At 33.6% G+C, this 72,089-nt stretch overlaps 3 protein-coding genes across 4 annotated transcripts; 2 read left to right on the forward strand and 1 right to left on the reverse strand.

Moving 5' to 3' along the window:
* The first annotated feature begins 1,158 nt into the window (after positions 1 to 1,158).
* On the forward strand, positions 1,159 to 24,458 carry Der-2 (Derlin-2). 2 transcript variants are annotated; one of them, XM_067276076.1, is made up of 7 exons: positions 1,159 to 1,211; positions 1,309 to 1,509; positions 6,154 to 6,219; positions 10,591 to 10,758; positions 14,207 to 14,402; positions 18,703 to 18,793; positions 24,171 to 24,458. In XM_067276076.1, the coding sequence occupies exons 2-7, from the start codon at positions 1,417 to 1,419 to the stop codon at positions 24,256 to 24,258; spliced, it is 702 nt and encodes a 233-aa protein (XP_067132177.1). In that variant the 5' UTR covers positions 1,159 to 1,211; positions 1,309 to 1,416; the 3' UTR covers positions 24,259 to 24,458. The 2 variants fall into 2 exon arrangements, with proteins under 2 accessions (XP_067132177.1, XP_067132176.1); XM_067276075.1 differs by lacking the exon at positions 1,159 to 1,211 and having other exon boundaries at positions 1,234 to 1,509.
* Positions 24,459 to 26,050: 1,592 nt separating this feature from the next.
* On the forward strand, positions 26,051 to 32,675 carry LOC136980005 (potassium channel subfamily K member 18-like). The gene is made up of 2 exons (XM_067276028.1): positions 26,051 to 26,816; positions 31,590 to 32,675. Exons 1-2 carry the CDS (start codon positions 26,411 to 26,413, stop codon positions 32,582 to 32,584), a joined length of 1,401 nt encoding a protein of 466 aa, XP_067132129.1. The 5' UTR covers positions 26,051 to 26,410; the 3' UTR covers positions 32,585 to 32,675.
* A 14,446-nt stretch (positions 32,676 to 47,121) lies between these two features.
* On the reverse strand, positions 47,122 to 48,394 carry LOC136979991 (tigger transposable element-derived protein 1-like). The gene is made up of 2 exons (XM_067276013.1): positions 48,309 to 48,394; positions 47,122 to 48,187 (listed from the first exon to the last, which is right to left on the reverse strand). Exons 1-2 carry the CDS (start codon positions 48,392 to 48,394, stop codon positions 47,122 to 47,124), a joined length of 1,152 nt encoding a protein of 383 aa, XP_067132114.1.
* Positions 48,395 to 72,089: the final 23,695 nt, after the last annotated feature.

Raw genomic sequence — 72,089 nt, forward strand, 5'->3', positions numbered from 1 at the left:
AATTAACGACTTTGCGGAAAAAATCGCCAAATAGAGTTAGTTTATAAAAAATTAAAAAAACAAGTTTTTCTATCATTGTTTGTATCGTATCAATTTGTATTATGTATGTATTATTTGTATTTTAGAACTAAAATACATAAATTGTTTATTTTTGTCATTTTCAGTATTTGTTTAAAACTTTTATGGAAATGTGAGGTACCGGACGGTCTGACCCGTCACGAAACACGCGAAAAAACGGTTAATTTAGAGAAAAATTTATTAATTTAAAAAACATAGGTAAAAGTCGTTTGTAGTCGGACACCCATTATTTATATCAAACTGCCAGGCAGAAACCATAAATCGTGGAAGGAAGTCGTCCTATGATCGGTGGAAGATGGAATTCGTCTTCGATTTTGACTTTTCTAGCGCTCCAGGTAAGAGTCTCGTTACGCTTACTAACCAGGGACCGACCACTCGGGAAGCGTGATTGAGGGAGAACGACCAATCAAATGGACGAAAGAAAGAACGGAGATTGATAGAATCCCCGACAATAGAGGACACCTGGCACTCGGTTAACGTTCCGAATAACCAAAACGTAGTGTGTCAACATGCAAAGAAAAAAAAAAAAAAAAAAAAAAAACAGTTTCTCGTCTATTGTGCCAACCTGTAACCCGTACCACTTCGGACTTACACCGTGTCCCCGACGCCAACCGACGAAGTCTCCCCGTGCCTTACAGACTCGTCGACGCCACTGTCCCGAGACCACCTTCGATCAACCATCGGGCCTCTTTTAGCAAGCCATTATGGATTTTTATTTTTTTTTTTTATTTTTTTTTTAGCTCTTTCCGCCCTGTGGGCACTAAGAGGGCCTCTTTTAGCAAGCCATTATGGGTTCGGCCAGACCCACAATGTGGCGGCCGGGTGATGAGAGACGGGGCTCGACATATCCGGACGGACCACCAGCCGAAAAATTCCTGGGGATTTTATCAACCCGTCCGGATACGAACCCGGGTCCCCCAGAGCGGGAGACTTTCGGAAGAATCGCAACTTAAAAAATAAACACGGAGTATAAAATGACTAAATGCGCGGAAATTCTTTAAATCGTAATGTATTAAATTTTAAAAATAATTAATAATTATTAAAATGAAATAAATGATTAATTAAATAATATATAATTGAAAAATATTATAATTGGATTTGTAAAATATTTCATAGATGGCGGGAAATCGACGGTGGGTATAAATATTGAGTTTTTTTTTCCTTTATTTTTTAACTTGATATTATTAGTGATTTTTAAGAGTTATTAAATGACGTGTTATTTTATAATAGGTCGGAGTGACGTTTACACGGTGATGACAAGTTAGTTAGATATCTGTATTAGCCGTAGAAGAAGATTGTTTGCCGACTGAGGTTATGTGAATTAGCGAAGAGTTAAAAATGGCCTATCAGTCCTTTCAGCAGGAATATTTACAAATTCCTATCATAACCCGATCGTATACGACGGCTTGTGTCTTAACAACGGTTGCTGTGGTACGCTTTATTTACTTTCGTTCTTTTTCCCTTTATCTAACCGACACACGTTGCTCTTTAGCCGTAGCTGATTTGTGAGACCGTCGACAAACTCGTTTGTATAACGATGATGACATTTCGCTTACAGAATAATAATATCGTTACTTTAAGTTTAAAAGATACGATTGCAATGTGTGAAATCCGATCTCCTTCGGTTATCCACGCGTGGAGTTTATTATAATTATTAGTCGTCCCGGTAGCGAGGAAGTTTCGTATTTTGGATTTGTCAGATCTCGGTGTCCTTCATTTGAATTTTTCGCTCGGCTTCGAAATCTTTGAATTCGTCCGGTCCGGTTTGCGGTTCGTCCCAGAGTAGCCGTTCGATTTTAATGCAACCGCAGAAAGGTCCAACAAGCGTCCTTTCTGCGGTTGCATTAAATAATTTGTTGCTTTGTGTTTGCTTTCTTATAATCATGTTCTTGTTAAAAGACGTTAAGAAAGTTGTTTTCTACTTGCAAAACTGTGCCGGTGTAAATCCCGTGTAAAATCGGCTGACTAACTTTAGTGGCTGAGACTCGCATTTGCGAGTCGGCGAAGGGCCATCCCGTCCCGTTGTGCCGGCGTATCTGCATTGTGAAATGTGATTATTGGTATGTATGGTGAAATTGTTTCCGGTGGACTGACTTCTGCTCGGACTGTTTATGAAGAAGTGTTTCCAATATGTCATTAGCTTGATGGTAGTCGGGTTGATTAATTGCAATTGAGACCTTTTGTTTCTACATTTTCGATATGTATGTTTGTGTGTGTTGCTTTAATTTTGGATATGGATGTATGATCTGAATGAAGAGCTTGGTAATTTGTTAGTTGTTTTTAAATTTTCCTTTTTGCTTCTTTAATTAAAGGTTGATAATGTGTAAGATCCTAAATAAGTCTAGATAACATTTGGAAATAAACTGATAAAAGTACATAGAGACAAATATTTGAAATATTGTTATTTGATGTTGCATTTTGACAGATATTTCCAATGACTTTTCTAACTCTAATGAGAAATGTGTATAAAAAAAGTGAATAAACTTAAAACTTTTTTTTTTCTTTTTTACTTTACACTCGAGAACCTTAAGAGTCCAGTAATAACACTTTAATGGAAAACTAACATTTTCAGCTGTACCTGGTCTTTCTCAGGTTTCTAAAACCAGAAAGATTCGAACTTAGAATGCAAAGAACAATATTTACAAATTATTTTTAAAAAACTATGGAACATATGGAATATGTTTAAAAATTGTTTTGAAATCTGTGGAACAATCTAAGTGTGTGTATAAAACTTTTATCTATGTATGTTACCATGGCAATATAACTATATCAATACCATAAACAGTGAATAATACGATGTAACTGAAGGTATAGAAAAAGTTTGCTAACTGCTGGTGTTGCCTGTTTTTTCATAACAGTACCTCTATGCGTAGGAAACCTTAATGGCATCATTTGTGTTAATGCAGTTGCCATGTAAGTCTGCTTTGTAAATTTCTAATGCGTGAAGGTTTCAAAGGTGTTCAATTCGACATGACAATCTGACCAGTTTGGCTTTATGGAGGTCAGCCTGTACGTCGGGGTCTGTTGTGTAGGTCGATAGGGTGGTGGTGTGCCTTTTGTTAGTGATATATCTGTGCTCCTGTAATCTTTTACTTAGAGAATGCTTTGTGGACCCAATGTATACTAAATCCCTTTGAAATCTGTTCTCTCTGAGGGGAACCATGTATACACCTGATGCCTAACTTTTGTCGGTCTTGTCTTTGCCTTTGCACAATAACCTTTTTTTACAGTGAATCATAAGCATGTCGGAATGTATCCTTGACAATAAATTAATATGCTCAAATTTCCAGAAAAATCTGTTTAATGTAGACCAGGCTTTCCAATGGGGTTGGTATTAATTAATTATTTAGGCATTGATAATAGTTTGAGAAGGGTGGTCAATAAAACTTTGCAAATATAAAAAATTTATTTAAAAATATTAATAATTTTACATAATTTTTCTGCTCTCAAATAAATTTAGGAAGATGCTTTTTAAAAATTATATAGGACTGTTGCATATACAGTATAGTATATATGAAGTGAGTCAAAAGTCTCTTGTACCCATTTGATTTTGAAACTATTGAAAATATACTTTGTTAATGGAGTTACATAGGAAGTCATGTATAGAGAATTGAGTGGGTTGGGTTTTTGCTTGACCTTGAAAATCACTTTCAAGGTCACTTATGTTGTAACTTTTTAATGACCAGAGATAAAGTAGAAGTTCCAATGACAAAATGAAAAAGCATCCTTTAATTAGTCTAAAAAAATTTCTGGATTCAAATAAATACATTCAAGACTGCATAATTTGCACCTTTAAATTTATGAGGAGTAAAAGTGATTTTGTTTTGTGACCTTGAAAAGTCACATAAAACAATGATCAGTCATGAGACTGGAACAATTTTTGAACATTTTCCTTATCTGTTTTAGTTAATCCTGGATTAATCCTATCAAATATTCTTCTTTTTTTGTTTTTTCAATTATTAAACATGTCTATTGAAGTGAAGAGCCTTAATTGAATTCTAATGAGATTTAATTTGAAATAAAACTTTGGACTAACATTTTTGATCTATAAATGGAGGTCTTCTTCAGGTTCATATATTTGATGGTAGAATGCTTGAATAGAACGATCAAATAGATTGTTCTATTCAAGCATTAAATTAAATCTTGCTGGAATTCAATAGATGTTCTTTGATAGATGTGTTTTATTATTATAATATTTTGATATACTAATTGATGTTGTAACTCCATTGTTTTTCAATTGCCTGGTCTTACATAGGTAATACACTTTAAATGTTGAAATAACTTTCCTAGTTCATTAGCTGTAGTAATGAAGTCCTACTGGACAGTACAAAATGGCTTTAATGTTTTGATAGAAGTCATTAGGGTTTTTTTTATTCTAAACTTGTCAACATGGACTTATCAGATTAATAGGACTATTACACTGGTATATTAGCTATTAACAAAAGGTGCAGTTCTTAATCAGAAAATCAAAAATCTTTATTTTTTCACCTGTAGTAGTTTTTCCCATACACATAATATATGTGTTTCGGGCAAATTGGCTCCTCTTCGGCGATTTTACTACAACAATGTGCTAGAAATGCATATTACAAATATTTAATAAAATTACAACAATTTAAAAGGCCCAACAATAAAATATTAAAACTTACAGATTTCTTGTATCCAAAATATGTATAAATCACACTTAAAATATTTATTAATCTTACATTGCACAAATACATGTTTCTATATTAAAATAATAAAAGATTAAGATTATATTTCTAAAAAAATATAATTTTTTTTCCAAATTGATTAAACTTACATGACGATCTCTGTTCTCGTGAACTTATAAATTACCTGTCACTTATTTCTTTCATCTATTTATACTCCTTGGCTTATTGCTTTCATTATTAATTATGCTGTGCCATGGTTGGTGGCTTTCACGTCTTAAGTTATTGTTAATTCTATTGCTTTGTCTTTTTATATAGATGTGTCCAAACAATTGAACACATTATGACAGCATATCATTTATATTATTATTTAGCGGCATATTGTATAAATACCTGTTTTGTAACATATATCTGTTCAGTTTGAGTATATAAACAAATATATTTGTATGAATATGAGAAATCACAAGTTATGCTATAAATTTTTGCTTATACATTAGAATGTGCTTATTGTAATCATGGATATTGTTATGTGAATTCTCACAACATTAGAGGACTGAAATCTCATAACTTATAAGTTACAATACACTTATAAAACCATGCTTATTGTAATCAAATTTTCAGTTATAGGATTATGGTTTATTTTCAGATTGATAAGCATTTATAAGTTGTCTTTTCACCACCAGCATATGGCTGCTAATCATTATCCAATTCAAACTATTGCGGTAATTGGAAAAACCAAAACAAGATACACACAACCACAGACGAACCTTAAAACTATTTCCAGTAAGCATTTAACATGAGAAAATTCTGATTATCATTTTTGATCTGCTTAGGAGATATTTGTCAGATCAGATCATTCCAAAAAGCACTTCATAAGCAGATCAAAACTTGGTGAGAATTTTCTTATATTAAATGCTTTCTGGAAATAGCTTAAGGTTCCTCTGTGGTTGTGTCTATTTTATGTGATTCAGTTATCAATCTGTGCTAGTGCTTTAAACGTTAAAATATTAATTGTTTTAATTAGTTGTTCCCAGTTTAAATTGTTGCCATTTCTTCCTTATTTATATGCTTCTAGTTTTAAATAGACTATTGCAAAGAAATGAGTAATTAGACAAACGGCACCAAATAAATTACTATTAATTATAATTAATTGTTTTTACTGATAAACTTGTCTAAACTGATGGTTATCACCATCAGTATAGATAGACAAGTTCCAAAACGAATACAAAATAAATGGATATATAAAGATACATGTACAATGCTTTTAAGCTAAATTGTATGTCTTTTTGGTGGAAATGATGAAAAATATAAATTGATATAGAAAAAATTATCAGTAGATAAGATTCTTTTTTAATTTGAATTTTAAAATGAATAATAATGTTAATAATAAAAATATATATTAATTTATTACTTAATATTTATTATATAGCAACTGGATTTAATAACACCATTTCAACTTTATTTCAATCCTGAAGCTGTTATTAAGAAATATCAGGTAGGGAAATATTATTTAAATTATCAAAAATTTAATTTGATTTGCACTACAATTTATATATATATATAAATAATTTGTAAAATTAAAATTTTAGTAATCATCAGAATTTTTTCATATTAGTCATTTTTTAATGTTTGGAAACTATATCCAGAGTTTTAGAATTACAGTAGACCCCCTATAACACGGTAGATACGTTCCGTGTTATATGAATCCATGTTGTACGAGTCACTTAAATACATGAGCCAATCACAGCCAGGCACGTGTGCAGTTTAGGGGCTACGGCTGTTTGAAAGGTTTTCTTCCATAAAATTAATCGATTCTAGACTAATTTGACTCGAACATTTCCAAAACACGTATAATTTTTTGGGAATAATCCATATAAACTATGCCATAAACAAAAAAAAACGTACTGAATGTGCACCGTTTGAAGACGCCATTGCCTAAGCTTGTTTTTGTCACGGAACAGCTCATCGAACGGCAGACGCGTTTCCTGATAAGTTATTCTTTCTGCGAAGAATTTGCTGAACTTTGGAGACATCATTAATAGAAATATAATTTTTATGGTCATTGAATAATACTGTAAATGTTTTTTTTCACAAGAACTGTATAAAAATTTATCAATACTTTCCCGCCTAAACACTATATATGCGTGGCGCTGGACGGCGGCAAGTAGTTCGGCTGCTCGTCCACTATTGGTCCAGATTCGACCAATCCTGTCGCTCATATAACATGGTAAAACGTCATTGCCGACTCATGTCGTGACATGAGTTGGCAATGACGTTTTACCACGTTATATGAGTCTCTTTTAGTGTGTTATACAAACACAATTGCAATTTTTTCACTGTGTTATACGAATTCGTGTTATATGAACCCGTGTTATAGGTGGTCTACTGTACTTTACTAAATCTGTTATTACCTTCTGAATTTAGATTGATAAATTAAAAATTAGGTTTTAGTAAACTATTTTCTTAAATTATAAGAGTATTTCAAAATTAATTTTATTTTATAACTGAATTTCTTTGATATTATATATTATTTGTGGCAATAGCAAGGTTGAGGCCAAAGTTTTAAAACTTGTATGCCAGATGTTCAGCGCTGCTTACCTGTAAACCTAGAAGTTTAACAATGGCGTTTGGAATGTCGAGCATGATTCCACTGACTTTTCAAACACCATTGTCAAACTTCTAGGCTTACAGGAAAGCGGCGCTGAATGTCCAACGTACACGTTTTTGTGTTTAAAACTTCGGCCTGAACCTCGCTAATAATTACCAAAAGTAATTTTTTGCATAAAAACTAGCTTTTATTATTAAATTTCATTTTATATTTTTAGCTTTTTAAAGAAGTTGTTTTGTTTTAACATATGTTTACTTTATAATAAACCAAAATATTTTCATCGCATTTTATATTTAATTTATTTCTTAATTAATAAAAAGTTATAATTTATAGACATTTTATCACCTATAATTTTCATGTATTTAATTTGTTTTTATTTGTATGGCTATTTGTTTTCCTAGCAACAATCTGGGTTTATTTTGCTATTTCTAATCAATTTTACTCTGTCATTACTACTAATTTATTTTTTTGTAGATAAAATATGTACAAATTTTTCTTGTTAAGATGACAATAAAATGATCAACATGAGACTTACCTGTTACTGAGCTTCAAAGTAAAATGATGTGGCAAATGCAATAAAATAGCCAATATATTTAAATAAGTATTAACACTCGAACATTAAAGATACTGCAAGATCTCCTAAGACTTAAATTCCTTATGTGCTCTCGAAGACTGTGCAAGATGCATGATGATTTCAGTAAACACAGCTTAAACATCCTTTGTAGATCCATGATTTCAATTATCAAATCAATGAAATTGTTTGATGGATCAGTTTCATATCAGAAAAGTACAAAGTTATAATAATTTCAAAAGTTAATTTGAAATGCATTGATGAAATAAATCAAATTTTGTTTAAAAAGGAGAAAAAATAATATAAATATATAAACAAACACTCTTGTTACACTTTTAACTCCAGCAATAATTAATTTTATTCTTGGGAAATGTTTTTAACCTTAAATTTAATGGCCATTGTCAGGCTACAAGAAAAGAAAACAACAACGAGATTCTTAATTCAGTAGAACAAACTATAGAATGTCAGTTGAAATTGAATCAATATTCAAACTTTAGAAAACTTCAATTAGTATTTTTGGAATTGTGATAACATCTTTGTAGTTGTCTTAATGATGTTATTTCAAAATTTTGCCTGATAGGGCTTGTAAAAATTAATCCAACCAAAATAGAAAAGAAACTTTAACCAATTTTCATATACATCATGGTATTTCATAACATGCTATTCAAGGAAGCAAGACAGTTAATTACAGTGTCTTCCAAATTTATGGATTTACTTTTGAGAGGCAACTTGCAGCTCTCTAATTCCTCTAATGGCTCAAGAGTCTAATTTTCTGTATTGGTCTGATGAGCTTAGCATCCTTCGTATCTATTTCCACTTACTGTTCTCGTGTTTAAGCAGCTAGTTCTGTAGCAGGTTGTTACTTTGGCATTGTAGTCTTATTCTCCTTGAGTCTAGTTTGAGGGAGTGGGCAGTGGCTCCTTTATATTTCATTTGTTGAATTCTTTGGTCCAGAACTAGTATGTGGAGCACATTGAGCCTTGTGGTTTCTTTTCATTCTTCAAGAGTTTAAACACTATAGGACTTCTTTTCTAATACACTTCATCTCCTGTAGATTTAGTTATTTCTTTGCAAATGCTTTTTAAGCTTTGGTTGTAACTTATAATTTTATATTCATTCAACTGATTATTATACTTGATGACATTGTTACTACTATGCTTTGAAATTAAACTTTCTGTTGTCTTTTGGGAGTACCCATTAGACTCTTGAGACCATTAGAGGAATTAGAGATCTATAAGTTCTCTCTCAAAGATAAATCCATAAATTATAAAGATATGGAACAGTCTCATTCGCTTGGAGTATATGTTATGAAATACTGTGATGTATATGAAAATTGGTTGATGTTTTTTTCATTAATCCATGCACATTACATCTCTCCTTTTGGTTGCATTAAGTATTTGCACAATTTTGAATTACTAACAGGAATTTAAATAATTAATCAAATCTAGATATATGTAGTATTCCATTTTTGTGAGAATTTTAATAAGAAGAATCTAATTTTAGAACTTTGATTAGTTTGAAAATTCTTAGATATTTCCAAATTATTAATCAAAAGTTTATTTATAATTTATCTTATAAAAATTTTGATAATTAATCTAGTATAGAGGTAAGTGCTCTTTCCATTAACCTGCCATTACTCAAGGGTGAGTGCTGCACTCACCTTTCATTTTTAAACTCTTGTAAATTTAGTTTATTCGAATGGTGGCCAAACTCTCTTCTATCTTTCTACCAGCTACCCTTCAACAAGATACCAGAATTGGAAATAAGTCATTGCTAACACTTTCAGTGCAGCTTTTGTTTCAGTTGTGTTTGACAAGTTAGTGCAGCTCACACCTGCAAGTAATGTTGTCTTTTTTTTTTTTGCATTCAAAGTGGTATGATTCTAATCGTGAAGTACATATATACAATATCACAATCATAAAATGTGGTGAAATGTTCCTGAAACTGCTTCATGAGGAGACTGAGGAAATAAATATAGACTCCTTCCTTGCAGGCAGCAACGAGAGTGAGGATCTCTGTATGAAAATCCTTGAAGTGTTGAGGAAGAAACCAGATTCTTCACAGCCAACATCATGAGGAAAGTGTGCATATTGCCCAAAAAAGAACAATAGAAAAAACAGCATCTAAGAGTGTAACATGTAGCCTACTTCACTGATCTGCAGATACCCCATAATAACAATCTGCAAATAATGCTATTTTAAAAATCCAGACTAAACAGATTCAGAACTTGAATAGAAATTATAATTAAGTTTAAGAATAATTTCAGATATTGTATTTCTGTTTTTATCAATCTGATCGATCTGATTAGATATCAATTTTCTGTTTCTCTATCGAAAATATTTTAATATATTACAACTGAAGTAAAGTAAAATAAACATTTAAATGTGTGTTATTCATAACTAAACTTCCCGATCTTAGTAAAATTCCTCAAGACAAACCATTAAGAATACAAAAATATGTAGGGTGAGAATTGCGCTCACCCTCGAGTAACAGTGTTACAAACACAACCACGAGGAGTGCTGGGTTAACTTAAATTGACAGCAGAAAAATCAGCAAGTTGTAATTGTTTACTTGGTTCATAATTTTATTTTACAATTGATACATTTGATTTCTGTAAAGATTTTTTATAAAAAAAAATTTTTATTTAATAATCAATTTAATTGTAGTATGCAACTCTTTTTCTTTAGATATGGAGATTATTCACAACATTCCTGTTTTTTGGAACGTTTGGTTTTAATTTCCTCTTCAACATTATATTCACGCATCGCTATTGCCGGATGCTCGAAGAAGGCACGTTCAGAGGACGCACGGCAGATTTCTTTTTTATGTTTGTTTTTGGAGGAACTCTTATGATAATATCCTTTGCAAAAATTAATTTGAAGTTTATAAATTTTTTATAATTAAATTTTTAATTACTTTGTACTTATAATATATATATTATAAATCTATATACAAATATATATTTATGAATTTCATTTAATACTAATCAATTATAAGTACAGTAGATCATCGATTATCCGAAACAATTCAGGACTGGGGATGTTTGGATAACTGATCACGTATGAAAAAATATATTAACCTATCTCGTGTCGAAATTTTTCTCCATTGCATGTCGCTTCACATTGAATTTTGTCGATGTTAAGCCTAACAAAAATTCTTTTTAAAATAATAATTGTTGCTATTGTATCATTGAAAATTATTTCTTTATTTTACACAAACAAAATAAATATATTGAAAAATATAAAAACAAAAAAAATTATATTTCGGAAGTTAATCTAGTATCAAAAACGTTTCGATTCGGCATGACACACGTCCTCAGAAAAACACCGCACAAAACAAGCAAAACTCACCACTCACGATGGAGAAACTGGTGCGTCCTTAAGTACCCTCTCATCGTCGTGCCAGTGCTGCCAGCTAAAACACGTACACCAACAAAAATAATATTGGAGTATCCCAAGACAGCCAAATATTGCAGCGCACAGCACTAGTAGAAATTTGAATTTGCCGACTGGAATGCTTTCGGTTAACCAATGTTTTGGTTAATCGGTATTCAGATAATCTATGCTCTACTGTAATGATGTTTTTATATTTAGCCACTTCATATTAAAATAGTAATTAATGTTTGACAAGTTTCAATAATATGTAAAAGCTGTTTTATTTAAAACACATTGGCTAGCAGAATTCTACAATGTTTTAAAGAATTTAGCAATTTGTGTATTATTATATATAAATGATGATATAAGATGTATTATTATTATTTATGAAAATGCACTGAGTATTTCTCTTTTGTAAGTAATTTAAGATCTTTTGAAATAACGTTTTTCTAAACATTTAATTTTTTTATCTGTTCTACTAGAAACATTAAAACATTTGAATTATCAAAATGTTAATGATGCATTGTGTGGACCCCTAAAGATCAATAAATAGTCATTTAAAAAAAAAAATTCTAGATCAATTGCGACAAACTTGTTCTTTTGTTGATAAATAAAACTTTCTAAATTTAAAATATTATGTATATAGAATATTTACATTCAGTACACATATTTTGGAAATATTCGACTATATTTTTAAACTTAAAATCAGCTGTTTTTCTTTTTAATATTTAAATTTTCCTTATTTTGAGAATTATATTCAAGAGTGTACTTTAGACTGGCAAAATTTTATCACATTCAAAAGTTCCATATAGTAAGGTTTTTTTTATTTCATGATATTTAACTGAATTTCTTTTCAGAAAACATGAAAAAACTTGATTACTAAATACTTTTAGAAGTTTACAACCAGTTTGTTTTTAGAAATTTGTTTGAGCAATGGCCTGCAATTATGAAAACAAGTATTTTGCTATTAAAATTATTTTGCACGATTATAGTTAAAAATATCAATAGTAATTTACTATCTGTTTATTTCAGTTATGTAAAAGGATTATAACCTTGCCATGAACATGATGTAATCTCTGTTTTTTCTGAATCAATTTCCAAAAATATCCCTATTATGATAAAGAATTTACTTGCCATTGTTGTATATATTTTTACTCCTTGCATAATGAAATGATGTGTAGCTTTCATGTCCTGTCAATAGCAAAATTTGCATATAATAACCATATCAAAATGAACTCGGCAAATATTGTCTGATTATGCTTTGTCCTGCATTATTGCAACCTTTTGAATTGTATATCTGTTTTTTGTATATTTTTGTATCTGAACTATGATCAACAGTGTGGCATTAAACATAAAGCTACCATATCCAATCTTATTCGGATCCAGCATAAAATTCTCAATTATTTCTTCCTTTCCTTTCTTTTGATGAAAACCCATGTCTTTATTTTTAATGTGTGTTTTTATTTCGTAATTAAGTGATAGTCTAAGTTCTCAGACTACATATGACTTTAATACTCTACAACTTGACGTATCTTTTATAGTTTGTTGTCTTCCCAATATAATCTAAAGACCAATCTATTGAAAACCTATGTAATATGTTATTTCCTGCTACATTTTGAGTTGTCATGTTTACTTGTGTCAGGCTGGCAAATTTCTTGCTTAGATTGTAAAGAATCTAAATATAATTTTTGATCCAAAACTTACTTAATAATCATATTCAATACTTTGTTAAAATCCTTTGGATTAGGAGTAGGATGCTTTGGTACAACTACAAATATATACCCAATTTAAAAGTTCTTCATTATTTTTCACTGCCATTCAATCCATTGTCAACTATACTACTATTGTCTGGGATATGATCTCCAAAGCCAAACAACTGCTGGATTACATCAGACTGCATTTCTGCAATTATTTTTTAATTAATTTGTCACTAGAGTGAGGCATTAGGTGCCATATTTTATTAAATTATGTAACAATTAGAAATTTAATTAAAAAATAATTGCAGTAAAGTAGCTTGATCTAACCTTGTAGTTATTTAGCTTATTACAGTTATATCAGATTTCAAGATGTTTGTATATGTACATGTATATTATGTTGGGGTTGAGCAATGGCCGGCTGCCTGAGTGCCATAAATGGGTGATTATAGGACGAGGATGCTGAAGGCATTCTCAGTCGGTGGCATAAGTAACCAAGGATGGTTATATCATAATTAAATATGTCTCCAACAGGAGATCGGTCTGGACGCTCCCGTAGCCTAACTGGCAATGTGTCGCATGGTAAGTGGGAGTTGTGGTTTTGAGTTCTGCTCTGGGCTGATTCTTTTCTTTCAGAATATTTAAATTAATTAATTTAATTATAATTATTAAATTTAATAAGAGATGGTGTCTAATGCCTCCCTCTAGGGACAAATTATTTAGAAATTAATTAAAAAATAATTGCAGAAAAGTAGCCTGATGTAATCTAGTAGTTGTTTGACTTTTTACAGATATATCGAGTTTTGAGATGTTTGTATATGATGTCCAAATCAGATTTACATAAAATCCAGTCTAAGAACTTTGCACTTAATAAAACTCATATCTCCTAATCAACAAAGTAGACTCTTTCCCTCACTGAAAATAATAATGGTCTTGTGTATCTTGGCTTATCTAAGAAGCCACCATTTATTTGATCATGAATTTGGCAGTTTTAGTGAAGTGTCTCAAAATCAGTTTATAACATTGTGATGGAGAAAAAATAAATTTATTTTATATATTAGGCACTATACTGCAATAAACTAAGTGTGTTATGAACTGAATAAAGTATACTGAGAAAATGAAAAATGACTTTGTTTTCATTTCTAGTCAAATTGCATAGCCTAAGGTATTGTATGTGTATATATTCTGTTTTTGTATTTATTTTGTAACATTATAAATCCTTAACCATTTATCATATTTTTGCATTATTTGTTAATTTACTATTTTTGGGACAGGCTTTTACCATTATGCTTGTATATATATGGAGTCGAAGAAACCCGTATGTTAGGATGAATTTTTTTGGCTTGCTAAATTTTCAAGCACCCTATTTACCATGGGTTCTTTTAGCATTTTCTGTACTGTTGGGAAATGCAGTAATGGTGGATTTAATGGGTAAGATATATTAGATTAAAAATTATAGTAAAATGTTACACACACACACACACTCTCTCTCTCTCTCTCACACACACATTTGAATTGCATTTTGTGCAACTCTGTGAGGAGTTGTCACAATAGAAATTATCTCTAATTTCCCAGAACACTAAATTAGTTGATTATCATCAATTTATTCAGTTTTGAAAAAGAAAAGTTATAACTGTGAAGCTTTTGATTTCTGTACTTAATCTAGTAAATAATTTAATGTAAATTCAACAAATGTTTTTGATCTTACACAAGATTTGCTTCAGGTCAACAACATTCTAAATTGGAATGTACAGAATTAATTTTAAATTTGTTTAAAAAATATTGGAATAAAATTTATGGACAATTATATATAATTGAATAAAGATTCGGGTGGCTATTAAGATACATCTTAATAGCCAACCGAATCTTTAATTTCATACATGAAATTAAAACAGATACAAATATAAGAAATATTTTTTGATATATTTATATACAGTAGAGAGTCGTTGATCTGAACCCCAGTAATTCAAATTGCCGGTTATCTGAACGCTTTTCAGTCGGACTGTGTCTTGCTGAATCGAACGTTTTTGATACTAGATTTACTTCTAAAGTATAATTTTCATGTTTTTATATTCTTCAATATATTTATTTTGTTTGTACAAAATAAAGAAATAATTTTTAACGATACAATAGCCTCGATTATTATTATAAAAATTTTCGTTAGGCTTAAAATCGACAAAAATTCAACACGAAGCGACATGCAATGGAGAAAAATTTGAACATCGGACAGGTTAATGTATTTTTTCGTACATAATCAGTTATCTGAACAAATCACTAATCCGAACAACCCCAGTCCCCAATTGATTCGGATTAACGACTCTCTACTGTATATTCTTTGTTGAAACCATGCTTTTTTTAGTTGTTTTGAGACACCATGAAGTGTTGACACTAGACACTGGACTTTTCCACATCCACTTTATTTTCCTATGTACTTTAGTCTTTAAACTAATTGTTCCAATTGCCAATATGCATTATGGACTGGTACCCCTCATCTGTTGCTGACAATATTTATCAATACATAATATTAGCAAAATATCAGCAAAGATTTTTTTTCTATTTAGACATACCTATACCTGATATACATTCTTTAATTCAATATATTAAACCTACCAAATATTATAATTAATTCTTCAAAAAGACTTTGAATGTATGGAAAGGCTATGTATTTTATATTTTGTTTTTCTGCAATTTTATTTTGAATTATTTCTTTTTCTCATTTTTCTATTATTTGTTTTGGATAATTATTTAGCTTTAATTTTTTCTTTAAAACATTTATGTCTGTTTTTATATTGTCCTGTTTGCTTGTTCTGTTCTTTATTTTATAATACTCCATGCTAAATATCTGTTAATATATAGAGGAATTATTGATTTATAATCAATTATCATTTGTACATTATTCAATTTTGTATAAGTCCTAAATTCAAATTTATATTCTTCCTTTCTATTGTAAGGTCTAAATCCACATACTTAACCTGCGGCCCACTGAGCTTTTGTGAGTGGCCCGGACGTGACCCGTAAATAATGCAGTCAAAATATAAATTTTGAAATTTTTGCGGCAAAAAATAGATTCGGTCACTTCGCCCACACTGCTAAGTCCCTTTTATCCTTTCTGTAAAAAAATGTGCTCAGATTTTACGTTGTTTGCATCAACGTATCTGCATGAAACGTCATACTCAAAAATGAAATATGCAAAGAACATATATATAGAAATCGGTTTACTGATTCACACCTGGATGCCGTTTTACGAGTAGCATGCAGCAGTTACAAGCCTAATTTAAATGAAATCGTGAAAAAATGTTCACAATATCAACAGTCACACTAAATTTCTAGGGTGAGTGAGAAATTATATAAGTTTTTTATTATAATCGTTATGTTACGGCCTGCGTGTAATAGCTATCATGTGTATGTGGCCCGAGATAAAAAAAAAAAGGTTGAGTAATACTGGTCTAAATAATTAATTCTATTCCTAATTTCATTTTCTATTTTAAATTATATATATTGATTTAACCTGTTAATTTTAGTCTCTATTTTATCAGTATCCTTAATTGTATTATCATATATCATAAAGATATCATCATCGTCTTTCTTATAAAATTTTACACATTTCATGTTTATACTATAGTCAATACTTTCCATTGTGAGTTCTACCAATTTTGGACCAATTACAGATCTCATACTTATTTCTGTTTCTTGTGTTAAAAATTATTGTTTATTAAAAAAAGTAATTACTTCTGTAAATAAATTCAGTAAGTTCTATTATGTGTTCTGGCACATCTAAACTTTTTAATTTGTTTTCAATCATTACCCATGTTATGAACAGACACATCTCAATTACATCTAAACTAGCCATTCTGTGGTGTTCATTTATTTGTACTTTTTATTTCATTTATAAAGTCATCTGCATTTTTAATGGAAAATTTAGAGCTTTTATATATTCCCAATTTTTGTATTAAAAAATTTTGATAAATTTAAAAATTAGGAAAATAAAGTGGATGTGGAAAAGTCCAGTATCTAGTGTGAACACTTGATAGTGCCTCTAAACGTATTTATATATAATTCATGTTGGTATTGCCCATTTTTTCGTAAAAACATTGCCAAACATATTGATGCTTTTTCCATTTTCAAAGTTAATGCATCTGCCTGTCAGGTAAGCGTTGTAGATTCCTAAAGTTTCTAAAGCCCTGATGTAGTCAGTTTGCCAGGATTGTTTGATTTAATGTGGCATTCTGGAGGTCAGCTTGCACGTCGGTCTCTGTGGCATAGATGTTCAGGGCAGTAGTGTGTTTTTATTTTTTATATCTTAACGATGTTCTTTTAATCTTTTTCATATGGAACACGTAGTGTAGATCTTTTTGGAACCTGTTGTTCCTCACTGGAACCTTGTGCACCCCTATAACCCTACATTCATTGGCCTTGTCTTTTCAGTTGTGTAGTAACTTATATAATTTGGGAACTCACTTGTAGGCTAATTTGGTACCTGTGTTGCCAGCTATTTCTTTGTACAGTGTATGCAAATTATAGTCATACTCCCCCACAGTGCATCTGGGGTTACAGATGTGTGTTTGACTGCTGTTAGAGCCTCCTTGCTTGTTGAGGTCGGTAGATAGGGGGTGTCAGTTGGAGTAGGTGCAAGTTAAACTACAAATTAGGTTTCTTCTATATCCATATCTTATAGCTAAGTCCTCTAAATGTTTTAGCTCTTTTAAAGTATCTTCCATGTTTGTACAATGTGTAAAGGATCCATTTTGTAAGTGCACGGAAGGAAGCAATTTCATGCGAGGAAGGGTCATGCAAGTTTGCTGGAATAAATAATGTTAAATAGCTTGGTTATAATAGATGTCAGTTTCTCAAAGTCCACACCAAATTAGATATAATACTAGATGGTGGCGACATCATCTAGTATTATACATAATTATTGGATTGGTCAATAAGTCCATGCTTTTTTTAGGTGAAAATAAAAGGTAATTCTTATGCGACTGCATAATATAACTAAACACCTACTCAAAAACCTTTAAATAGTGCAGCCAACCTTTAACATTTTGAACGTTTTCGGTCTATTTTATAACACTGATTTAAATTATATTGCAATGTTTTTACGTAAGTTATTTGGAAAATTTTTTAAAACAGTGTTTATTATTTAATATTGTAGATTTAGAATATGAAGAAATTACATTATCTAACTTTTAAATGTATTTAGGTAAACTGTTCTTTTCTGATTAGTAATTGTTTTTCTTTTACCACTCACTTCCTTTTAAGTTACTTGTATTTATTCATTGAAACTTATGCTAGTAGTATTATTTTTTTATATTTTTGAGAAGCTACATTCAATAAGAGGTACTCTTTCATGTAGGGATTTGCATTTTGAAAATTTTTTTTTTGCTCCTCTTTAGTCAAATTTCTTAAGAAGTTCCTACATAACATCCTATTCAATACACTATTTTATAGCATTCATATCCTTTTTGTATATTATGGTTTATGGTAGTATTATTTCTATCTTAAATATGCCAAAGAAGTTATTTGTTATCAAAAATATAGCTTATATATTTCAAAGTTTTATTTCTTATTTAAAAATATCATCACCGATTATTATCAGAATGTACATTTCAATAAATTTTTATTTGTAAAATATTTTAAATTTACTCTTAAGTATATTTTAATATCCTTTTTGTAATGTCTTTTATAAATTATCATTTGAAATTAATTCTCAATTACTTTTACTCTTTTATTTAAGGTATCGTAGTAGGTCATATCTATTATTTTCTTGAGTTTGTTTTTCCAAATCAACCTGGTGGCTTTTATATCCTGAGAACTCCAGGAATAATGTAAGTCAACCTTTAAAATGTATTTACTAATTAGACTTAAATTACTAATGATAATTAGTAATTTATTATTATTTTTATTAGAAGTTATTAATTTATTATTGGTAATTAAGTAGATTTATTTGTATATTTCTTAATATTTCTAATTACTAAACTCAGACACTCAAGAAACCTGCTTAAGGGTTTCTTGAGAGTCTGAATATCCACAGTTGGAGTTTGTTTTTTATGTTAAGAAATAATTTTACAAATATAAGTTACTAGACCACTCATGACCTATTAGGTCACTCACTACTACTAAAAATTTATAAAGAATAGAAGATACTGTAATATATGCATAATGCCTCCACATCTCATTTTATAGATTTTCCCTTGAAATCAACTTTGGATCATCTTCTCAGTCTCTTACCTTGGTTCTCTGTGACAAGGTGAGAGCTGTTACTGTAACCCTTGGTTTAGAGAGCCTTTTTTGAAATATATGCTAATTGACACTATATGAACTTTCAGCATGTGCATTGGGGGGTAACACTGTGATACTCAGTTATTAGTATTTGTTCTTACATTTTTATGTCTTACAGATGTATTTTTATACTTTCATTTATTCACTACTTCGAAGGTCTGGCTGTTGACATTTCGAAATATATACTCAAGAATGTTTTAAAAATTTTTGTTCTATTAGAATGTGATTGACATTCAATTTGTATTTTTTCTGAGGGAAGTTTGTTAAAATATGGGTGCGTATTGGTCGAATGATTTAGAAGTCTATGGTTGAGATAGACAGCTGTTGCATTATTTATATAAAATATAACTTTTAATTATTTAAAATTTACTATCTATTTAAGTTACAACCAAATTTAGTTATGTAGTACTCTACTCATGACCTGTTGGGTTGCCTAGTACTCAGAAGTTAGACAAAGTGAGATAATTTCAGTATTGCAACAAAATTAACTCATTGGTCGTTATAAGACAGTAATTGTCAACTTTAAAAGTGATGTTTAGAGTGATGATGTTGGCAGAAAACATGACTATAACTCAGTAATCTATCACATAAACAGTCATTCAAAATAAATTTGACTCTAAAATATTTTATTTTTTATTTAAAAACAATAGAGTTTTTAAATAAAATTAATATAAAAAAACTAGTTTTGAAAATTCTTGCATGGGTTAATGCATTGAGTAGTTTATTTTAGAGAAACTGTAGATAATCAACTCATCGATAACTATTACACTATCAATTTTTCTTCATCCTTTTGTAATGTGGAAAAATGTATAATTTATTCTCATAAACATGCCTGTTTTTAAAATTAGGCAACATAAAATTTTGCCATATTTTGGCAAAATGTTTAAAAAACAAGCTTATTGCTTTATTAATGTGACAAATTAATATTCCTGTAGTATTCATCATGTTTCATTTCAAATTTTTGAAATTAATAATTTAGTTAAAGAAAAAAAAGCAAATTTGTTTGAAAGTGTGATGGTTTTAAAATTAGGGATTTTTCTGGTTGATCTTTATTTTTAATAATCTTCAGATGATCTGCAATATATTTATAAGTAATATTTATCTGTTAAATAAAACTGATGATGAAGTTTATTATAGTTCTTTTGTTTTTAAATACATATACCTTGGTTAGTGCAATTTCATTTATTCTAGAAAATTACTGCACTAGTCGAGGAATTAGTTTAACAAAGTTTTTGAAACTAATAGTTACGGAAGGAGGAATGATTGTATGCCACTGATCATTTTGTCAATTCTTCTCAATATAAATTGACAATAGTTGCCAGTATTTTTTTTCTTTCTTAAAGACTATTAAAACTATTCAATAAATACTTGTGCAAATACGAATTTCTCTGTACTTTCCTAAAAGAATATGCAACTTTTATTGAAATATTCTTTTAGGAAAGTACAGAGAAATTCGTATTTACACTTACTACTACCATTATTAATTAAATAGTAAGTAATTTGGCACTAGAGGCAGGTGTTAGGTGCCATCGCCTGCTAAATTTAATAATTATAATTAAATTTTATTTTAATAATTAATTTAGAATGATTACTTTTGCAAGAGATGGCACCTATCACCTACCTCTAGTGCCAAATTACTTGATGTTTAATTAATAGTAGTAGTAATATAGCCTGATGTAATTTAGCAGTTGTTTGGCTTTAATATATAACTATCAGGTTTGGATGTTTGTATATACTATGTTTATGTAAGTTAATATAAATTTTAAAAATAATGTTGCCTTTTTACTGCTTACTTACTTTAATTGTTATAAATTCTCTTATACATATTAGATTGATAGTGATTATAGTAAATTAGGGTGCATTAATTGAATCTTTTGTTTATGTTACAAATCACTGTAGTGAATTTGCTCTAATTGAAATCACACTAAGTGAGGTAGTCTTTTATTTTAAACAGTATTCTAATTCCGTTTCTTTTTATGTGGATTAATGCTCTATAATAACACTTGCCTTTTCTTTTCCATTTCTATTTCTGTATTCATATGTGTTTTTAGGGGTTTTATCTCTCATCAATATAGTAGTTGTTTGTACACATAAGTAAAATTAAGAAAATGTAAAACAAATTAGTTCAAGTAATTTTACAATGAATGTAGTGCTTGCTGAAATTTCTTTGTTTGAAGCATCCACACTGTTGATATTACTTTCAAAAGCCAGTTGATCATAGTGTCAGTTTAGTGGTTGGGAAAACTTTGCTGCTAAATTTCAGTGAGGTTTTCTGGCTATTATATTATAAATAACTTTTTTGGGAATTAATAATATAAAATCTGTCAAAGTTTCCTTAAAATGTTTAGAAATTTTAATAAAAATTCCTGTAACAAATTCTTTATCTATTATTATGCTTTTTTGTTTCTTTAAACTTATTAAAAGGTCATTTTAAAACTAATTAAGAATTCCTTTTCGGCTCCTTTTTTCTTTTTAATTATCCCACCTCTTTTCTTATATTACCCTCTATTGTTTTTAGGTGGCACTGTTGCTTATGGGTGTTTTGTTTACAGAATTTTTTTTAGTATCAAGTTACCTTCATGCCTGTATTATTATTTAGATTGCTATTTTTCAAATGTAAATGCTTTCTTTAAAACATCTGATACATGTCTTCTCCAAGGCATACATTTTAATATTATTTTTATTTTACAGCTGTGGTTAGTACAATGATCATGGAATATGGAATTAGGTGTATAGTATTTAAATCTGCCCTCATGTTCTTTATATTTAACTAACAGTTTCCGTTTTGTTATGCCGATTATTTATTTTCGATTTAATGCACGTATATTGGCATGCTACTTATTACATTTGATTTTTTCCAGTAATTTGTGTTGTGTTCTTTTGTTTTGGAACTTTTTTTATTGATTCTTTTAAAGTTTTGTTGAGCAGGTTGGATTGGGACTAATGTTATGTCATAATCAAATAAGATTTTTTTTTCTGTTGAATGGTAAACACACATTATGTCACTTTTAGGTTGTTGTTGGTGTACCTATTATTTTCTGTGATGGTGGTTATATTTTATCTGATTGATTTATTTATTTGGGGTATTAGGTGCTTTTTCCTATTAAATTTTAATATTTTATATTTTTTTTATTAGTAATTTTTTAATATTTTTTTAAAATTTATGTGGAACGCATTGAAGTTGTGATCTGTAGTTTATAACTTTGCTAATGTCGCATCGTTTTTTTTTAATGTTGAAAATTCTAGTTTGATACAAAAATTAATGTATAACATTAAAGATATAATAATAAAGTAATTTTATATATTATTGCTCTCTTCGACTTCAAATTTTATTTCTTTAGTGTAGGTATCATGATTGTATTTTATTATGCTGTTAATATCGACGACGATATTTTCAAACATTACGATTATCTCTTTTATGTATCTGGCATAAAAAAAATTATCCTTCGTATGGTTTTAATTCTTTTATCAATATTTATTTTGGTTATTTTAGCTAGTTTTGGCCCCATTATATTTCCCATGTGTTGATTTCTGTTACTTTGAAATATATTTTGCATATTGGACTTAATGAAGATTTTACTCATTAGCATTTACAAATTTTTATAAAACCCGTCTCTACCCTCAAAATTAAGCTTTTTGCTATATTATAATAATTAATGTAAATAAGTTCAAAATTTTATATATCAGGTGCCCCACACAATTTTAAATTCTTTTGCCAGGCAAGTTATACAACTCGTTGCTGTAATTGTTTTTTCTTCTTTGAGTTTGTTCATGTTTAATTTTATGTTCAACATTAGTTCGTTAAAATTACATAGTTTAAGAATAAAGTTTATTGGTTCTTATCTAATACTTTTATTTTGCTTAATTTGTTAATGTTTCCGCAATTTCTTACATATACTGTGGCATATATGTACTGTTCCAAAAAAATAAAACCAGGAGTATTCTAATCCTAATAATAATTGCCATTCAATTTAGATTTTAACCATTTCCATGAAAATGCTATTTGAAAAAATTGTAGACCTATAAATTCCCACTGTAGTCGTCTGTCCATCCCTCTTTCCATAATCTCGAGAACTGAGTTAGACGAAAGACGAGACCAGATATGGAAAGATTTTGGGCAGGAAACCCCGGTTAACTATATACGAACTTCCGATGCAAACCGGAAATCACATTATTTCAATTCAAAAATGTTCTCCCGAAAGGAGTTGATACATGACCGGCACGACTGTATTCTTAAATGAAAAGTATGATGTACGGGGGGTAAGCCATTACTAATTTACGGTGGAGAGGTATATTTTAAATTAATTAAAAATATGATTAACGAGCAAATATTCGTATTACAATTTCTTATCATAGTTTTAATGTATTTAATTTAACACGTGCTCTCCAATTCAAATTAGTACTGTAGTGTCTTGGCCCTATACATCATACTTTTACTTTAACAATAAAGTCGTGCCTGTCATCTATTAACTGCTTTCGGGGGAAACTCTTTGAATTGAAATAACGTGACTTCTGGTTTACATTGGAAATTCGTATATAGTTAATCGGGTCTTCCCACCCCTAAGGTTTCCGTCTGGTCTCGTCTTTCGTCTATCTAACTCTGTTCTTGAGATTAAGGAAAGATGGACGACAGTGGGATTTTTATAGGTAGGCCTATACAATTTTTTAAAATTGCCGCCCGACATTGTGAAGATGTCACAATAAAAAATTGCTCGTTTGGCGTAACATACCAGCGAACAAATACATATAATAATTTTGTAAACGTGTAAAGAATGTAATTAATAATGTATAATTAAACATAAGTATTTAATGCTTTATCTTATATATTCTTTTAGTAAATCGTTATTTATCATTATAATGATAATTCATCACAATAAATTTCATTACTTTAAAAATCTAATTTTTTTTTTAATGTAAATTCAGAAAATCTCTATTCGAGGCACTGGCGGACGACGAAAATTACAACCCTCCGCCGGAAGACAGACCCGGAGGCTTCAACTGGAACGAATAGAACAGATCCCGACAATAGCGGGCCAAACTTGAGTCGGGACGGAAGGCGCACCGAATATTTTTCATACCGAATTCGTCACACCGTTAACCATACTTTTGAGTATGTGGGAAATTCAAATTTTTCAATCTTTCGTACCACGTCGTGGAATGTAAAAGTTTCCGTTGAAAATTTATTTATTACATAAAATTGCTTTTAAACAATATCCGAATCGTTCTTATGCCGTCGTAGGGTGAGAGAGAGGAGGAGGAGGGGCCTCTACTAATCAAAATTTTCTTTTCGCCATCCACGCACATCCGAAATAAGAAATTTGGAAAAGTTTACGAAATGGCCTTTTTTTTTTAAACAGAAAAGTTCTTAGGTTAATGGAAAACCTTGTTTGAAGTACAGGGTGGGAAAGAAAGTCATTTAACACCCCTGCTACATAATATAGAATGTACCCAAACGAATGTGTGCATCGAGTGCATCAGGTAACGAGGTAGGTGAATAAAATCTTTCGGAAATCAATTCCTTGTGAAATTATCACCCTAAACGACGTGTCACACGACCCCCTTTCCGTCGACGGTTTCGGAGTTGCATTCAATACGATGGCCATGGAGATGGGGGGCACCCGTGTAACACACGTAGATTTATTTCCTCCTCGGTGTAATGTGTTCCCAACACCAGCGAATTAACTTTGGGTACATTCTACATTCTGTAGCGGGTGTGTTAAGTGACCTTTCCCACCCCGTATATTTTTTCTATACGACGGTGTGGCATTTGCCGGTGTCGTCGTCGTCGTCGGTTTATTTAAATCGGCCGTCGTAAATTGATTTTAATTTTGCTGTCGTTTTGTGTAAATTTCGATGACATTGTTTCGGGAGTCGTCCTGGCCTGCATGGGTTAAAGTTATAGTTATAGTTTTTCATATTATAGGAATTTGGATTTTGATGACCGCCTGGCTATCGGTTATTGTCGAACTAGATTTTTTCACCGTTATTGGAAGATATCCAATGTTAATATCCTCTCCTTACATATTATTTTTAAATTCTCGACTGCCGGGATTACCGTAAACCGTCGCGGATCGCCCTCTTAGATATAAAGGTAACTTCTCTTAACTCCTTTTAGTAATCATTTTATTTAAAAACGGATAGCACAGTTGATATATAACACAGATGTATGGGCATTTCCATACTTTAAAATTAGAGTCTGATCTTAGAGAGGCATTTTTTTTTGTTTTTAATCCCATCCAGTTTTTGACAGAATAAAGTATTACAAAAATAAATTATATGGAATATAATTTATTAAAAAAAAATATATATATTCATTCACAATCGGCAGATGTGTGAAAAAATTCGGCCTAGGTTATTGCAATAGAGAATAGATACATTGGATAATTATAATTTGTATTTGTTAATATATTTGTACGATTTTAAATATTTATTATATTTTCCAATAATTCTTTAGTGTTTTTAATTTTCGTTTGTTCTTTTTTTTAATTACCGTAATTATTTCTAGTCTATTAAAATTTAAATTAGTGATATTTTGTTTTGTCTGGATCACAATATCCGATGTGAATTTGGTTATTAATTTACATTTATTTTGCGTTAATTTTATATATAATGACATTGCTGGAATTTTTTCTTAATATTTTAACAGAATAAAATATTATTCATTAACTAAAAAGTACAATTGCAATTAATTATTTACAATTTGAATTACCAACAGATAATCAGTTATTTCGCTTTTAACACAGAACGTTCCATTCATCGTAACTTATCACTAATTAATCAAGAAATTATATATATATTAGATAATTACGTTGGGTCTATTATGGAGGTAATGTTTAATAAACCGATCGCGCGACTAATATTTACTTACAGACAAGACAAAAAAGAAAATAATAAATAAAGTAAAAAAAAGCCGTAGCTTGGCAATGTTGACAACCATACGAAGTAGGTAAGAAGAACATGGAAGGGCAGTTGTAATTCTTAGTTCTTATTTGGCTGCGATCCAGGAGTTATTCACAAATGCAACCTGGCATGTTCCTACACGGCGACACCTAAGAAAGGGGTGGGACGATTGTTTTATTTATATATCTCCTCGTCTGGTTCCGAGCACATGACATACGACCGTCGGGAAAGAAAGGTGTGCGAAGCGCTTTACGCTTTTAATCATGCGCGAACAATTATCTCGTTGCGAAAAATGCGTGCATCGCGTCCGAAGCGGCGCGACTTTCGTCATGTCGCATCTGGGATTAGTGGCTGTGGTGGTGGGCTACGCGGTCATCGGAGGTTTCGCTTTCCAGGCTCTAGAAGAAGGCAACGAAGAAAGGAAGAGGATGGAAATAATCATGCTGCGAGCCAACGTGGTCGACACACTATGGCTGATTACCACCGACCAAAACAAGGTACTGAAGATGGAAAACTGGACGGAGAAAGCCAAGGACACGCTGAAAGAGTTCGAAAAAGCCGTGGTGCAGGCCATGAGCTCCGAAGGATACGACGGAAACGACGAAGGTCAGCTGCAGTGGTCGTTTCCGGGTGCTCTCTTCTTCTCCATCATCGTCATCACTACCATAGGTGAGGTGTTTTTTAAACGTTTCATTGCTTTTCTAATTGCAAATTCCTTCCGATTTAATATCCGGGCGCAATCTCGCGCCACATAAACCGAGTTTATATAAAAACTATTTTCGTTCTTTTCGGTTTCTACTCTTCTACAAACCCAACGCCTAGTTTCTTCCAAGTAAAATAATAATTAGAGGTGTTGGAAATGGCACGCGATATCCCCTCCAAGTGTTCTTATGGTGGAAAGGGGCCAAAAAGAAAGGAACGAAGTTAATTCCTTAAATTTCGATAGGGAGATTTTTGTGCGCCGTTCTTCGGGCCGGATACGAAAGTAGGTCTTCCCGTTTCTGTCGTATCGTACGGCAATGTTTTTAAACACGACCTGGCACACGTTCAAACGCACGTTTCTCCGGCAACGCCGGCTTTTTGTCCGTATAATTAAACACAAATAAGTGTGTAATTACTTAAACCGGGACTGCCGGTAACTCGCGCGCTTCTAATAAACATTATCCGGTACTCGGAAGGCGAATTTGGCGAAATTCCTCGAAACCGGTTCGAGAATTAACATAGAATAGCGTCTGGTGACATTTGGGAAGAGAGATTAGGGAGATGCTAAAGATACGTCTCCTCTCTTGGCTATTATATAATTAGCCGCGGTATCGAGATCAATTAGAGATTGCCAGGAAAATAATTCGCGCCGGGCAAAATACCAGTCGCCGTTTCCAAAGGGCAAATGAATAGTTTCGTTTCGTAGACGACGTTGCCGTTAATTGGCGCGGAGAAAAAAGGGAGCATCCCCCTCCGAATTCGTCGGTCGGCTTCATTGAAAGAAACCGGTTAATGGCAGTTTCGGTTTAGAATAGGCTATTTTTAGACGGAGTAAACGTATTTGTTCCGAATCAATATTAGTGACACATTTATTTTTATGAGGTTTGTCTCCCTCTTGCCAAATTCAGTTTACTTAACGGGAAACACGTGGACTATAAAGAACTAAATATTGCCAAGATCAACAGCGTAGTTTCGATCGGACCCTCGTTCTTTGTTCTGACGATCTTTTGTTGTCTTCAAACTCCGAAACTAAATTTAACTCGCCACCTCCTTTACCTATTCGTTTTTTAATGAACTGGATAGGCGCATTTTTAACGTCTCACTTAACGATTTTTATAAGCTTCGGTTTTCGGATCGTATCCGGAAAAAAATATGGGCCCTTTTAAGCAAAAATCTTTTTGGACCTCGATATTGTAAAGAAAATAATTTAGGACGAGTTTTTTCACGTGTCTAACGCCCAAATAGGGCCCGCCCTTAGGTAGATCGTTCTCCTCTCGTCGTCTTCCATCCAACCGAACCAAATCTTTAAATTACCCATGCCTCGTTAGCATAGGCGTAAGACTGTGCCCGAAAATAATAATAGATTTTTACCCGCCGGTGTCCTCTGTACTTTTTCTGTTGAAAGTTGACTCGACTTTTCTTCTCACCTACTCCAGATAATCTTTAACAAATTGGCCTTTCCGGTCTTTTTACTAGCTAACGCTCGGAAATATGGAGAGGAACGTTGCCTAAATTATGCCAGGGAACTATTAAAGCAGTTTTTTCATTCGATGTAATAATAGTATCGGGCGTAAACGACAAATCCTTAATCGACTACGATCACAACCTTAAGAAACTAAGGCAAAAATCGAGTTTCTATTAATAAATTAGAAAAAATAAAATAAATTTCTAACCGACCCCTAAAAGAAAGGAATTATTTCAGAAAATGGCGTTAATTCCGCCATCTTATCGGAACTCGTTTTCTAAAAGTGCAATCGTTTCCTACCAGGATCGCTGCAGTTGACATTTTTCGGCGTAATTTTAGACGTAAATTCTCAATGTCGTCCGTCCATCATTCCTTAATCTCGAGAACGGAATTAATGAATAGATAGATGAAAGCAGAGACTAGATAATGAGGTTTCCTGCCCATAATCTTTTCTTAACTATATACGAACTTCTGAGGCAAACAGGAAGTGAGGTTATTTCAAATTCGAACATTTTCCCCCCGAAAGCGGATGACCGGCACGACTTTATTGTTAAAGGAAGAGTATGGTGTACGGGGGCAAGTCGTTACTAATTTGAGGCGGAGAGCATATATTTTAAGTTAAATAAATTAAAAATTTCAGCCCCGGCATTGTGACCGTGTCACAATCAATAATTGCTCGTTAGTTTTTCGTTTTTTGCTAGCGATTAACATTTATATGAAAGACGATGTCTACGCCACTAGATTTTAATAGCAGTTGCCACTAGACGACGTAGAAAACGGGAAGAGAGCCCACAAAACGAAGACTTTTTACTCGTAATTACGAAATCATTTTTAGTGAATTAAAACACGGTTGGAAAAACGTCGGCCCGACATTATTAGGAATTCTCTAAATAGCGATCGTTTAGTTAATGTAGGAAGGCATTTCTAAGCCGAGAAGTCGCTTTCGGTCGAGGCGAAAACCGTCCGTCCGTCCGTTCGTTATCCGCCGGGGATCGGAATTAGCCGCAGAATGAGATCAGTCATTCGAAATATCCCGGTTTCTGGGTTTTTGCCAAATGGCCAAAGAAAAAACGAAAACTCGCCAGACGAACTATCCGCCCAGGAATTCGCTATAGACGGATCTTATATTCGATGTAAGGTCGTTCCGACGCCACCAGATTAATAACAAGAGACGAACGCGCTATCGAGTGTTTTCGATACCCTCTTCCCACAGGAATATTCTTTCTATCGTTTCCGATTTAAAGTTTCGTCTTGTCGTCGTCCCAAGGGAATATCTTCTTTCTCTTTCCTTTGATTTTAAACTGTAATCGAATCCCGTGTCTAAAGTGTTCCCTCGAGTCCTTTTTCTCTCTCTCCTGTACGAATTGCGCAGTCGTTAAATTTTTGTCGCCCGTTTCGAGCTAACCTCCGGAACAAATTGTTTGACTTAAACCCCGTAATCGGGAAGAAACTTAGAAGATAAGTTGCTTATGATAAATAAGTACGAAGCGGGCGTAACCCGAGCCAAAATTGCCAGGGAGTAAATCAGGGGTGGCAATCTGGCGGCCTGTTAAGGCTTCCTATCTGGCTCGCGGCCTTGAAGATTTTTTTTCTGAAAATCAATGTTTCTAACATCTTGCGGAGATTAAAACCGAAACAATTCAAACTTCTGTTTATACGAGTCTTAAAAGCCTGACGACAAAAGGGCCTTTGTTAGAGCCTGTTTTTTAGTTTACCGAATAATAACGAATATGGCCGTGTCTGATATACTGTACCTCTATTTGAATGGTCCTTTGCTGCGTTCGAGTTTGAGCCCCCCCCCCGGTGTAAATGAATCGACTGCACTCCTTATATATAAGTAAAGATTAATTTTGTTTTTTTTGAACGAACCTTCACTTTTTACTTAATACGTTTAACAATTTATTTTTTACCTCGTATATAAAATTTAATTAATAGATTTGAAAAATCTTTAGCAATGGTCACCCATTTTACACGCATTATGTATCCCGATGATGGCGGTAGTTTTCGTGGCAACAATAACTGCGATCTAGGTATTCCGGTATACAAAATGGAAAACTGCCGCCGGTACATAATTTGCAAATTTCGTGTGTAATTCCGGTATAACGATGCATGCGAATATTACTATTAAATAACGCATCGCCTTACGTTAAATGTTACGTCGTATTGCCTATACACGCATATTCGGCGTGTGTTTTAAAAACAAATACGCCAATAGAATGAGCAGAATTTCCTAGTGTGCGGTACAGAAGTTTCGTATCCTACTGTACTGTACGTATAGTTGGTTTTATTCGATTACGGCAACGCGATCTTCCGAGAGGTGTTTTATGGGGAAACTGGCACCTATTTAGGTGTTACGAGTGTGAAGAAAACCCGGAAAACTTCGCGCCCGGCAGCGTGAAGCCGCCACCTACTACCGGTGCTAAGTTTACGGGACTAAAATTGTCATGTATGTCAAAATATGTATATATGCATGTATATTAAGTAAAAGATTCTATACCGTTGAACATATTCGCATCAAATTTGGCATGAATATTCGACACCCTAGAAGAAAACACTGTGGGGATCCGAATCCGACCGTCCCTAAAGCCCGAGCAGTTTTTTGTGTTTTGCGGTTTCATTATTGTAAATACTAGAATCAATTAGGACGTGGCGCGACTTTGTCGTATCGTGATAGCATTGAGACGGAGCCGAAAAAAAGAAGCGATTCCCTCACTCGTTAGTACAGATGAGGCTATGCTTTTATCTGACGGACACAGACGCCATAAAAGGCTCTTCTTGTGCCGATATATGTGGCTACATCATTTCGCGCGAAGGGCAAACTTAAAATTAAATATGGCGCCTTTTCGATAAGTCTTTTATTAGTATGTTACAAATTTAAAAATTATAAAATCACTTTTTATTTCTTTTGTTCGTTTTTCGCGCCTATTTTCCATTAGACGCACACAACGCTGTTTATTTTTCTCCCCTAAATTCCGTTAGAAGCGCCCAGTCGCGCGGACATTGTCATTTTGACTCCACTGTAAATCAAAAATGAAGTCATGGACGCCCACTTTTTATTACATTTTCGGATTCCTCATCGCAATTAATGGAAAATGGCAAAGTTTAACCATTGTTACAAATATTCCAATCAGTTTTTTTACGAATATCTACAGAACTATCGTGTCGTCATCCATTTTAGCATACGGATAGGCCTTTCGGCACATCCGAGAAGCGCAATATACAATACGTAATCGTTCGTTTAGACGATAATAATCGACATTTATTTGTATTTTCAGGTTACGGCAACGTCACTCCCAAAACCAAACTAGGTAAAATAGTGACGATTCTGTACGCCATCGTGGGAATACCTCTTCTCCTGTTGTGTCTGTCTAGCATAGGAGACATCATGGCTCACAGTTTCAAGTTTATTTATTGGAAAGTTTGTTGTTATTTGTGCATTCAACCCAAAAAGCGGTCCAAACGTCACAGGTTCTCGCCGGAAAGGACTCCCGTCGACGAGTACGAAACAAATCAGAGCGAGAAGTCTCCGCTGGAAACATTCGACAGAAATAATATATTTGGTGACAAGTACGCGCGCGATTACGGTTCTTCTCCGTCCACCCCTACTTCGCCCGTGTCGTTAGAATCGTCCAAATTTCCTTCTTCGGCGCAAACCAAGCAGGGCCAGTCCAAGTACGACCTTTATTGCAACCACACCGACGTCAGCGGAGTACCCGTCATTCCCAACAGGTACGTCATCCAAAACGAAAGCGACGCTCGACGGGAATTTCCCGCCGCTTCGCTACTGGACATTCCTCCTACCAAGAGTCCTCCCGACAAATCGAGAGAGTCCGATCAGGGGAGTTGGTCGAAACAGGAGGAGAGGACGGTCAGCGACGACGTCATGGACGACGAATCGGACAGCGAGGCTTCGGAGGCCGAAGTGGAAGAAGTTACCGTTCCCGTGTCCCTGTGCGCGGCGGTGGTCATAGGATACATAGCGGGCGGCAGCGCGTTGTTCATGGAGTGGGAGAAGTGGTCGTTCGAAGACAGTTGGTACTTTTGTTTCATCACCTTGACCACCATCGGATTCGGGGATTTCGTTCCCGGAGCTTCGGTCTTATCTCATAACAAACACCACTTGAGCCTGATACTTTGTTCGCTCTACTTGTTGTTTGGCATGGCCTTGCTGGCCATGTCCTTCAACTTGGTGCAGGAAGAAGTGACCAAATCGTTCAAAGAAATCGGCAAGAGGATCGGGATCCTTTCCGAAGACGACGACGACAATTAGACCAAAGTCTCCATATTTTTAGGACGAAAATTATTCGGAGATTGTAAAGTATTATTTCCGCGGCCGAAAAATAAAATATTTCTTCTTTACAGCTGCATGGAATTGTTTCTGCCAGAAGAAAAAGTACCAAAAGACGCGTTTTGTAAATTCCTAGTTCTTTCCACGTTAGGTCCATTATATGCAATTTTAGTACGTCGCACTATCGCTAATCCGGCAAAATTACCGGTGCCATCGCCCATCGCTTCCATTTCCACGAATATGTTACTTTTTACGCGTCACGTCCCGTTAACTCCGGTTTCGTTTCCGTGTGCGATATGCCATGTCAATGCGCCGTACTATTTGCCACCTTCCTCCAAAAAAGAATTGTAGCAGAGCGACGGGTTACGTCATTCGTTGCCTTTAGACGGGTTCAGTAATTCAGCAACTCTAAAAGAAATGGCCGGATTAGCGAATGTCTGTCGTATTAATTTTAAAAATAGACTGCGAACGGTCGAGGTGGCAGCCTACCGATCTGGAGGACCCCGGACGGATCGAAAAATTCCCAGGAATTTTTTGGAGGGTGATCTGGCCGGATACATCGGCTCCCGTCCCTCACCACCCGACCGCCCCATTGTGGGCCTGGCAGAACGCATAATGGGCTTGCTAAAAGAGGCATTCTTAGTGCCCTCAGAGCAAAAAGAGAAAAAAAAATTAAGAATGACGAGGCACTCGAAATTACCTGTTAGAAGAATTTTCAACGCGCGCATCAGTTTAGTATTTGTTTAAGCAATATATTTATATTACTTTGATGTCTGTAAAGTAAAATTTTTTAAGGAAGCGCTTCGACACGGAACAATCGTTGTCGAGAGGGAATATCAAATTATATTTTTGGACTGTATTTCCATTAGATGAGATTTTGGCTTAAAAAAAAAATCTCTTCTATTTTCAGCGCGAATGGGAATGTGGGGAGTTCTAGAAGCGCCGCACGGCTGGGCCAAATGACGCAAAACGTAGACAAAACCTAAAAACGAAAACTTTCAGATGTACAAAACAACCCATATTTAAAGTCTGCAGTATTCAAATTTGAAAAAAATCTCTGCCTAGGGTTTCCGGATAACTGGCACCTATTCGGGTGTTAGACGCGTGGAGAAAACCCAAAAAATTCATCGTGGTAGCCCATTGATAGGGCGCGACCGTGCGCCACAACCTCTACATTCGGCTTTAAATTTGAATTTGTGTCGAATTGTAATCTAGAAACAGCTCGGCTACAAAGCTACTCGGGTACACCAACGCCGCCGCCTGTACAAACCACTGTATTCAGTTCCTGTCTATGGATCTAAAACGATCAAAGTTGCATTACTACCGTTTTCCTGCTATCTTTCCTCCCGAAATCTTCGAAAATCTTTATTCTTTACTTCCTGGGCATCTTCCGTCGACATTAATATAGAACTTCATTAGCAACTTATCTGATCCAGTCATTAGACAACTAGCATCAGAGGCAGAATACAAACTAAAAAATGAAGTTCTCACATTGCTCGAAGCTCCTTCAGTTAGTTGTGAAAGCAGTAGAGAATCTGACGACAGAGCAATAGAGATACTGAAATATCTATCTCAGTCATAATCATGGCCCCCACGTCCTACAGCAGGGCCCGCAGACCGGGATCATTGGGGAGTCTCCCTTAGTGGTGTGAGGCGAGAAACCTAACCACTCGGCCCACTAATTTCTTATTTTTAAAACGTTTCTTTCTAAATTATGTACTAAATAAAAATGTAGTGTCTACATTACTAATGTACATTTTTAGTAGTGTACACTACTTATGTAATGTAGTGTTGGATTGTCTTTTCAGTAGTGTCACCGGAAAACGTTTTCCCGTGACACTACTGAAAAGGCAATCCAAGGAAACTCCAAATAATTGAATTTTAATATTATCCAATCCGAGCTGCACTCTGCTTCACTGTATGCAGACACCGGATAATCTATATTTTTTTAATATAAAATTACAATTAAAACTTAACACGCTAATTGAACTTACAACATACATAGATACCTACAATGGCGTAATCAGATTTTGTTAAGCCCTTACCTAATGCTTCTTTATCTACAATATGGGCACGTTTTTTTATGCAGCGCTCGAGAAGCGCTTTACAGCTAATCTTCTGAAACTCGTTTCTAAATGGCCAACGCTGCTCGTGACGTCATTTTGCTACACTTTCGCTGCATAAAAAACCGCGCCCTGTTTGTTATTAATATACACGTTGCCATATTGCACGTATTTATATATACAAATATAATATGTACCAAACAGGGTCGTGCGTGCTACACATTTTTGGCCACACCTATCAATGCCGATTGCGAGTAAATTCAAAATATAAGCCAGCCCACGAGAGCCTAATGGTATATTTTATGACGGTATCGTATAGTTGATAGGAGTAAAAAAAAATCCATAAAAATATTTGATGTACATTTAATTTTATTCAAATCAAGCCTTCTCCGTAGATAACAGGCGCCTTGGTTCAAAGGTATATTTTAGCACCGCCGTAAAATAGAAGTTGCAAATTAAAATGAAATTAATTTAAAGAAATTTGTAAAATTTAGTATATAAATACAATGTACAGTGTGTATATAAAAATTCATTTAAATATGAATATTTAAATTAATAAACAGACAGATGAGCGCGAACGTTATTTAAATTTCCTTTTCGTTTCGTCAACAATTAAAACAATGGTGTAAGTATCATCTTAGGATTAGATATACGGGAATAAGAGCGCATTTGCAATGAAAATTAGGTATAAACACAACCTTGTATCTATGTTATTTAATGCAACCGTCCACAATGACAAGAGTAACCTTAAACTTAATCATAACACGTATCCCGAACAATTTGTAAGTATCTATCCATTGCAAATGTTACAGCCCAAGCAATTCTATCACACGATGTGGTAGTCACATACGACAAGCGCTCTGTTTCATCTATATTAAGTGTTTCTCAAACTTTTTCGTCCGCGACCCCCTTTTGCACTTAAAAATTTCAAAGGACCCCGGAAGAATGAGTATGTGTAGAAAAACATCCCGGAGGGAGGGGGGTTAATTTAAATTCAGGACGAGTTAATTTCTTTTGTTTAATTAATCTATTCCAGGTTGAAATTTCTCTCCGTTGCGTGTCGCTTTGCGTTGAATTTTTGTCAATGTTAAGACTAAATAATTTTTTGAAAAATTTCGTTGTTTATTTTTCACAAACAAAATAAATGTATTGAAAAATATAAAAACAAAAAACATTATATTTCGGAAGTTTATCTAGTCTCAAAACGTTCCGATTCAGCACAACACAGTCCTCAGAAAAACAAGCATAACTTACCATTCACGATGGGAAAAAGTCTCGTTCAAATACTGGCGCGTCCTTAAGTACCCTCTCATGGTCGCGCCAGGCTGCCAGCTAAAAACGCATATCAACTAAAATAGCATCGGAGTATCCCAAGACATAGCCAAATATTGCAGCACCACAGCACTAGCGGAAATTCAAATTTGCCGACTGAAACGCTTTCGGTTGATCGGTTTTCGGATAATCGACGCTCTACCTAAGTCGACTTGCCTACAGACGCAACGCTGCTAGCGAACATCGTTCCAAATGACAACGCTGTTCTATCATAGTTTAGGCGGAGAGTGGAACTCGAGGGATTCCCCAATAGCGCACAAATTTATGAATATTGTATTTAGGCTCGTATTTAAATATTTATATTGTTTTTATTATTTATATGTGCAATTTATTTAAGTAAAAATTATTTTATATATTTTTTATTTCTACTATTTCTAAACATGAATCTATAGTAAATTTATAAAATATTTGAAAAAAAAAATTGATTTGGCATCAATTTTTCAGCGACCCCCCAAATATTTTTCGCGACCCCCACTTTGAGAATCACTGATCTATAAGATGCCCGATGTAATAAGCGCAGAATTCTAAGGAGTTGGATAATTGTAGAGTTTTAGACGAACCGTATAATTTCCTCACTGCTTAGAAATGAAACATAGTGCCTCGGCCGAAACAACTTGAAAGGTTAACAATGTACAAAGCCGTCGGGAGAAGGACAGTAGTTTACTTGGAGGAGACAGACCCTATTTCGTCAGGCTAGAGACCGTACAAAAAGTTATTCTTCCAATAGTGATATCTATTACGTCTTTCTTAATTACACATAATTAACAGAGACCGAGATTAAAACAGTTCTCTTTATTTCGCCTATTTAACAATGCATTTCGGTTTTGTAATTTTCCAATCCCTATTCGGGCTGACGGCTTCAGATCTAAAGTTGTTGTCTTAAAATGTGAACATTTATATTAGAAAATACAAGAGAAGCGGCGCTTCCAATGACGGCACGCCACTGGTATTTACATAAATGATTGTTGCAAGAGAAGATTAAAGTCAAACAAATGAAACTATTCGTATAGAAAGATATACTCGCTCGCATCGATTCAAATATTTCCAATTAGCAATAATTCCAAATTTTAATATCAATAATGAAACTCGTCGTATTCCATCCATTTATATAATAGCGTGATCGACTTCTAATAAATTTATGAATATCCCTTGTGTAGCATTATATAAGCACCATACGTTATATCAATACTCTTAAACGCATATACGACAGTGTATGAAAGAATTAGGATGTATACACAACTTTTAAATAGTATTAACTCTTATGAGCAAGTTATAATTTTGAAAGAAACGTTGTAAACGTAAACAGTAAGAATCTGATAAAATTCATTTATTCTCATTATATTTAAATACCTGCGCTTAGTATTTAATTTTAGTAAAAAAAAAATATGGTACAAGAGATTGAATTGTGTTTGAGGTGTTATCTCCAACCGTTGCTATCCATGGCCTTAGTGTCTGGTGTGGATCCTTTCTTACAATGCAATTGCCAGTGTTCGAGTAGAAACAATTCTCTGGTCAAGTTGGTGAAAGCCTTCTATTTAGAAATGGTTGAATATCTTTCTTATTTTGCTTCATTTCTATTCATTCTCTCCAACTTTCCAGTAATAAACGAGTGGGTTCCTTGCGCTAAAGTATTCAAAGTAATTGGAGACGACACAACTACTATCATATTAACAATGACTGGTTGCATGATGCTGTATACGATAACAAACAGTTCGATGAAACGGAAAAAAATGAAAACAACGTTTAAATTAAGAAATATAACTTTCTCGGATAAACAGAAAATAAATTATCGATTAAAATTAATGTCCATGTGTTCGGTTTTCTTCACTTCCATTTACTCTGTACTGATACTAATTATAAATTCTATTGTATTCTATTTTTCTTTCAAAAGAGGATATTACTCACGTAATGAAGCATTATTCTGCAATGTTGCAACGGATTTTTCTTGGATATATTTCGCTTCTGGACAAAACTTTATTTGGACTATCTTTGCTATAGCTCTTTCAGTAGAAAAAACTGGATTTCTGAGTTTATCCAAAGAACTTTTATTAATTAACAAGAATAAGAGAAATTTGTTTCATCAAATAGAATCTGTAATCCTTTGTCACGACCAATTGTGGCTGTTTATACATCATATAAACAATATCTACGGCCCTGCTGTGCTGTTGGATTACTTTATTCTGATGTTGGTGACCTGTTTATTCTTTTACAATGCTCTATTCGTAAAAATGCATCAAATTATCACGCTCGCATTTTATATCACTGGTTTCATTCTCATGGTGTCTTGTCTTATACTCGCCTATTTATTTTCTTCATTTATTGCCGCAGTAAGTATCTTCAAAACTTCTTAGATAATAGACGTTCAGTTTTTAATAAATTAATATTTATTTCAGATGCAAAATGGCTTTCAAGACATTCGAAAATTCGCAGACTGTAATTTGGAGCTTGAACACAAGCTGAAAGTAAGCCAAATGCGTGCATGATTCAGTAAAGCTTTGTATATTATTCCCTATTATTTAAGCAATAAAAAACATTAATATATTTATTCCATACACATTCTGAATATTAGTTATAATAAATCAAAATGCAATTCAAAAATAGTTATTAGCAAATACAAAATTTTTATGAATACAGTAAATATGAAATGTCCAAAAATTATAAAACTCATTATAAGAACCAATGAAGTTACGCTTTATTAATCATCTTAACATAAGATGTGATAACTTCAAAATATTATCGTGGCAACAGTTCCCACGTTTTTCTTGCTGTATAAATTGGAATATTGTCTTGTCAAACATTTAATAAGCTCTTCCAATTATTTTACCAAATGGAAGAGCTTATAAGCAATAACATTCATTTTACCATTAACGAAAGCAACATTAGGTTTAACTCCTGTCAATATGTAACGCTATTACCTCATTGCTACCTCTTAGAATACATTTGTTCTTAACTACTTACATCGTAGCAATATTGCAGATCATGTGGACCGTGCAATTGTGTGTACTAACGTCATTAGTATACTCAATTGGTTAATGTTTCCTTAGGTAGCCAAGATGGCGGCTCGTGTTTGATTCCAGCAAGGAAACAGTGAGACGCACGTTCTAACCTAACCTAACCAATTAGACGGCCGGATGGCCGAGCGGTAAAGGTGGCAGCCTACCGCTCTGGGGGACCCGGGATCGAATAATCTCCCAGGAATTTTTCGGGGGGTGGTCCGTTCGGATATGTCGGGCCCCGTCCCTCACCACCCGGTCGCCCCATTGTGGGCCTGGCCGAACCCATAATGGGCCTACTAAAAGAGGCCCTCTTAGTGCCCACAGGGCGGAAAGAGTTAAAAAAAAAAAAAAAACCTAACCAATTCTAATAATTTGGTTGCTAATAATTATGGTAATTTATTAGAATAGGTTAGGTTAGGTTAGAACGTGCGTCCCACTGTTTCCTTGCTGGAATCAGACACGAGCCGCCATCTGAACTACCTAAGGTAACATTAACCACACAATCTGTTTCCATCTGTGTTGTAGGTCAGGAATGTCCAATCCGCGGCCTACTGCACCCTAATTTTTTAGATACATTTTCATTTATTTTAGTAAAGTATGTCGTAAAAATTATTCTCGTTTCACTGGATACACTTTGATGTCGTAATGACGTAATTGGTGCTAGAAAACTGTTATGCGTGTGGAGTAGTTCATACTGCTGTAAACAATTCTTTGCGTGCATGAAAAACATCAAAATTGCTGAAAGAAATAGGTTGAGTAATTCCCATTTAACTAACAGTCTTAGAATTAAGACTAATACCATAAAAGCAGATATTGACAATAGTTTAAAAGGAAAGCAATATCAAAAATCGTATTTAAATTATTCTTATTTTGTGTGAGTATAATTTATTTACAGTATATTTTGTAATTATATATATTTGTTATTGAAATTTGATAGTCAAATTTTCAACTTTTTAAAACCATATATTTATATAAAGTATCTTTTTTGGCCCGCCAATATATGTAAATTTCTAATTTGGCCCATTAGGAAAACAGTTGAATAACCCTGTTGTATGATATCATTTCTTTTGCCATTTCAATCTGATTGTTTTATTAGTAACAGATGGAATTGCTTGGTCTTTCATTACACTATAATCGTTTGTCTTAAAAATCCGTGAAAGGATTTTCTTACAGAAAGTCTGTATGTGATGACAATAATTTCAAGGTAATAGCATTGTTAGAGCACTCTTTAATAATTTTAAGTTTCTGTTTTCCGATAATTTTGATGGACTGTCAAAGTTAGGGATTTTTACGGCTTCTGAAATCAAAATACTGTACAGGATTTTAATATCATTTTTTCAATTAAAATGATTTCCTTTATAATGTAGAAACGCGCCTTGTATATATTATAAAATTTTAATCATATTTCACGAATTAAACTCATTTTTTGACAATTAGTTATTGTGTCAAATTAGACAATTCACGCAAATGATTTGTTTGAACAGATTTTGAATTTCATGAAGAGATTCGGAAAAGCTTCTTTAACGATTTCAATGGAAGACTTCTTCAACGTAACAAAGAAATTTCCCATCAAGGTAAAACCTTTAAACTTTACAGAGAGTAATTTCATGCCCCATGGTAGAGAAACATTAAAATATTCTATAACGGTGACTGTTGATTCCTTCTCTCAATGGCCAATGATATACTGGTAGACGGTGGCAAATTGGTGCCCTACCAACAAAATGCCAACGGGTAACGTTCCGGGATTTTCGTGAATTTTTACCTTTCCGGCTGTTATATATAATGCAGGGAAAGTATGGCGATCGGGGCAAAAATACCCCCTTATATTTTCACCCTCTTTCACTCAGGGGATTTGAAAACGTCGAAAAATGCAAAACAAAATTTGTGGGTTTTTTCTGTATATATCAGTGGCGTGCCGTGACATTTGATGATAGGGAAGCTGTTTCTGTAAGAAGCCGACTTCCAGGGGCAATCAGTTAATTGCGTGTCAGTGACGGTCTAGGGCAGGGATGAGCAACCTGCGGCCCACATTCATATATTTTGCGGCCCGCGACGCATAAAAATTGAATAAATATATCAATTTCCCAGCTTTAAGAAGTATGCAGCAATAATTCAAACGTTATTTTTACAACTTCTGTACGTGAATAGTTTTTCCCGCAATGAATTTAGTAAAAATTAAAACAAGAAACCGGCTAACAGTCACATCGAAACTAATTTAGAACTAGCAGTTACGAATATTTAACTGAATATTTGCAATATATTACGTTTACATCAGTTCCAGAAGCTAAGTTAAGTATACCTATGCTAATTTATAATTATATACGAATAAATGATTCTGATTTACCCACATTTTTTTCTCTTTCTGTTGTATGCGGCCCGCATCAGTTCAAAAGTCTTAAAATGCGGCTCTTACGTAGAAAAGGGTTGCCCATCCCTGGTCTAAGGTCCATTCGTATTCATTTGTTCGATAAGCCAGTAAAAACCGTAGACTTCTCTAAATGTATTTTTAACATCACAATTACAATTACATTCTGAATCGCTAGCCACGATATAAGGCATGAAATTAAAAATAAATTATAAAAACTTACTAGGTGAAATAAAATGTGCTGTGGATATAGATACCTGGTACAATATATTGTTCGATTGTATTAATATACTTTTAAAGAAAATTATAATTAAATATAGCTTTGTAAAGAAACGTACATAAAATTAACATAAAATATTCTTTACTTTTTAAATTTTAAAACAATCCACTTAGTCAAATAGCTCGATACGAGTGGCTAATGATGGAATCAGAGACGGTCCAAGTAGGTGTGCATGCCAAATCCCGAGGGTGCCGGTACCGGTCAATGTCAAATGCCTCTTGTCGCATCACTAGTGCACTTGAAAGAACGCGACAGGGTTGTTGTAAATTTTAAACGTTTCTCACCATAGTATTAAGTTTAACATATTTAGATTTTTACAGCTAAGTAGATTGTCCGTCATTTGTTTTCTAATTCGTTTTAGGACCAGTGACCACGAAAATTTCCAAAATTTACAACTTTTTAGCCACTCTCATTGAACTGGAAAAATTTCTGTCTTTATTATCTAATATTACAAAGAAATCATTCTGCACTGTACTCGGCTCATCTCTAAAGCTTAACCGAACCAGGTTAAGCTTTTGTTTAAGTAAAATTCCTGCTCTTTCGGCAGGGTTTTATTTATGTCCCCAATTCCCTAATCTCTTAATTATTTAATTACGGCCGGATGGCCGCGCGGTCAAGGTTAGCAGCCTGCCGCCCTGAGGGACCTGGGATCGAATCCAGACGGGTGAAAAATCCCCAGGAATTTTTCAGGGGTGATGCATCCGGAGATGTCGTTCCCTGTCCCTCATCACCCGGCTGCCCCATTGCGGGCCGGGCCAAACCCATACTGGGCTTGCTGTAAGAGGCCCTCTTAATGCCCACAGGGCGGAAAAAGTTTTAAAGAAAAGTTATTTAATTACTTCTTAAGTAGAAAGTTGAAACCGGTTACTTTGTACCTAAATATTTGTAGTCTTGGGAAATTTTTACAATTTAAGGAAAATAAATGCTGGAGCTTTTTTGTACAGTACCTCGTGCGTCTCATTAAATTTGGTTGTAAATGATGCTGCCAAAGTAACAGCTAATTTTTTAACATTGTACAAAAATTGTACACGTTTTTTTCTACATACCCTTATAGATGGGAGGTACGAAATCGTAATATCACTGGTTTAATATTGAAATCCGTAAGTAATATAATATAATAATAAAAATATCAAATATTTTAATGGACATTTTTAAAACTTTTGTCAACTATACAGAACTATCATAAAAAAAAAATAATCCAACCCATAGGAATTTACTGGTAAGTTATAAATGTACTGTACTTATGATTCACATAATCGGGTGAGGGTGGCTAACAGCCCAGAACCGGTTCGGGATAAGATCATTGGAAGTGTTATACGTGTGTAGCTTCCACCAGCTAAACCGCGAGGTTGGTGCTCTGTAAAGCGCATGCGTCAATGCCTATAATCTGGCTGCTTGGAAGCTGACGCGGTTTCGACAATACAACGCTTCCATCTGCCACTGATATTCGATTATACAATAGCAATCTTATCGTTTATTTCACATGTAGTATAGAAATTTGTAATAAGATACATAATGCAATTATAATAAATTATTAATTAATTCAAACTACGTTAATATATGAACATTTATATTTTAGAAAATACAAGAGAAGCGGCGCTTCCACCGCTTCCGATGACGGCACGCCACTGGTATATATTGATGTTTGTGTGTGGCGGGAGGTGGGGCACGATTTTGTTCACCCTCATTGAAGCTTAATAACTCCTGTGCTTTTAGTCGAAATTTTCTGAAATTCTGCTTGGAGGATGGTGTATTATGATGTCCAACGCTGTTAAATTTTCATGGTTAAAATTCTACCGGGTGCAAAGATAAAAGGAGTCATTTGTCATATCTCAAGTGGGATCGGACTTAATGTTAATATCATGTAAAATTGTCATTTATAATTTTTATAAATCCCATTCTATCTTCAAAATTAAGCTATGTGCCATTTTAAATAACAAATATTTAAAGTTATCAATAATAAAATGTCATAACAAATGGCGTAATTTTAAATGTTGCCGGAAATTGCACCCTAGATCTTTCCCCTTATGCAACTCGTTGATGGGTTTTTTTAAAGAAAGTATCTTGTGACATCATGTTCAAGAATAATACTTTAAATCGCAGAAACAGAAAACTGTTTTATTTATTTATTTATTTATTTATTACAATTTAAAATATTTTGATACTTTATTGTGTTGTGGTACAATATTTCATTTTTTTTTTCCAGATGGCCAATTCTCTGTACTCGATATTCTCAGTCTCTTAAATGTGAGAAGCATTCAGTATCAAAACCAAGGATGTAGAGAAATATCACTTATTGATGCACTAACACAAAATTAGGAAATTCCGGGCTGCAATTTTTATTATTTTAAATTAAAAATATGACTAATGTCCTCTGTTGTTTTTCTATTTGTTTTTGTTTTATCCATCATTTATCTTCACTCTTACACACAGAGAAATATTCAGTCAATTCTTATAAAAATTTTTAGTTGAATTTCTTCGTGGATCATTTATAATGCAGTTAATTAATTTTATTGAAAAAAAAGGTAATTGTTAATCAATTTTTGCAATTGTTTCGAACATTGTGATGAAATGCCGCAAGGAAAATCTGTATTAAATTTTTATAAAATTTGTTAGTGAGAACGAAATGGTAATAAGTGGTGTAAAGTACTATTTTAGTATCTTAGGAAACCGACACTAACTGCAGCCAGTAAAACTTCCATTAACCTAACGGGTACTTTACGCGGATTCGACATTAGTTTGCCAGCCCTGGGCTTTTACGCGTGCACCGAAAAATTTAGTAGGAATAACGACAAATATCAAGTCAAAGCAAAAGTTTCAAATATATTTAATTGGTAAATCGAATTTAACTATGTACAATTGTCTATAATCCAAAACAAAATTTATTAACGAAAATCAACAAGTCAACCCGACAACAAAACTCAGCTACTTAGCTTAATCTTAATTCCCCTTTGAAAATTCGACAAATCAAATACTTAAGAACTATGAACAAAATCTCTTAAACCTGGTACTCACATGCGGCAACGAATGACGGGAACGGTTGCCATTCCGTCGTCTTTCCGTGTTACGAACTAAACGTCTATCCGTCACCTTACTATACTAGGAACCTGTTTCCTCAAGCCTTTCGCTATCGTCAAATCGCATTCCTCTTTAAACACCTTGGATCGCCTAATTCTCAATCTGGACTACGCCTCGAATCTTTCACTCAGTGGTATACCTCGATCAAGAATCACCTCACTCATGTTCGGTTAGCGTGCTGGTTTTATGCTGTGAGGTGACGTCACAATTCAGCTAGGTTACTCCCCTTATTTACATACTTAGTTTTTCTAACATCAAATTTCATTCTGGCAGCTTCAATTCTCCAACAAAATCTTCTAAACCGTTTACAAAGCATTTAGCACCATTTTCTGGGATGTTTTATGACGGTTTAGTGGTTTAGTAAGTATTTCTTTTCTAGTAAATGTTGGGATTCCCCCCTCCATTTTTTTTTTCTCTGCGGACTGTTTATTTCCGCTGGGCAGCACAAGTGCACATAATTTTTCCTACGTCGCTCGTTCTTTCGTGAGATGGTTTATTATCTTCTTTTTTGGTTACTAATAAGAGACTGGTGAGGAACCTTCGTCCTAACTAAACATAAGCCCCAAACAAAATATAATAAAACAAAAAATAATAATAAATTAAAAATAACGCTCGGACTCAGTTCCTTACAGTGGTAGTAATATTATAGCAATGTGACAATTTCCTACATAACGGTCCAATATAAAGTAACTATTAATTAATAGTTTGTAGGACTTTCTTTTGCTTGGATGAGGGGTCAGGCAGGAAAGAATACGGAAAGTATTTGCTATTCTGTGGTATTTTTGTCTTTGCATGTGGCAACTGCCAGACCATGTCGTTCGCATCGTAAATGACTACTTCCAGTTTCCAGACTGATGTCGAATATGCTCGATAAGCGAAAAATGTGGACTAGGCAAGCCAAGTGAATTTGGCAACGTGATAGAGACATTCCTGGAAAAGGCCCCCTTGACAAATCACAATTTAACAATCGTAGCATATAAAATTGGAAAAAAAATTGATATTTTAGTTCTTAAGCAAATAATTTTTTTTAAAAGTGATATAAAGATATTCAAAACGGTATAAAGACGGTAGAGGGCTTTAGGCACAGACGACCTAGACTCTGGCTTTTGGCGGCCTCTGAGGGCCTGTCGACATTCCATCAGATCCGATATCGGACTACATAATATCCCGGATTTTACGTTATAAAAATCTACAGAAGAAAGGGTCCGGCAAGCCTGCACCCACCTAGCGCCTTACCTAAAACAACTACTGCATAGAGATAAGAAATTAATCAATATTGGTCCCAATTAAAACAATCGAATTAAGGGAAATGGCAATTACGAAGCGAATGGATTCCGGCACTTTGATTATTTTAAAGAACAAAAGATAGGGGCAATGTTTGACACGTGCTCTTTTCTCATTTAGTACAGTTGGCATCGAATACAAACGAGTATTGACTAGACTTACTCTATTCTCTTGAAGAACAGATTTGGTGCACGCCGGCATCTTTATGTTTTATTAATGCGAAACTTGATATTTTAATATTCTTTTATCTTAATAAAACATTTGACGGTTATAACAGATACCAGATATGTACAGTACACCTTAACTCAGGGTTTTTCAACCTTTTTCATTGAGTGGCACCCCCGATTGAAAAATAAAAATTTGTGGCACCCTTGACTGGCAGCAAATCTAGAATCTGAAATAGGGGTCTAATGGGGAAAATGAATTTTTGTGAGAATGAATACTATGCACAACGCTGGGGTGGGCTCCGGGGAGGGTACTCCCTCCACGAGTAAAAGAAAAATTTAAAAATTGACAGTTTGTAGTAGTATTTTAATGCAAAAATAGTGTTTCTACGTGTTCAAAATCTTCACATGTTTTACCGCCTTATCGAACCAATCCTCTCTTCAAACATAATAAAGCATCTTTTATCATACAAATAAAGAAAAAATATATTTCTCTTACAGACAATACAGTGGTACCTCGATATACGAGTTTAATTCGTTCCGTAGCCTTGCTCGTATCTCAAAGCAATTTTCCCCATTGAAATTAATTGAAATGCCATTAATCCGTTCCAGCTCCCAAAACACCACCTCAGTTGTTTTTGTTAGGTGTTTTTGAATAAGAAAAATGTATTTACAAGAAGAAACATTTATTTATAAATAACAAATACATATTCTATAAAAACATAATAAAAGAAAAAGTGAAGTGCTTACGGAAGTGCTTAATTTTCGTCACTGGTCTTCACTTTTTTCGTCACGCTTTGCTCATTTTCACCTGCAGATCATTTAAAAAACTGTCCAAGGAGGTTTGTTTCTTCCTCTCTTTCAGGATATTGTGGAAATGAGTTAGGCAAGTTTCGTTGAACAACTCCAATGCACAACCAGTTGCAACTTTTTCAGGGTGATTTTTATCCACAAACTCTACAACTTTCTCCCACATTCCAAGATCTCCTTTATATCTCTTGTAGAGATAACTTCCTCCATCTCTGGCTCCTCTTCAAAACTAATTTTTTGTTGAACCACCGTATGCTGCTGCGAATGTATATCGTGTAACTCCTCAGTTGTCACCTCCTGAGACTGTTCCTCAATGAGTTCGTTCACATCTCTCTCATCCACCTCCAGACCCATGGATTTTCCCAGAGAAACATTCTCCTCTACCACTGACACTTTGGAATCCAATCCTTCGAAGGCCCTTTCAGCTACAGCCTCAGGCCACAACTTCTTCCATGCAGAGGTTAAGGTCCTCATTGTAACACCCAGCCAGGCCTGATCAATAATTCTTAGGCATATCACGATGTCAAAGTGGTCTTTCCAGAACTCTCGAAGGGTAAGGTTTGTGTTCTCCGTCACCTCAAAGCAGCGCCGAAAAATGTGCTTGGTGTACAACTTCTTAAAATTAGAAATCACCTGCTGATCCATGGGCTGCAGGATAGGAGTGGTGTTGGGTGGTAGGTAGAGAACCTTTATAAACTTGAACTCTTCGAGTAAATCATCTTTGAGATTTGGTGGGTGAGCAGGGGCATTGTCAAGGACGAGAAGGGCTTGCATGGGTAGGTTGTTTTCCTGTAGATATTTTTTAACAGAAGGGCCAAACACCAAGTTTATCCACTCCACAAAGAATTTCCTGGTGACCCACGCCTTCGGATTTGCCCTCCACATAACTTGCAGTTTTTCTTTTAAAATCTTATGTGACTTAAAGGCTCTGGAATTTTCCGAATGGTAAACTAGCAGAGGCTTGATTTTGCAGTCGCCACTCGCATTGGCACAAAGTGCTAGAGTTAATCTATCCTTCATGGGTTTGTGACCTGGCATCGTCTTCTCCTCTGCTGTTATGTAAGTCCTACTCGGCATCCTTTTCCAGAAAAGCCCTGTCTCGTCACAGTTGAAGACTTGCTGAGGGATGTATCCTTTGGCTTCTATCAGTTCGGAAAACGTTTTGATGTAAACCTCAGCTGCCTTCACATCCAAACTTGCTGCCTCACCATGCCTGACGACAGAGTGAATGCCGGTCCTTTTCCTAAAGTTGTCAAACCAGCCCCGACTGGCTTTAAACGAGTCTTCCGATTCCTCGTTTGTGGAATTGTGTGGGATCTGCTTCAGCAAATCACCGTAAATCCTCACATATGATGCTTTGTGTTAAGGTTCCTCCTTGAAGCTGCTTCTCTGTCACCCACAACATCAGTAGTTTCTCCATCTTTTCATGGAGAGAGGTCCGGAGCTTAGAAATTATTGTAACGCCCTTACCTGGCGTTATACCCTTTATCAACTCCTTCTGTTTAAGCACAGTACATATCATTGATGTGCTACGCCCGTACATCCTTGCCAAGTCAATTACTCGCACACCTTGCTCATGTTTTTCTATGATTTCACGCTTTAATTCAATAGACATCATCATCTTCTTCAGACCCATGGTTATAAAAATAAATGTGATAATGTTTTGTAAATGTACAAAAAGCAAAAAACGCGAACCCAACTTATCAAAAATTCTTCGAAAACGAGGGAAACAAGCACACAGACTGAGGTCTAGTCTGAGGTGTGAGAAACCGTTAGACGCTGCACATGACCCCAACATGTGCGCCGCATGTTGGGGTCGTGTGCAGCGGTGTAGTGTGCGATTCCTCATATCTCAAATCTTGCTCTCATCTCAAAGCAAAATATCACTCGCTCGGCGGCTCGTATCTCAAAACACTCGTATATTAGGGCACTCGTATATCGAGGTACCAGTGTACATATAAAATGTGTCTTTTATTCAGACGTCCTTTCTCACGCAGTTGAGGGATAAGACAATTCCACGGCGGAATTGGCTTATTTTAAAACTTGTAAATTATTTTTTAATTGTGCTGACACTGCTAGAGGGAAATATTGGACTATTTTACATTGTGAGGCGGACGAGAAGCCTCAAATAAAAGGCGATTCCGCCATGGAATTGTCTTATCCCTCAACTGCGTGAGAAAGGACGTCTGGATAAAAGACACATTTTATATGTATTGTCTGTAAGAGAAATATATTTTTTCTTTATTTGTATTTAATCGTCCTGGCTTATTTTAAAAATTACATCTTTTATCATCTTCCATTAAAAAAGTGTGTATTACGTTTGTTCTATATTGACTTTCTTACATTATTATAACTATTATATTATATATTATATAATACTATATGAACAAATTTATTACTTAGTTTAAATTACGAATTTGCATTTCTAATCTGAATATTTGTACTTTGGAATTATTGTGACAAAACATCTGTAATTTCGTTCTTCGCAGATGGCCGATTCTCTGTACTCGATATTCTCTTGTCTCCTAAATTTAAAAAGTATCCAACGAAAAAGAGAAAGATGCAAAAGAAATCACTTTTTGATAAACTAAAATAAGATTTTAAAATGAATTACAGAACTATAACACCATAAAGATAGTCGAGCACTACTTTAGAATACAAAAACAAAACAGGAATTTAATACTACAAAAGAATTTGAATTATATTAAAACAATGTACTGGTCTGTATTTTTTCTGTTTGTTTGTTTTTTTGCTTTATTTGTTATTTACTTTTAAAAAGAGAGAAACATCCAATTCCGCCAATCAAATAAATACACTCATTGCCACAAAACTTAGTGCACAAAGGAATTGTCGGAATAGAATGACATTGTACAGTACATGTGTGAATGTAACGGTGATACAAGTGATTACAAAATTAAAAAAAAGGATCATTTATTGCAGGAAAAACTACAAATGAAAAGAGATTCTAATACCCTGTTGGGCCACGTCTAGCCTGAATACATCATGTGATACCGGTGAGCACAGAGGCATACAGGTGTCATATGGTATCCTGTGGCATCTCAGTCCACGATTGCTGTGAGCGGTCCTCTAGTTCGGCCAAACTCCTAGGCTGTCCAATTTGGCATCCCAGGTGATCCCGATATGTTCTATTAGTGACAAATCAGGACTGGGCAGGACAGAGAAGTATGTCAATGTGACAGAGGCATTCCTATGACACCACTGCTGTGTGCGGTTGAGCATCGTATTGTTGGAAAATGGCTCTTGGGAGCCCTGCCATGAGAGGCCACACATAGCAGTAGGCTATGTGTCACAGCTGAGCTGTCATGGTCCCTTGGATCACTACTACAGGTGACCGGCTGTCCTGTGTGATGCATCTGAACCATCACACCAATAGTGGGGGCAGTCTGCCACTCCAAAGCGTAGGCAAGATTGAGACATTCAGTGCGGGGCCTCCAGACACAAACCCTGCCTTCGTTGGTGTCCAAACTGAATCTGGATCCATCGCTGTACACAACCCGGTTCCATTCTCTTGTGATCCAATCCCATTGGCAGGGACACCGCTTCAAATGGAGCCAACAGTCTTTTTGGTTACCTGAATAAAGCACTGTTGTTTATTGGTTCCTGTAGTCAAATACTTTGGTTTAGGATTCAGGTGACTAACTTCTAAGAATACATTTTACTTGTTAATGTTGCAACTTCCCATTGACTAAATAAAAAGAGGAATTTATAATATGCTCATTAAATGCATGTTATAATTTTGTTTCATTTTAATGCTCTATTTATTTTCAACCCATCAGTTGTTAAACACTGATTAGAAGTGTAGTTAACCTAGGATAATTCTCAGACTTAGAATAATACTGAAAAACGTTTTGACAACACTGCATAACGGTCTGATTATACATTCAGACCAATTTCATAGTTTGATGGCCAACGCAGTTTAAGACATCAGCCTCTGCTTTTAACAGTCTTAAAACAATTGAGTGTTTTTAAGTACTTTTCCAAATATACAATAGTCGCCACTGAACTTAGACATGGGCACAGTTAACATGCCATCCAATAGACTGGTTTAAAACAAGTAGCTTTGATTCATTGCATGAATGTTTTACATAATTTAAAACAAATATATTAATTTTAGAAAGCAAAGAACAACTATAGATCTATTGCTCAACAGTGTCCTTATTTTGCACACAAAATTGCCAGAAACAGAAAAAAAAACATCTCACTTGTTACTGAGCTGGATTTTATTGTCTTTAGAGCATTAAGTAATAAATCTAAATTTTTTGTTCTGTTTCTACCCTCTAATACTAAAAATTCTCTTTTTAGTGTCTCAGGGCTGGACAAAGTTACTTTTACAGGTTTTTGAAAATATTTTATGTATTGATTTTTCCATAGCATTTTTTAAAGCTATGGCTTGATTTTCTTCTTTGCCACTTTTTCATCTTCGCAGTCATCTTCCATAGAATAATTTGGATATAATCTCAAAAATATTTGTCCAGATAACTTAATGATATCAGATTTTGCAGCTTGTGAGCCCAGGCCTGACGAAAAATTTTAGTTAAAAAATTTATCGAGGAAAAAATCATAGAAGATATGATTAAAACTTTTCCCACGGATTTGCTTCCTTTCAAAGGTGACACAGTTTCCTAATGTGTCACCCAGAACCAATGAGTGAAATTTAACTATTGGGCCATTCAGAGTAATTCCTAATGAAGTCATGGGAAAAAACCCAGGACAGACCCCCTAATAAAAAGAAGGGGTCAACAGTGAAAGGGCAGTTATCCAGTTTTTTCTTGAACTGTGTGTGTCCAGCCGTTCACTGTCGTTGCTCCGAAAAAAAAAGGGACTTCCTTCTTTCCTAGAAGCTTCTGAATGGATCTTCAACTTTGAGACAACAAATTCTTAAGGTATTTATCAACGCACGAATAATTGTAAACTCTCTCTCAAAGTCAGGGTTGCGATCTTAACGATAAGGTTTGCCCTTCTATGTTTCATATTATTAGCATCCGCTACAATCTGTATATAGCTTGTTAATAGATAGTATTGATTAATAAACGGGTATTTTTGTTAAAAGATAACTTCTGGAGTGTACTTCTTCTGGGTCTTCATCAGCTCCATTCTGAATCCGAAAACCTACGAATGCGACTGCTCGCGCAATGAAATTAGCAGCCAACCTGGTTTCTGTGTCTGTAAAGACACGATGGTGTCAGTCCTGACAAGGCATCGAGGAGGTGCCGAACCTGTGATCGCACAACTAGTGGAAGAAATATGCTAGAAGACTTTGTCCAAATGTTCTGTGGATTTTGTAAATAAAAAAATGTTACTAATCCCATTTGTCTTTTCTCTTGAATTTGTATCTCTACAGCATGTAACAACTTGGAACTAATTTCAGTTTTAAAATTTTTCAATTCACATAACAGAAATTCAAATATGCTTTCACTTGTTAATAAACAGGATGACAAGATTTGCATCTTGTTGTCCTAAGGCATCATCTGCTAAGCATATTGGTCCTATAATTTTAAGGAGCTCTACAATTTTACAATACTCTGCTTCATTTGACGTGTGAGCAGCACCGATGTCATTCAAACCTAAAACAACACATTCTTTTAAGTGCACAAATCTTTCTATTGTTTTTCCATTGTTACAAGATTTCTCCATATTGTAGGGAGAATTGGACGCTTTTTAGGCATAGGAAAGTTTTTGCTTTTGTAGTTAGTTTTATGAAACTTAGTATTTAACAATATTTCCATTTTAAGCCAGAGACGATTTTGTCAAAAAGTTGATATTTTATTCAAATATGATAATTAATTTTTATGTTTAAGTCTAGGTTCAAAAACCAGTCTTTTAGTTGGGAAAACCTGTTTTCAAGTTATATAAATTTCTTCCAAAAACCGGGTTTTAATAACCGACAAACCGTAACAATAATTAATCTTTATTTTTGCTAAATATCAACTTGATATCTCGCAAGTTTAACAAAATTAAGCCGGCCAAACACGAGTTACAGACATCAGAAACATAGACCGCTGCATCACCCGTGTCAATGAACATACAACAAAATATTAAACATGCAGTGGTCTATCACCTTCTGAGGCCAAAACACCTTCCATATGTTTCGACATGCTGTTGACTAGGTGTTCACATTCATCTGCCTTTATAGAATTCCAAATAGCTAGGATGGAAGCTTTTAGTTCTTCAACTGTCCGAGCGCATGTTTTTCACAGACATCTTTTCATAATGTTTCATACATTCTCAATTGGTGAAAGATCTGAGCTGTTGGATGGCCAAGGAAGAACTTCTATGTTCTTTTCTGTAAGCCACTGTTTTGTTTTTCTGCTTGTATGACATGTGGCCTCATCCTACTGGAAAATGCAGGTTCTATTTGGATATGGCTTTGCTATGGATGGAAGTAAACATTGTTGTAGAATGTTAATGTATTGCTCGGAAGCAAGCGTTCCATCAACAAATGTCAACTGACCCATACCACTGGCTCTCACACACCCCAAACCATGATGCTGTCAGGAAACTTCACTGAGAGGTTTAACAACAATGGATTATTAGCTTCATTGGCAGATCGAATGACATGTTTACTTTTGTCTGTTGCAGATAATTCAAATTTTGATTTATCAGACCACAGAATTTCATACCACTTTCATGAGACCAACAAAGATGTTCTTTGGCCCACTGTATCCATTTCTTCTTTTGATATGCTGTTAGCAAAGGTTTTTCACATGATGCATAGAACCAGAAATGCATTTCTTGCACTCTCCTGCATATTATTGAAACAGATACATTCTTTCCAAATGTATCATTCCATATTGTAGTTACATCCAATGACTGCTGTTTTTTTGCAATTCTTTAAAAAGTCCTATTGTCAACTTTTGAAGTTTTTTGTTGACGTCCAGCAGCTTTGTTAGGTATAACATAGCCATGGTTAACGTATTGAACAATAATCTGGTGCACTGTTGTCTCGCTTAGCATTAGCTCTTTACTAATAGCTCTCTCAGACATGCCATGACTGTGTTTAGCAATGATAGCATTTCTTAAATCTTATGAAACAGCTTTTCCTCGACCATTGTAGACAAAATGCAAAGGTCTGTAAATAAAATTAAAAAAGCACCTTATATCATTCATAGGATCAAGCTAAAATGGGGCCAAAATAATCAGTTGTTTCAGAAATACTGCAATTGTAAAATTATTTAAATACAAATTATCGACTGGTCTATGTTCATCGATGAGGGTGATGCAGCGGTCTATGTTTCTTGATGCCTGTGACTCAAGTTTGACTGGCTCAATTTTGTTAAACTTGCAAGATATCAAGTTGATATTTAGCAAAAATAAACATTAATTACTGTATATTTGTTTTGAATCAACTTAATGAATCAAAGCTACATTTAGCAAAGTCTGTTGGATGGCATGTTAACTGCAGCCTGGTCTAAGTTCAGTGGTGACTACTGTAGGATCAATTTTGCCATATCTATAGAGCATGCTCTCGTAAATGCAGAAATATGGTAAATACTTTATGATGCTGTAAACTTACTATCTTGTTCAATTAATACAAGGCATGTACAAACATAAAATTATAATATAAAGAAATTTTTGATAGAAATTTAATTCTTTAGAATTTCCTCTCTTTGCATTTCTTTTTTATAATGTATATAATTAAACTTTTGTAAATTATTATAAACTTGTTCATTTGAAACTGTTTTTTAAAGTTCAAGATAATAGTTGTAAACAGTCTTTATTTTTATTTAGTTAATGTTTTGTCTTTCTTTCCATTTTAACTGGCAACTTGAGCAGCAAGATTAAAATTGAGTAAGTTTTTTTCTAAGCTTCAGTGAAAAATTTTTTTCTGCCTACAAAGATAATTTATTACTTGCACAATAAGCAAATATCTTGTTTTAACTTTCCAGAATTGAAAAAATAAATATTTCCAATTCAACAAACAAAAATAAAATCAATGTATCTCAACACAAAACAAGAGTAAACAAATATAAACATAGGCATTAATCCATAAGGAACAGATGGTGATTATAGTATGATAGAACCTATACATATTTGTATTTTATATCTTGAGAGAAAAGACATTTTGCATAATAATGAAAAATACTGGACATATCCCCCAATATTTTTGTACAGGCGAATTGTCCTCCCTTCCAAGATAAAGTCTAAACATACTTTTATATTATACTATACTAAAATAATTAAGGGTAAAAATGAGTAGACTATACATATACAACATGTACACCTTATGCCCATTAATGAGAAACTTTTTACTCATTTTATATATTAAAAACAGTTTGAATTAACACACGCTAAAGTATAAAAATTGCATCGGTGTCAATAGTACTACTACAGCTACTCTCTCCTGTAATGTAATGTATAAATAATGTTTAACTATGTTTAATAATGTTATAATTAGTTGTCAGATTTTATCACTGTAAACAATTTTATTTATTTTTTACAGTAGTTAAAACGTGTCAATAATGTAACTACATTCAATTAATTAAAAATACTCACTATATGAAATTCTTAAATTTTTACTAAAATATAAACGGCTACAGCAATTGATTTTCTTCCCTAATTTTCCAACAATAATTGGTGAATAAATTACACTTTCTGGAAAGAAAGTAAAAATCATTATTAAAATAGATAATAATAATATTCGTGTTTTAAAAGTAACACAAAGAATTTGTTACATATTAAATTCAGTTTTAAACATAATATTATAATGCTTACAGTAAAAATTATAGACATAATAATAATAATTTTTGTATTTTAAGGGCAAATCAATAAATAACCAACTAGGCAAGCTGCAGACTGTTGTTTTTGGCTGGTTATTTATTGATTTACTGTTATATATTCAATAAATTAAGGAGTAAAAGCAGAATGTGAGTATTTAATATAATTTTACATCAAGTAATTGGTGTCGGATTTTTTAAAACAATAGTACAGGTATACCTCGAGTTACATCATTCTCGATTATATGTCGTTTGTCAAAAAAGTATATGGAAAAATAACAATCAAGTTTAAGTCATTTTATTCGACTTTACATCCGTCCGCCACAAATATTGAAGTTGTAATATCACTAGAAAAGCATTAAAAGCACATAAAATCATATTAAAATATGTACATTTACAGTAAATGTTAATATAATCATCATAAATCCTAGAGAACAAAACATGAAAACATCTGTGTTTCTATGTTGTCATCTTATTTAGCAGTCTTTAAGTGGTCATTATTGACGTTTTCCACCGTAGTTTCAACTTACGCCGTAACTACGCAAGTAAATTCGACTTACGTCGCCTCTCCTGGAACCAATTACTGACGTAAGGCAAGGTATACCTGTATCTGTTATGAATTATAATCAGATTTGAAAAATTTACACCATGATTTTCTGTAAAGTTTCTTCCTGTAATTTTTTTAAAAACATTTAATGCTATGATTCCTTTCTTTATTCTAATGAAAACAATGTAATAAAATTAACACAAAGACTGTTCATGAGCCAAAGCCTGATGATTTGAATTTAAATTTATCATAGAGAGATAATGTTGGGAAATCCCAATCTGACTATGGCAGTGGTTTCCAAACTTTCTGTACCTCCGACCTCTCTCTACCAGAAAAAAATTGTTGTGCCCCTCTCAATTTTTGTAACAATCTATCAATAATTTCATAAACACTGTCCTTATAATTTATTTATGGCCTACAAAACAATATACCTTATTAAATAAAGTATATTGTTTGCCTGTGCTCGACTCTCGTCGAGATGTTTCGGCAAGAGTGTGGATGGATTTTTAGCATTTGTACCCAAGCCATTCAGATGAGAGTTGTGAATTAGGCATAACTGTTTTGCAGATTCATTATTGTTGTTTTTTTTACATCAATTTGACTTTTTTGTTTGTTTATATTAAAAAATGATAATTTGGTTAAAAGCTGCACAGCCTCACGCCCCACAGATTGGAAAACACTGGACTATAATATGCATTTATAACTTCTGTGTTATGTTGGCAATATTTCACAGTTATCATATATGGATACACTTTAAACAAGATGGATGATACAGTAAAGAAGTCTGTACATCTATTTTACTTAACTGATATTTTTATATGTAATTTTGATATGTTACTAATGTATTATCTGAAATTATAAATATGTTACTGTGAGCATTATTTCTTTAAAGTAAAATTATGAAGACCAATATTATGGATAACAGAGATTGGAGTGCAAACTTTTACAATTACAACCAAGTTTCTCATACTGTTTGATACACATCATACATATCTAATTATAAAGCAAAAACATTCTTTAGCTTCTTATTTTTTTGTAATTCCAGTAACAAAATTCTGAACACCTGCTAAAATCTAGTAAAATTAAAACTCTTGCAATCAAAGGCAAACAGAGGTTTCAGGTTTATGACAATGTTCATCCATTTTGTTCCTGATGTTAACAGAATGTATTTGTCAATCAGATAAGTAATTTATACATCATCAACAGCTATGAAAGGTCCAACTGACACAACAAAAATTTGGTATAGAGTATTGCAAACTATCTTATGCTATTATAAAGTTCAGAAAGCAAGGAAAAAAACATGATGAGCAAAAATACTGTTCTTGCTAATATTTTTTATATTACTTCATCATGATCATAATCACATATTTAGAATACTAAACATTTATCATATAAACTTCAGTAATTTCATTCTTGTGTTCAATGTACTGTATATAAAATAATTACATTCTTTAATGTTTCAGCTACTTTTAAATGTTTGTATATTATTTATTGCTTTAACACATTATAATCACAAAGTTTTCATTATTTAAGAAAGAGCAAAAGTTAGTGTATCTCTCCACATTTTATGATTTCTGAATCATACTGCTTTCAACTTATATTATCCTTTTCAGATATCCCCTTATACTTAATATATTATTTAATGCCATATGTAAATATTCGGAATACAATATAACAAAAGAGTTAAATCACCACTTAGTAGACTGAAATGATATAATAAACACCTCAATCAAAAGCCTTAAATTGTATTCCAGTAAGGTTTAATCCGAAAAGGATTTGACTAATGTTTTTATCTGTAATTAAAGATCATCTTCAGGTTTTTTAATTAAAAAATGAAATAATTGAAACAAACAATGATGTTTTTTGAAAAATTAAACAAAATAAACTCTCAAAATTCCAGGTGTATAAGCTTAAATCCACTGTTTGCTAATAGATGGTGTAAGTGAGAGTATTAAGCTACCATAGAGACGCCATACATTTTTAAAAATGGATTTGATTAATGTTGACAAATTCCGATTTTGGAATCCGTCAACATTAATCAGTGCACATCATCAGCAATTTCATACAACAACATACATTTTTCTTTTAGTAATCATGTCTAGTTTTGTGCCAGAAAAAGAGCATATGCTGCAAAGCTTTTCTGCTTCAATTTAAAGAAATTGGCTGCCAAAGCACATCAAATGCTTGTGGAGGCCTATGGTGACAGTCCTTTATCAGAAACCACATGCAGAGATTGGTTTCATCAGTTCAAAGACGGCAGTTTTGATCTGAGCGACAAGAAGCATGAAAATTGGCCCAGGAAGGTTGAGGACCATCAATTGCAGCTCTTTTAAACGAGGACAATACCCAATTGCAAAATATGCTTGCTGAGCAATTGCGTGTGTTACTCAACCAGCCATTTCCATGTGTCTAAGTGCCATGGCAAAGATTCAAAAGATCAGAAAATGGGTGTCGCATAAATTGAAAAATAGGCAGATGGAGCGACGCCAAAACACATGCGATATCTTGCTCGCCAGACAAAAAGGAAAGTTGTTTCTGCATCAGATTGTAACTGGCGATGAAAAGTGGATATATTTCAAGAATTCTAAATGCAAGAAATCATGGGTTGATCCAGGCAAACCATCAACATCTTCCCCAAGACCAAATCACTTCGGATGGAAGACGATGCTGTGCGTTTGATGGGATCAGCAGGGTATCATCTACTATGAGCTGTTGAAACCTGGTGAAACTGTCAATGCCCACCACTACCACCAACAACTGATCAAATTGCACCAAGCTCTGAGTGAAAAAAGGCCGGATTATGAGCAAAGACATGACAAACTGATATTCCTCCACAACAATGCACCATCTCACGCATCAACATTGGTCTGAAACTACTTGGAGACACTCAACTGGAAGGTGCTACCCCATCCCGCTTATTTACCAGACCTGGCTCCTTCCAACTATCACCCGTTTTTGTCGATAAGCCACGTGCTTGCTGAGCGGCTCTTCGATTCTTACGAAGACGTCCGAAAATGGCTTGATGAGTGGTTTGCCTTGAAAGAGAAGGAATTTTTTTAGTGTGGTATCCACACATTGCCCAAGAGATGGGAAAAATGTGTTGCTAGTGAGGGAAAGTACTTTGAATAAATTTGTTTTTGCTTTCTATGAAAAAAAACGTGTTTTTATGACTAAACAACAACAGATTTAAGCTTATACACCTGGTATATAAAATAGAAATAAAAGTAACAGTAAATATAAAAGTAAATAGGGGTATAAAAAATATAATAGTAAACATTTAAAGATTATATAGCTATAATCAAGAACTTTTTGTTATACTGGCCCTACATCACGTTGTTACATTATATTTGGTCACCTGATCATAAATCTTTTTTTGAATTAAACCTTACTGAAATTAATGAAAAGCCTTAAATTATAAGTGTTTATACATACACAATATAACATTTAATTAATTAACTTACTTTGTGTTAATCTGGAAACTTGTCAACATCATATCTGGGATTGTAATTCACTTTAACTGGATATCCCTAAATAATGAAAAATTATATAACATGTCTTAGATAACAATTAATTTCTGTTTACTTATTTATTTATAAAAATAAAACACTATGAAAGAATTATATCATAATGATTAATATTTGTTGTATTCCAAATATTTTCAAGCTAGTTTCTTTAAATTTAAAATGAAATGCTAGGTGTTTTGTATTTGATAAAATTGAAGTAAAAGTTTCTTAAAATATTTCAGATAGACACATCAATTTATTCTTCTAAAATATATTTATAACTCTCAGAAAAACTTGGTTTACACTCGTGAATACACTGGTATCTCATACTTCGAATATTCCAGAGCCTGGTTGCTAAATTTGAGAGAAATACAATCCAGAGTTCAAATCGCATGTGCAGTAAAAAAATGTACTCACTGCATAAACACCATCTGTTGTGTGCTTAAGTTGTCTCTCATTCTTGTCTGCAAAAGCATCACTTGTATTATACTTGTCTGTTTTCAGTGCTTTTATTGCTTTATTTTTGGGGTGTTTGGTTATATATATTGTAACTATGTTCTTCACAAACTTAGATAGGGGTTTCATATGTATATAAAACTCCTACCTAATAACACGACATCCAAGAAGTGTGAAAGCAAAAACACCTAAGAGGAAGATTGTAATATCGACAATTGAGATGAAAAAGGACTTATCAAACTGGTCTCAAATTACTACAGAAGAAATTTGAACTTAATATATTAATATTTAGAGGTAGCTCAATGACCATAAAGTTTATAAAAAGAGCGATTTATGACAAATGAAAAATACAAGACTTGTTTTGGTAAACTGGGCTTGTTTCTCTTTTTTGGACAATTACAGACAAATGAAATAGTCATTTACACTCTATAATATTCAAAAACTTGATGGATTACAAAGCAAAAATGCAACAAAAAAATTTTTAAACGTCACAATTCACAAAAATTGAAATTTTCAGTACAACGTTGAATGTAACTTTATCAGTTTACTTTGGTAGAGGCAGAGTGTGTCTCTTTCTTGGTAACTAGATAATCTGCCTTCAACTATTCCCTTACTAGTTACTCTGTTTCCTTTACAGCTTTCATCTTCTTTTTCAGTATCTGTGCTGCTGCTTGAGGATATCAGGTCTGCTATTTTTTCACCACTTCTCTTCAAGTCTTCCATTCTATGTTTTCTGTTAAGCATCTGTTGCTGATCATTTCTCCTTTGCAGATAATTTTGCATCCAGACCTAACATTGGCCCTTTACGTCCTTTTTCACGCTGAGCTAACAAGAACTCATAATCCTCAGGAATTTTTATCATTTTGACTGCTGTAAGATGAGAAATGTGAAAAAGTTCATCTAGTTTACTAACAAATTCAGCCTCATTTGTTTGTGGTGTTACAGATTGTCGCCCCTTGTTTTTCTTTAGCAAATGCCATTCTTCGAATGTTTGTTATAGTTTAGTTACGCAGTTTCTTGGATCCATTGTTGGGATCCTTGCCATTTCATAAAATATTGCCAGCTTTTTGACTGTGACAGCTGATGACTGTCTGATAGTTTGTCTCAGTTGAAGATGGTGACGTAAAAACAAACCAAGAGCCTGACATAAGGTTGGCAACTTGTTGCCAGTTAATTCAGTTACTGTTGAATCAAGGAGGTACACTTCAGTTTTAGATTTAGTTGCTGCTGCCACCATATTTATTATTTAATAACTTCATCGAAATGAACAAAAATGTATTATGTGATTTGCTTGAGCAGTTTCTAGATTATGTAGTCTATGCATCTGATGATATCAGCAGTCCTTCAGCAATGTACCTGAACTTGTCTATACAAGCCAAATAGCCAATAGGTGCTAATGTAAGCAGTATGAGTCAATGAGTCAGCCTCAACCAGAAACAGAGAAAAACATTTGCAGCAAGACTTGATGATGTCAGCAAAATAAAGATCACCAGTCATGACAGAAATTAATTCTGTGGGAATGTCATGTAAAAAATCACACTAGTGTGTGATTAATTTAATGATTTATTTATTGAGATGACCAACTATAGTTTTACAAACTGTTGTACTAAAATGGATACATTGTGGTTGAAGCTTGTGATTGCCATATGCTCATCCTTCACTATATTCACAAATGTGAGTATATATTTGGCAATCACAAGTTTCAACCAGCAATGTATTGAGGCTCACATTTACAAATTGTGAAAATAAGCTCCATCCTAGTGGCTAGAAGTGTGATAAAGTTGACCTCCAGGAAATGGATATTGTTTACAATCTGGAAATGGATTAATTCTCTTTCCATTATTTCTAATGAGAAAAATGATTTGAAATTTGAACAATTCAGAGTTTGAATGGCTCCTGAAATGAATTAAATTAGAACAAGGCATCATTGTATACATACAGTAGAATCTTATTTTAATGGATCATGAAACAAAAGATTTTCTGCAGGTCCTGCCAAATCAATGTAATTTTACATCCTTTTAATGTATCCATAACACATAATAATGGATTTTTTTCTAGCCCCATCTCCATGTTAATTAATATTGAAAAAACACAATGTTTTTTCAATGTTTAATTAATATTCAGACATTTCCAGGTACTGAATTTAAAAAAATTATTGTACACAAAATATACACATAATCATAATGGTTCACAGTGCTAATGTTGTAACCATACATCAGCACTGTCCTATATCACATTAATTACTGGTGGGAAGCTATTTCTGGCGGGAAGCTATTTCTGGCTTGGCACTTCCAGACATGTACAGTACATGTCTGCTGTACAGACATTCTGGGCCATTATTTTTGGGGCTATCACACCTTGAAAGAAAAGGTAGGAGCATATGACAATGCAGGCTAGATTCACAATCTTTGTCATGTCAAGTGTTTCTCTGGTACGGATATAAAAGTTCATATTTGAAATCATCTCATATTGAGATCTTTATGGGTCCAGATCATATAGCAGGTTAAAAGCAATCCTCAAACAAAACAAGTTGATATTGTTTAATCTATCCACACAAATAGTCAATACAATTCTTAAGAACCAAGGGATTTTATAAGAAAGTGTGGGTCAGAAGGTAAGCAAAGCAAGATTAGGGATAGCAAATTTGAGGAAGTTGAATCCATTTTGATCAGATGGATTTCTCAAGCACGTGAGCAGGTGTTGCATTGTTGGCACTCTTGAACTGATGACTTGCAAAATTCAAAGAGAGAGACAGTTTAGTATATAACACCATAATCAGAGAAAATAAGTGTAGACGAGGAAACCATTGAAATGTGGAAGAGAGATCAGCTCCCAAACATTTTGAAAAGTTTTTGAAATTTTGAATATGACCAACAAAATGTCTTCAATTGTGATGAATCAGGCCTTTTTTATGAGGTGATGCCAAACAGAACATTAACTTTTAATTTAAGAGTGAAAAATGTTTTGGAAGGAAAACAGCAAGAAGAGAATAACGTTACTGCTTATGGTCATTACGATGGCTGTGAGAAGTATCCCTTGCTTGCTATTGGAAAATACGATATTTCAAGAAGGTTCCCATTCTACCTTGCAAGCATTAAAATAATAAGAAATCTTGGATGACAAGTGAACTGTTTGATGAGTTTCTTCACTCACTTGACGCATGTATGGGCTTTGCTAGCCCATACATGCATCAAGCGATCTAGAAACAGGAAAGTAGTCCTGTTTCTAGATCGTTATCCTGTGCATTCCAATGACATCCAGGGGCTGAGAAACATGACACTTTGCTTTTTCCTGCCTAACTGCATGAGTCATCTTCAGCCCCTTGGCCTGGAAATAATAGCCTTCAAATAATGTTACCGAAAGTTGGTCATCCAATGCAATTTATTGCAAATGAAATGAAATCGTATCCAAGATATGAAATCAATCTCTTACTAGCCATACCATTCACTGTATGGGAGAGAGTGACTCCTCAGACAATCACAAATTGTTTTTGCCACAAAGACTTTATGCATGGTCAAGATCATGGTCAGGTCAGTTCCCAAAGGTGAGCAGGAAATTGAGGATGATGATGATGTGGAAGAAGATGCATGGGAGTGGATGTGTGAGCAGATTTTAATGAATCTGTAGAGTTTGATGATACAACTGTTACATTTGGGATATGTGTAGTACAACTCAGGAACTGTACAAAGTGAGTCAGCTGATACAATTGAGGAGGAGCCACCTAGTGAACATTGATATTGGTCCCTGTGTAGTGCCAAAATTTTGCAAAATCATTGAGTCTTTCCAAGTCATGAAAAAATTCCTGATGAGTTTTAGCAGAAATAAACAGGTTGTATATGACAGTGCTAATCAAGCAGTTGTTATATTCATGAGCAGAGCAGCATCAAAGAAAACCAAGATGGATGAGATTTTTAATAAACTGTGAAGTCAAGTGAAATGATAATGAGCATACACACTGTATTTTTCTTCTTTTTGTGCTTACAGTACATGCAGTTTTCATCAGCTTCGTCATACAGAATAGCAGAATCTTGTAACATAATACAGCTTTAACCTCACCCCAAATATCATCATAAAAAGAAAGTAAAAACACACTGAGTGTGGCATTAACAGTTTTTTACTTTCTTTTTCTTGTAACATAAATGTTTCTACAGAACAAAGGATAGAGATCTCAAACTAATATTAATTGCTTAAAAATTTGAGTGGCACAATAAATGCCTCCAGGGAAACATTATGTATAAATCATCTACATTTCTTCTCCATTACTTCCACTAGCATCAGGCAACATGCACATCAGTTAACTTGGCCCATGTATATTACTCCATTGTACAAACGTGAATTATATTTTACACAATTAATTGACTAAAGTGACAATAGAGGAGGCTTTAAGCCTTCTCTATTGTCACTTTAATCAATTAATTGTCTTAAGGTATTTTTGTGCCCAGAGTTTATTAGTAAAAGTTGACACTACCTATCCCCCACAGAAGTTTGTCAGTGTTATTCAAGAAATTAAACACAAACAACACTTTTCTGCTTCAAACACAATTGAGTGTTACAAATTAAGACACTTGGCAGTTTTTGTGGCATTTCCAACTCCACATTTCCTTAATTAATTTAACTTAATTTGTAAAACTCAATTGTGTTTGAAGCAACAAAGTATGAAGCATAATTTCAGATTATAAAGTACAAACAACACCTTAACACTGGCGTAGTTAAGACACTTTAGAAGACATTCTTTGGCTCTATCGACGAGCCCTCATCAGGTAACTAGTGTTTGAATTCGGAACAACTTAACATTGAATATTTCTTCAAGGGAAAACATGTAAAGTATTTTAACTACTCCAGTGTTAAGTTTTTGTATTTAATTTAAAACAGAAGCTGGATTATAATAGACTGTTGTTCAAAAACCTCTTCAATAACAAATCACAGGATGAAATACGTCAGTAAAATAGTCAGAAATTACTTGTATTTATACTATAAACAGTATATTTTATAATACTAAAGTTAATTAATAATACTGAAAATTAAAGTTAATTAAAAATTTGTATTATTTAAATATAGATTGCAATACTGTATTTTTAATGCCAAATTCATTCATAACTTAATTTGTAACAAAAATATATCTTACAGTTGTTAATTACAGTAGAGCGTCATTTATCCGAAAGCCGATCAACCGAATCATCGGTTAAACGAAAGTGTTCCAGTTGGCAAATTTAAATTTCCACTAGTGCTGTGGTGCCGTGATCATTGGCTATGTCTTGGGCTACTCCAGTATTTTTTTTGTTGGTGTGTGTGTTTTAGCTGACAGCACTGGCACTTTTGTGTGGTGTTTTTCTGAGGACTGTGTGTCAGGACGTGTGTCATGCTGAATCAAAATCCGTTTCCATTGGGGACAGTAATTTTGGATCTGTGAATTTTATACCTGTAACAGATCGTGCTGTAGTTGTACCATTTGCAATGGTGACTAAATGTAAACACATTGTTCTCAGTGTTTCCGATAAACTTAAAATAATAGATCAGTTGAAGTATGGTGCTAGTAGATCAAGCTTAGCTCGGAAATATGGAGTTGGAAATGCCACAATATCGGACATTAAAAAGAACAGTGATGCCATTAAAAAATTTATGTTAGGCTTAACATTGGCAGAAATTCAACGCGAAGCTACACGCAACGGAGAAAAATTTCAACATGGGATAGGTTAATATATTTTTTCGTACATAATCGGTTATCCGAACAACCCCAGTTCCCAATTGATTTGGATAAACAACGCTCTACTGTATTATAGTTTCAATACTGTATATGAAAAAGAAAAACAATTTCTAAATTTTCCAATTCTCATATCATAATATACTATTATTAATAACACTTACCTTAACAGCTACAGGCTTTAACATTATGGAGTTTGAAGAAACTGCTAGTTTATTCATATTTTGCGCAAGATGAGCAAATTCATTTTGTAACGATATTTGTTGCTTTGTATATTTAATAAAAACTGCCAGACGTGGTCGTGAAGATTCCAAATAAACTAAATTTAAATATAAATTATTGTAAATATGATGATAAAAAATATAAAATATTGTAAATGATTAAAAATTCATTGTCTGCTGTTAGACTTTCAATTGTAATTTTAAAGTTTAAATAAACAATCTCTTCAAAATATCATGTAGAAAAGAGGAAAAATCTAATTATTTCATCATTCTAAAAACTTACAGCATACATTTATTTACTTAAAAAGTTATAAATAAATATTAGCATTTACACTATTCCCAGTTTGTCTGAATGGAAAACTGAATGCAATAAAATTGCTCAATGTTAATTCTGATACAATCTTAGTGATTTTGAAATAAAACTTATAGAATTCAACAAAATTAACAAATACATTCTTCAGCTATATTTTCTATCTTGTTCAAAGATACTTCCAAAAATTGCAAAATTAAAAAATATAACAGTTTAAATTGTGTTTTGGTGCTTAACTTAAATAAGAATTTTTTATCCTTAAATACATTTTAATTAAAGTCAAACCATAAATTGTTATTTTTAACTAATATTAGCTAAAGTTCCAAGGTAACACAGAAGTGTTCAACATGCTGCAATCAAAGATCATATTATATCTTGTTGCACCAACAAAATCTGCTAAATAATAATAATTTAAAACTAATTGATGTTCATAATTATGAATGAATCTTAGTTTCGATTAATACAGATTTGGATTAGAGAAAGTGCATCGTGAAAATTTTTTTTGGCATATATTAACTTATTTGTGACTGTAACATTTGGAAATTTTGCATCTCTAACAATTTTGGTAAAAAATTACTTTTGACTAACTTGTACAGGTACACCTCGAGTTACGTCGTTCTCGATTATACGTTGTTTGTCAAAAAAGTAAATGGAAAAACAAATATCAAGTTTAAGTCATTTTATTCGACTTTACATCCGTCCGCCACAAATATTGAAGTCATAATATCGCTAGAAAAGCATTAAAAGCACATAAAATCATATTAAAATATGTACATTTACAGTAAATGTACATATTTTAAATTCCATGAGTGCCGCTGTTTTTTTCCGGAGATAGTTACCTTTGTTCTACGACGTAATAAAAGTGGAGTTTTAAGAACAACCTCCAACATTTCGACTTCACCATGGTAGAATCACCGTACACCTTTCTTAGCAATTTTAAAGTCTCCATAGGTGTTTTACCTAAACACTGACAAAATTTAATGTTGGAGGTTGTTCTTGAAACTCCACTTTTATTACGTCGCAGAACAAAGGTAACTATCTCCAGAAAAAAACAGCAGCGCTCGCGGTTTAATCACATGACATGGGTGAAATTAACCCGAACACGTAGAGGTGGTTTGGTAGAATCCATTTCATACGCTGTAACTTCAAATACATGCTTTTGTTGTCAGATTACTGCAGTCCCCGAACTTTTGGATCGTACCACGTATATATATTTATAGAGTGTACTGTAAGTCTGGAATCAAAAAATTTACTTTGATCTTTGTTTATTCTTTTACAAATAAAGCATGGCACAGAGTAAGGAGAAACAATTTGGCACAAACTTGTCGAAGAGTTTAACAGGCTACCTTTGGAATTTGCACCATTCACTTATAGCTGTCTCCATGCAACCTATTAAACTCTTCAGCAACTTTACGTTAACTGACTGCAGTTCATCATCGTCGTCAAAATAACTTGAATTCATTCCTCCTTACTCAATTCATGATTTAACTGTAAAAGAATAAACAAAAATTAATATAACTTTTACATTTTCAGATTTATGGGACACCCTGTATGTGTGTGTATTGTATGTATAATATACACATACAGGTAAATATATATACAAATTCTACCCAAATTACTTTTGGGTAATTTTTTATCAATTTTATAACTCATTCTGGACTATAGCCCAATTTTTGAAGATCACTCCTGGCTATACTCACATCCTTTTTGGTTATTTGGTTAAATATGTGCCTATAGCCATAGTAGATGCTAACGATACTCAGAAGAGATATAATCTTGTCCTAGAGGATATATCTGTCACATTACTCTTAATAATTAAGTCGTTATCATAAATCGAATATGAACTTATGAATATTCTTACTCTTAGACATTAAAGGAATTCTCACTCCGCAACGAACAACAGCTTTGGCCATTTTTACAGAACAATTAAAATATTTTTATACGGAATCAACACGTGAGTAACCTAAACATGCTCGCCAAACAAATGTATCTTAGCGCCCTCTGCTTTAAAAAATATTAATTATCATCATCATCAATTTATTAAATTGTGTTAAATTATATAATAAAGTATTAAATTTTATTTGAGAAAAATTAAAATGCATTTTATTTTTCAATAAAATTATTCAAATTGATAAATAAAAGCGTCATTTATTAATGAACTTTTTTGGTGCTTATTTTGTGCTACTTTCGAATAACACGAATTAGTTATACATTGTCACGTGACGATAAAGGTGATCTCTAGCTGGACAATTTAAATTAAACCGACCAGTTGATTTTAACTGATAGCGTGTTCAAACAAGTGTAATTTCGGCCGTCTTGAAAGAATAATGAATTTCAAAACAAAAAAAAATTTCTATTTTTAGATTAAAATTATAAAAGAATCATGCTCAACTACGAATACTCGACATTTCAAAAATTTTCGGCATTATTCCATAGAAAGTTATCAGTTTCATTTTTGTATAGAAAGGCCTCCCGAAATGCCTTTCTATGGAAAACTGGTCGCGATTTAGATGTGCAAAGAATACCCGGAAAACTCCACGTGGCCAGCCCATTGGTTAGGCCCAAACTCACGACCATCAGTATTTAGTGATTTCATCTGCCCCGCCACTGATGGAAATCTTTCAGATGCCCTTAATAATTATATCATCTTCATAATTTTTGGTATTAATTATTTAAAAGTTCCATTAAATATAGTTATTCTCCATATTTTTATGGAAATTATTTAGGTCCCAGATGAGCTTGCCAACTCTCAAAGAATTGAATCTGGGAGTTTTTCATTTCCAGAGTAGAAATGTTTGGGAGATTTCCATTTTTACTATCAGCAATATCAAAATAATGACGCCTATTCTTCAGTCTGCTCTAGCAATCAAACCAAGCTCGTCGGAGTATAGTGCCTAACTGTGCCATAAACTCCATATAAACACCCTGTCCAAGAAAGAGAAGGCAAGATGGTAACAAGGACACTCGTATATCAGCGGTTCCGATTTTAGAAAATTTTTTTTTATTTTTTAATTGGAAAAATTTTTGTTTTTTTTTAAATATATATATTTAAAAAAATTTCACCCCGAACGGCACTGCTTATAATAGACAAATGTCATCATCTCTCGAAATACAATATCCTCTTTATTTCGCTGTCCATAGCCCGACACGAGTTCCACAGCCATCTTGTATTTTCTCGCGCGATATTAATATCGTTTATATTTGAACTATATTTATACGATTAGATAAATGATAATTTACTCTTATGGGGAAATCCCGTTTTATGTAGAAGAATCCGCCAACGGATATTCCAAGAGGAATTTTTCCAAACCTCTTCATAAAGTCGTTTATCTTTCAAATACAAAATTAAAAAAATATTAATCAGTTTCCTATAAGTAAATCCCGTATTTCCTTGTTTTTTCGTTGATGCTGTTTATAATTAACCCGATTCAGCTTTTTCAAATTCATTTTTATACAATTCTCAATACTCAGTGGTGATATTCAGCGGGTTCCCACAGGTTCGGCCGAACCCGTTGGTAAAATTTTCAGTTTCCCGAACCTTGTTAAACACACGTAATATTTCTCAGTAGTTTTGTTTCTTTTAAAAAATATATTAAAATATACGGAATAAAAAGCAGTTTGCACAGTAGGTTCCTTTGTTGACAGGGGTAAAATTTTATTAGATAACAAATAGAAAATACAGTATTTACTCGAACGCCTACTAAAGTAGTAAAACGTTAAATTAATAAGTATAAATTACAAGACTTTTTAGACTGGAACCTAATTACCAGATACCGAAAATGAAATGAAAAGTTCATCGATGACTTTCAAAATCGCCTTTGTCGGTGTCGTATTTTAAAATATCAAAAAGTGATTCGATACGCTTTAGAGTACATTTTATATTTATTTATTAAGATTTCAAATTCATATTTCTTATATGTAAAAATAATGATAACACAATATAAATAAATATGTAAATGCGGTAAAAGTTTCTTTCTGAAATTTGAAATAATACAAGAGTGCATACTTATGCTTTATTTTACCCATCCTTATTATTAATACCCTCCTCAGACTCAACCATATCGGCGGTCTTTCTTTTCTCTCCTTTCACCTTTCATCTGGCTTTCCACACCAAACATTATGTTATATAAGTTGCCGACAGGTATTTGAAACTGTAGGAAGACAAACTAATATTCAAATACTAAATAGAAAAACAGAATTAATAAATCATATAGTTGACTTGAAAATGTAATAATTGTTTCGATGCTATTATTACAGAAACAATCATTGTATTGTAAAACCGTTTATTTCGCCATTTATTGTTTAGAATTTCGAGTGCCCGGGTTGCACGTTAAACGGAAGCGAGCACGCTTTCGTTTGACGTGCAACCCGGGAGCTCGAATGTGAGGATTTTTAATTAATATAGTTAATTAAAAATCCTCACATTAACGCCAGGTATACCACAAATTACACGCTCCATCTGACCCAGTTTGGACCGCGATAAGCTGTCCTCGGCGCCAGGTGGGTATTAGTTTATCAATCGGAACGAATTTTAGAATCCGGAAACAAATTGATGGACAAGCTAGACGACGACCTAAGAAAAAAGGACCGACGACGTAACGCTGGTGTTGGCAGAGGAGCGGAAAAAAGATAGAAAGACATCGAGGTCTTCGGTGCACGACTGCACTATGCGGAGGATGAAGAAGCGTGAATTTCGTTATTTAAACGATTTCGACGGTTTCATTACAACACATCCTTACAAACACCCCTCGCCGTAACATTCACAATTGAACCATTATTTAGTTTTTCGTCGCATCCAATCATTTACATATCACGCTTCGTTACAGTAAACGACACCGTCACATAACACCAACACTGCTTCCCGAAATCCAACCCCTAGGTCCTCGTCCTGGGAAGTGGAAACGTCACTCGATGTTTTCGAGTGGCGGCTAAAGGGGCTCTGGTACAAACACTACAGTTGTCTTAATTAATCTTCTCTGTGAAACTGTCAACACAGATGTAAGGGATATTTGCAAAATGCTAAAACTTTCTAAAGATATTTTCATTGAAGAGCACGGATGCTGTGTTTAAAACTGTTTCATAAGTATAAAGGAATCATGTAATTTATATATAAATATGAGGATGTTTGTTTGTTTGTTTGTTTTTTTTGTTTCGCTATACACTCCTAGGCCGTCTTGAGCAATTGCTACGAAACTCGGTGGTTCCGCTTAAATACTTCTAACTTAGATCATGTCGTACATCCCACCCCAAAATATCTAGTTAAATTTCTGCTAATTCAATTTTCTGATTTACACGTAGCGCCATATATTGGTAAAAAATTTAACAAAATTATAAACTAAATATAATTCTTACCAAACAAAACAAAAATATATATTACATTCGCTCAATTATTGTGACAGGTAGCACATAGCACTTTCCACACGTATTTTTGCTTTTCGAACGATATATTCTTAATAAATGTAGTCGAGTAGACAAAACCACTGAATACCGGTAGTTAGTTTGTAGTTTGTCGTGAATTCGGGCATGGCCAACGGGCCAGCCAAGAGCAGTTTTCCGATTTAGTAACACCTAAATAGGGTCCAACTTCTCATAAAAGTCTTCCCTAGATGCATCTCCTCAGCAGATCGCTCACGTGTTGCGTT

This window comes from Centruroides vittatus, unplaced genomic scaffold, assembly GCF_030686945.1.
Source record: "Centruroides vittatus isolate TY-2023 unplaced genomic scaffold, ASM3068694v2 contig_658, whole genome shotgun sequence".
Lineage (NCBI taxonomy): Eukaryota > Metazoa > Arthropoda > Arachnida > Scorpiones > Buthidae > Centruroides > Centruroides vittatus.

What these genes read in the sequence shown, in the direction of transcription:
- Der-2 (XM_067276076.1), top strand. Translation starts at nt 1,417, where the DNA reads ATGGCCTATCAGTCCTTTCAGCAGGAATATTTACAAATTCCTATCATA. An exon ending in TTGGAGGAACTCTTATGATA is followed by an intron (nt 10,759 to 14,206) that starts ATATCCTTTGCA and finishes ACCATTTATCAT; the next exon opens with ATTTTTGCATTATTTGTTAA. An exon ending in AGTAATGGTGGATTTAATGG is followed by an intron (nt 14,403 to 18,702) that starts GTAAGATATATT and finishes CTTTTATTTAAG; the next exon opens with GTATCGTAGTAGGTCATATC.
- LOC136980005 (XM_067276028.1), top strand. Translation starts at nt 26,411, where the DNA reads ATGCGCGAACAATTATCTCGTTGCGAAAAATGCGTGCATCGCGTCCGA. An exon ending in CATCGTCATCACTACCATAG is followed by an intron (nt 26,817 to 31,589) that starts GTGAGGTGTTTT and finishes TTGTATTTTCAG; the next exon opens with GTTACGGCAACGTCACTCCC.
- LOC136979991 (XM_067276013.1), bottom strand. Translation starts at nt 48,394, where the DNA reads ATGGAGAAACTACTGATGTTGTGGGTGACAGAGAAGCAGCTTCAAGGA. An exon ending in ATCATATGTGAGGATTTACG is followed by an intron (nt 48,188 to 48,308) that starts GTGATTTGCTGA and finishes CTCTGTCGTCAG; the next exon opens with GCATGGTGAGGCAGCAAGTT.